We start from the raw sequence: 70,943 nt of genomic DNA on the forward strand, positions 1-70,943 counted from the left end.
AATTTTAGCATCTAGTTTTGCTATGTGATCATTTTGTTGTTTAATTAAAGCCATATGATCAAGAATAGCATCAATGTTAACATCTCTACATCTAGTACAAATGGAAACATGCTCAACACTAGATGTAGAGGGTTTGCATGAATTAAGTTCAACGATCTTAGCACGCAAGGTATCATTATTATTTCTAAGATCGGAAATTATAACATTGCAAACATCTAGTTCTTTAGCCTTAGCAATCAAATTTTCATTTTCTACTCTAAGGCTAGCAAGAGAAATGTTTAATTCTTCAATCCTAGCAAGCAAATCATCATTATTATCTCTAGGATTGGGAATAGAAACATTACAAACATGTGAATCAATCATCTCACGACAAGTGCTTAGCTCACTAGATAGTTTTTGACATTTTTCCACTTCTAGAGGATAAGCATTTTTAACCTTAACATGTTTTTTATTTTCCTTGATTAGGAAGTCCTCTTGGGAGTCCAAGAGATCATCCTTCTCATGGATGGCACTAATTAGTTCATTTAATTTTTCCTTTTGTTCCATGTTAAGGTTGGCAAAAAGGGTACGTAAATTATCTTCCTCATTACTATCATTATCCTCATCACTAGAGGTTTCATATTTAGTGGAGGATCTTGATTTTACCTTCTTTTTGCCGTCCTTTGCCATGAGGCATTTGTGGCCGACGTTGGGGAAGAGGAGTCCCTTGGTGATGGCGATGTTGGCGGCATCCTCGTCGTCAGAGGAGTCGCTTGAGCTTTCGTCGGAGTCCCACTCCCGACAAACATGGGCATCGCCGCCCTTCTTCTTGTAGTATCTCTTCTTCTCCTTTTTTCTCCCTTTCTTGTCGTCGCCCCTGTCACTATCACTTGATAAAGGACATTTAGCTATAAAGTGACCGGGCTTACCACACTTGTAGCAAACCTTCTTGGAGCGGGACTTGTAGTCTTTCCCCCTCCTTTGCTTGAGGATTTGGCGGAAACTCTTGATGACGAGCGCCATTTCCTCATTGTCGAGCTTGGAGGCGTGTATTGGTTGTCTACTTGGTGTAGACTCCTCCTTCTTTTCCTCCGTTGCCTTGAATGCGACGGGTTGAGCTTCGGATGTGGAGGGATCGTCGAGCTCGTTGATCTTCCTCGAGCCTTCGATCATGCACTCAAAACTTACAAAATTCCCGATAACTTCCTCGGGGGTCATTTTAGTATATCTAGGATTACCACGAATTAATTGAACTTGAGTGGGGTTAAGGAAAATAAGAGATCTTAGAATAACCTTAACCACCTCGTGGTCATCCCACTTTTTGCTCCCGAGGTTGCGCACTTGGTTCACCAAGGTCTTGAGCCGGTTGTACATGTGTTGTGGCTCTTCCCCTTTGCGAAGCCGGAACCGACCGAGCTCCCCCTCGATCGTTTCCCGCTTGGTGATCTTTGTGAGCTCATCTCCCTCGTGCGCGGTTTTGAGCACATCCCAAACCTCCTTGGCGCTTTTCAACCCTTGCACTTTGTTATACTCCTCTCTACTTAGAGAGGCGAGGAGTATTGTTGTTGCTTGAGAGTTGAAGTGCTCGATTTGGGCCACCTCATCCTCATCATAATCTTTATCCCCTACGGATGGTACCTGTGCACCAAACTCAACAACATCCCATATACTTTTGTGGAGTGAGGTTAGATGAAATCGCATTAAATCACTCCACCTAGCATAATCTTCACCATCAAAAGTTGGTGGTTTGCCTAATGGAACGGAAAGTAGAGGTGCATGTTTAGAAATGCGAGGATAGTGTAGGGGGATCTTACTAAACTTCTTACGCTCTTGGCATTTAGAAGTTACGGAGGGCGCTTCGGAGCCGGAGGTCGATGTTGATGAAGTGTCGGTCTCGTAGTAGACCACTTTCCTCATCCTCTTGTGCTTGTCCTCACTCCGATGCGGCTTGTGGGAAGAAGACTTTTCCTTCCTCTCTTTGTGGTGAGAAGAAGATTTCTTCTCCTTCCCTTTGTTGGAGGAGCTCTTCTTTTTCTCCCTCCTCTTGGTGCGGGACTCTTCCGATGAAGTGCTCCCGTGACTTGTAGTGGGCTTTTCGCCGGTCTCCATCTCCTTCTTGGCGTGATCTCCCGACATCACTTCGAGCGGTTAGGCTCTAATGAAGCACCGGGCTTTGATACCAATTGATAGTCGCCTAGAGGGGGGGGTGAATAGGGCGAAACTGAAATTTACAAATATAAACACAACTACAAGCCGAGTTAGCGTTAGAAATAAAGACGAGTCCGCGAGAGAGGGTGGAAAACAAATCGCAAGCAAATGAAGAGTGTGACACGTGGATTTGTTTTACCGAGGTTCGGTTTTCGCAAACCTACTCCCCGTTGAGGAGGCCACAAAGGCCGGGTCTCTTTCAACCCTTCCCTCTCTCAAACGGTCCCACGGACCGAGTGAGTTTCTCTTCTCAAATCAAAAACCGGGAACAAAACTTCCCCGCAAGGGCCACCGCACAATTGGTGCCTCTTGCCTTGATTACAATGGAGTTTTGATCACAAGAACAAGTGTGAAAGAAAAGAAGCAATCCAAGCGCAAGAGCTCAAAAGAACACGGCAAATCTCTCTCGCTAATCACTAAAGCCTTGTGTGGAATTGGAGAGGATTTGATCTCTTTGTATGTGTCTAGAATTGAATGCCTAGCTCTTGTAAGTGGTTGAGAAGTGGGAAAACTTGGATGCAATGAATGGTGGGGTGGTTGGGGTATTTATAGCCCCAACCACCAAACTTGACCGTTGGTGGAGCTGTCTGTTCGATGGCGCACCGGACAGTCCGGTGCACACCGGACAGTCCGGTGCACACCGGACATGTCCGGTGCCCCAGCCACGTCACCAGTTCCGTTGGATTCCGACCGTTGGAGCTTCTGACTTGTGGGCCTGCCTGGATGTCCGGTGCACACCGGACATGTACTGTTTACTGTCCGGTGTGCCAGTATGGGCACGCCTGACCTCTGTGCGCGTTGCACGCGCATTTAATGCGCCGCAGGTAGCCGTTGGCGCGGAGAAGCCGTTGCTCCGGAGTTGCACCAGACAGTCCGGTGCACACCGGACATGTCCGGTGAATTATAGCGCGAGTGCCTCTGGAAATTCCCGAAGGTGGCGAGTTCGAGTTAGAGTCCTCTGGTGCACCGGACAGTCCGGTGTGCCAGACCAGAGGTGCCTTCGGTTGGCCCTTTGCTCTTTTGTTGAACCCAACTCTTGGTCTTTTTATTGGCTAAGTGTGAACCTTTAGCACCTGTAAAACTTATACACTAGAACAAACTAGTTAGTCCAATTATTTGTGTTGGGCAATTCAACCACCAAAATTATTTAGGAACTAGGTGTAAGTCTAATTCCCTTTCAGCTCCTACACATGGACCTATTCGGCCCGATCGCTTACATAAGCATCGGCGGGAGTAAGTACTGTCTAGTTATTGTGGATGATTATTCTCGCTTCACTTGGGTGTTCTTTTTGCAGGAAAAATCTCATACCCAAGAGACCTTAAAGGGATTCTTGAGACGGGCTCAAAATGAGTTCGGCTTAAGGATCAAGAAAATTAGAAGCGACAACGGGACGGAGTTCAAGAACTCACAAATAGAAGGCTTCCTTGAGGAGGAGGGCATCAAGCATGAGTTCTCTTCTCCCTACACTCCACAACAAAATGGTGTAGTGGAAAGGAAGAATCGAACTCTATTGGACATGGCAAGAACCATGCTTGATGAGTACAAGACACCAGATCGGTTTTGGGCCGAGGCGGTCAACACCGCCTGCTACGCCATCAACCGGTTATATCTACACCGAATCCTCAAGAAGACATCCTATGAACTCCTAACCGGTAAAAAGCCCAATATTTCATATTTTAGAGTTTTTGGTAGCAAATGCTTTATTCTTGTTAAGAGAGGTAGAAAATCTAAATTTGCTCCTAAAACTGTAGAAGGCTTTTTACTAGGATATGACTCAAACACAAGGGCATATAGAGTCTTTAACAAGTCCTCAAGACTTGTTGAAGTTTCTTGTGACGTTGTGTTTGATGAGACTAACGGCTCTCAAGTAGAGCAAGTTGATCTTGATGAGATAGGTGAAGAACAGGCTCCATGCATAGCGTTAAGGAACATGTCCATTGGGGATGTGTGCCCTAAGGAATCCGAAGAGCCTCCACATGCACAAGATCAACCATCCTCCTCCACACAAGCATCTCCACCAACTCAAAATGAGGACGAAGCTCAAATTGATGAGGGACAAGATCAAAGTAATGAGCCACCTCAAGATGATGGCAATGATCAAGGGGGAGATGCAAATAATGAAGACAAGGAGGATGAACAACCAAGGCCGCCACACCCAAGAGTCCATCAAGCAATACAACGAGATCACCCTGTCGACACCATCCTCGGCGACATTCATAAGGGGGTAACCACTAGATCTCGTGTTGCACATTTTTGTGAACATTACTCGTTTGTTTCCTCTATTGAGCCACACAGGGTAGAAGAAGCACTACAAGATTCGGATTGGGTGGTGGCGATGCAAGAGGAGCTCAACAACTTCACTAGAAATAAGGTATGGCATTTAGTTCCACGTCCTAACCAAAATGTTGTAGGAACCAAATGGGTTTTCCGCAACAAGCAAGATGAGCATGGTGTGGTGACAAGGAACAAAGCCCGACTTGTGGCCAAGGGATACTCCCAAGTCGAAGGTTTGGATTTCGGTGAAACCTATGCACCCGTAGCTAGGCTTGAGTCAATTCGCATATTATTGGCCTATGCTACTTACCATGGCTTTAAGCTTTATCAAATGGACGTGAAAAGTGCCTTCCTCAATGGACCAATCAAGGAAGAGGTCTATGTTGAGCAACCTCCCGGCTTTGAAGGCAGTGAGTACCCTAACCATGTCTATAAGCTCTCTAAGGCACTTTATGGGCTCAAGCAAGCCCCAAGAGCATGGTATGAATGCCTTAGAGATTTCCTTATCGCTAATGGCTTCAAAGTCGGAAAAGCCGATCCTACTCTATTCACTAAAACTCTTGACAATGATTTGTTTGTATGCCAAATTTATGTTGATGATATCATATTTGGGTCTACTAACGAATCTACTTGTGAGGAATTTAGTAGGATCATGACACAGAAATTCGAGATGTCGATGATGGGGGAGTTGAAGTATTTTCTAGGATTCCAAGTCAAACAACTCCAAGAAGGCACCTTCATCAGCCAAACAAAGTACACTCAAGATATTCTAAGCAAGTTTGGAATGAAGGATGCCAAGCCCATCAAGACTCCCATGGGAACAAATGGTCATCTCGACCTCGACACGGGAGGTAAGTCCGTGGATCAAAAGGTATACCGGTCGATGATAGGTTCTTTACTCTATTTATGTGCATCTCGACCGGATATTATGCTTTCTGTATGCATGTGTGCAAGATTCCAAGCCGACCCTAAGGAAGCTCACCTTACGGTCGTGAAATGAATCTTGAGATATTTGGCTTATACTCCTAAGTTTGGGCTTTGGTACCCTCGGGGATCCACATTTGATTTGATTGGTTATTCGGATGCCGATTGGGCGGTGTGTAAGATTAATAGAAAGAGCACATCAGGGACTTGCCAGTTCTTGGGAAGATCCTTGGTGTCTTGGGCTTCAAAGAAGCAAAATTCGGTCGCTCTTTCAACCGCCGAAGCCGAGTACATTGTCGCGGGTCATTGTTGCGCGCAATTGCTTTGGATGAGGCAAACCCTGCGGGACTACGGTTACAAACTGACCAAAGTCCCTTTGCTATGTGATAATGAGAGTGCAATCAAAATGGCCGACAATCCCGTCGAGCATAGCCGCACTAAGCACATAGCTATTCGGTATCATTTTCTTAGGGATCACCAACAAAAGGGAGATATCGAGATTGCATACATTAATACTAAAGATCAATTAGCCGATATCTTTACCAAGCCTCTTGATGAACAAACTTTTACCAAACTTAGGCATGAGCTCAATATTCTTGATTCTAGAAATTTCTTTTGCTAACTTGCACACATAGCTCACGAATATACCTTTGATCATGTCTCTTTCATATGCTATGACTAATGTGTTTTCAAGTGTATTTCAAACCAAGTCATAAGGTATATTGAAAGGGAATTGGAGTCTTCGGCAAAGACAAAGGCTTCCACTCCACTCTCCTACTCATCCTTCGCCGTCACTCCGAGCATCTCTCCAACTTTGGTATAACCTTCACTCATTTATTTTATGACCAAAGGAGGAGAAAGTACTTCATAGGGCTCTAATGACTCCGTTTTTGGCGATTCATGCCAAAGGGGGAGAAAGTATTAGCCCAAAGCAAAAGGACCGCACCACCACCTAATTTTAAAATATGATTTTCAATTGTCAATTTGGTATCTTCTTGTATTCAAAAGAGGGCGAAAGTAGTATTTCAAAAATCAATATCTTAAAACCCTCTTGAACACTAAGAGGAGGATTTCATTTAGGGGGAGTTTTGTTTAGTCAAAGGAAAAGCATTTGAAATAGGGGGAGAAAATTTCAAAACTTGAAAATGCTTTGCAAACTCTTATTCATTTACCTTTGACTATTTCCAAAAGAACTTTGAAAAGATTTACAAAAGATTTTGCAAAAACAAAACATGTGGTGCAAGCGTGGTCCAAAATGTTAAAGATGAAGAAACAATCCATGCATATCTTGTAAGTATTTATAATGGCTCAATTCCAAGCAATCTTTGCACTTATTTTATGCAAACTAGTTAAATTATGCACTTCTATATTTGCTTTGGTTTGTGTTGGCATCAATCACCAAAAAGGGGGAGATTGAAAGGGAATTAGGCTTACACCTAGTTCCTATATAATTTTGGTGGTTGAATTGCCCAACACAAATCTTTGGACTAACTAGTTTGCTCTAGTATATAAGTTATACAGGTGTCAAAGGTTCACAACAAGCCAATTAAAAAGACCAAAGTTGGGTTCAAAATAAAGAGCTAAAGGCATCCAGGAAGCCTCCCTGGTCTGGCGCACCGGACAGTGTCCGGTGCACCAGGGGGACTCGCGCTGAACTCCTCAGCCTCGGGATTTTCCAGGAGCCGGCGCGCTATAATTCACCGGACTGTCCGGTGTACACCGGACAGTGTCCGGTGCTCCAACGAAGACGCCGCTCTGGAACTTGACAGCCTCGGGAATTTCCAACGGCTGCTCCGCTATAATTCACCGGACATGTCCGGTGTGCACCGGACTGTCCGGTGCATCCTCGGAGCAACGGCTACTTCGGCGCCAACGGCTACCTGCTGTGCATTTAATGCGCGCGCAGCGCGCGCAGAAGGCAGGCGCGCCCATACCGGCGCACCGGACAATGAACAGTTCATGTCCGGTGCGCCACCGAACATCCAGGCAGGCCCACAAGTCAGAAGCTCCAACGGTCGGAATCCAACGGAACTGGTGACGTGGCTGGTGCACCGGACATGTCCGGTGTGCACCGGACTGTCCGGTGTGCACCGGACTGTCCGGTGCGCCATCGAACAGACAGCTCCACCAACGGTCAAGTTTGGTGGTTGGGGCTATAAATACCCCAACCACCCCACCATTCATTGCATCCAAGTTTTCCCACTTCTCAACCACTTACAAGAGCTAGGCATTCAATTCTAGACACATACAAAGAGATCAAATCCTCTCCAATTCCACACAAGGCTTTAGTGATTAGCGAGAGAGATTTGCCGTGTTCTTTTGAGCTCTTGCGCTTGGATTGCTTCTTTTCTTTCACACTTGTTCTTGTGATCAAAACTCCATTGTAATCAAGGCAAGAGGCACCAATTGTGTGGTGGCCCTTGCAGGGAAGTTTTGTTCCCGACTTTGATTTGAGAAGAGAAGCTCACTCGGTCGGAAGGACCGTTTGAGAGAGGGAAGGGTTGAAAGAGACCCGGCCTTTGTGGCCTCCTCAACGGGGAGTAGGTTTGAGAGAACCGAACCTCGGTAAAACAAATCCGCGTGTCACACTCTTCATTTGCTTGCGATTTGTTTTCCACCCTCTCTCGCGGACTCGATTTTATTTCTAACGCTAACCCGGCTTGTAGTTGTGTTTATATTTGTAAATTTCAGTTTCGCCCTATTCACCCCCCCTATAGGCGACTTTCAAAAATGTTATGTCCGACGACTTAGTGTAAGCCGTCGGACATAAGGTGTATGTTATGTCTGACGGCTTAAAGCCGTCAGACATAAGATATAACTTATGGCCGACGGCTTTAAGCCGTCGGACATAACAGCAGTGGGCCCAGGCGGCGGGTAAAACAGTTACGACATCTTACCTCCGACGGTCCGGTGGGGCCGTCGGACATAGCTTATGTCCGACGGCGGCCGTCGGACATAATGCTATTTCCGACGCGTTATTTTCGACGGCTTAAAACCGTCGGAGATAGGTTAATGCCGTCGAACATAACCTATCTCCGACGGTCTGAATCTTATGTCCGACGGCTTAGCCGTCGGAAATTCCTTCGTTTACTGTAGTGAAGTCTATCTTAAATTTATGTAGTGTAGGATGAGAAATAATTTTCTGTATCAGTAGAATTTATTTCTACTCTACAATTTATATACAACTTATAGAATACTATTTAACTCACTCCTCTATAATAAAAATATAGCATATAAATATCTCCGACATCTTGTTAATAATAGTATACAAATACATTTTGTATATAACTAAAGTAACTTAATTGATATATGCCTAAATTACTATTATTAAAATGTAATTCAATTCAAACGATACGAGCGGGGCGTAATAGTAATTGCATGCAGTCCCCGGTACTTTCGCTGAAAAAGAGAGAGAGATGTCCGCCTTCGGTTCTCCCTCTCTCTCCATCAACGTACAGAAACGAACAAACCCAGAATAACCCAATAAAGCATGGCCATGGGCATGAGATGCAGGCTAACACACGTCACCTTTCGCATGGCCTGCGGCACTAGCCGGTCGTCCACTAAAAAGAGTCATGAGCGAGAGTGAGACAACAGGCAACACAAATCTTGCCTGCAGATAGAGACGAATCTATCGTCTATCTATAAAGCTCCGAGAGCGCGCGCGAGACTGAAATTATGAGAGTCAGGAAAGTAGCACCTCGTGAAAGATTCTCCAGTTATATTAAGTTCTGGACATTTTCTGTTTTTCATTCTCATGCAATGAGGTTTAATTGATGATCCCAGATGTATATAGCATAATAGTATCCAGATAAAAGCTTGTACATTTTTATTTGTATAATTGTGAAATAGTTCTCCAAAATTTTGTTTTAGCTGTAGCCTATTCTAACTTGTTTGGGACTAAAAGACTTTGTTGTTATATATTTCGCACGCTACTAAAAATGGTGCCAAAGATGATTTGATTGTAAGGAACCGTCGCAGCGCACGGGCACCTAACTAGTACTCCCTCCGTTTCTAAATACATGACGCCCAACAGTTCATCTTTGAACTAGGAAACGTCATGTATAAAAAAACAGAGGTAGTAACTTATATACAACTTATAGAATACTATTTAACTTACTACTCTATAATAAAAATATAGCATATAAATATCTCCGACATTTTGCTAATAATAGTATATAAATATATTTTGTATAAAATTGAATTAACTTAATTGATATATGCCTAAATTATTATTATTAGAATATAATTCAATTCAAAGGATACGAGCGGGGCGTAATAGTAATTGCATGCAGTCCCCGGTACTTTCGCACTTTCGCATAAAAAAGAGAGAGAGATGTCCGCCTCCGGTTCTCCCTCTCTCTCCATCAACGTACAGAAACGAACAAACCCAGAATAACCCAACAAAGCATGGCCATGGGCATGAGATGCAGGCTAACACACGTCACCCTTTCGCATGGCCTGCGGCACTAGCCGGTCGTCCACTAAAAAGAGTCATGAGCGAGAGTGAGACAACAGGCAACACAAATCTTGCCTGCAGATAGTAGAGACGAATCTATCGTCTATCTATAAAGCTCCGAGAGCGCGCGCGAGATATGAAACCGAGGCCCGTCGACTCGTCGAGTGTCCGGTGCACCAGCGTCAGCAACTGGTCGCAAGCTCCGACGTGCAGGACTGCCACAGCTGCTAGCACGACCACAGGTGGCTAGCTAAGCTAGCTAGATCTCCAGCCCAGCACAAAGCAGCCAGCAGCGAAGTCGGTCATGACAGCCGTGGCTCCGAACGCGGCGGTGCAGAGGTACCTGTGTTGGAATTAGCCCACTAGTTTGTGGGCCAATTCAATAATGAAGCCAAGGTGGTATGTAGATATGGCACGAGACATTAGTCTCATATCGCATATCTAGATAGAAGAGAACTATCTTATATGTGGAGTGTTCCATACTCTTCACATAAGACAAATAAAGGGCTATGTAGGCTACCGCGCGCGCTCGCTCGCGTTTCACGTCGTGGCGAGTTCTAAATGACAGTTTAATTTTTTCCTTTTGTTTATTTAGTTATCAAATATCACACCTATACTGCCACGTCAACCAGGAGTAATGGATACGCACGTTACGTGCGAGATCTCCGGGCGGTTACACGTAGAGATATTCCAGGGGCGGTTTCTGAATATAGCAGATCGAATCAAGCGGTTGCGGCGGCCGGTCTATAAAGGGCAGACGTCTTTCAGTCGGAGGATATAGGCGAATACCTTCGTCTATCGTGCAGCAGATCAAGAGAGAGCGGTGTCTCCGAACCACTGCCGGCGTTTTGACGACATGCACGGGTGCCGGCGAATCAGGTTTCTGGGAAGTGCTACGCGCACGTCCGCTCGGGTTCTTCTTGAACACTCGTGGAAATCAATGTGAGTAAATCTGTGGTTTCAGTTTATTGCGATAACGTTCTTATGGTTAGATCCGTTGTCGATTTTTATGTTATGTGTTAATCTTGTTGAGTTAGTTTAGATCTATTCTATTCCAATGTCGTTGATATTATCTGTTAGTATATTTGGATTTTTCATTTTGTGCCACATTATTAAATTAATTTTAGGTCCTGTTAATTTTTGAGCAACCTATTCCCAGGACCGGAGCACCGGACGGCGACGACGGTGGCGGAGTTCAAGCGCTGGGTGAAACAGTTCGACGCGCGGGTGGGTGGAGTGAAGATGGCGCGATCGCTGCGGCACCTACTGTACGTCTCTCGCTCTTCAGTTCAGAGCTCATATATACTCGAGGTTGAGGGGGTTGCTTTGCTTGCAAGTTTCCCCGCCAATTTACAGGCCGGACAGGACAGAGTACACGAGTCCTTCGCCTAGCTAGTCACTGCATGCGTTTGGGTGTGTGTGCTCCTTGTCAAGTTCCGAATCTATCTCGTGCCCTCTAGTTTCAGTTGCCCGAGACGACGACGACTGTGTGTCCAGGTGCATCCGCGGTACTGTTTCCCTTTTTTAATTCCATGCAGAAACATGACGACGACTTCGTATGCGTAAAATAAACGACCTTTAATTTGGCACTCTCCCTCTGGTCTGGTGTGTGTCCCGTACGTTGATCGATGAGCGTATACGTACACAGGTATTCCGTTACGTGAACGCGCACGGCACGGAAGCTGTGGATCGGATTATCCACCACCTGTTGCGAGGAAATGCACACACATAGTGCCCGCCGCCGTACGTAGACGTCGATTCGTAGCCGGAATGGTGGTTTCTAGTATACCAGGGCGGGCGACACGATTTTGTTTGGCTTGGCCCCGCTCGAGATCGTTACTTCTGGAAACAAACTCGTAACGGTGTGTTGTTTGTGCGTGAACCTGCAGCATCTTCGCAACACAAAAGACGAGTGGAATTAACCCCTGGGGGGTGTGTTAAGTGAATGGTCATTCGAAATAAGTTTTCACGGACGGTTTCTTAACACGATCGTGAGTTCTTCCTCCCAACAGGAACGGTAGCTCGCAACTAACTCGCATTGGAGGCGATTTTAGAGGTCAGATTTTATATTTCGCAGATTCGAGTGGTGGAAATTGAACTCTCTCTTCGATGAAAAACTTCTAAGTGATATATCTGATCCCGATATGGTGTCAAGTAACTTTTATAAACTGCATAACAAACATCCATCAGATAATATCTCACTATACACAAACAAATAAACTCAGAAAAACATTTACTATAACACAATAAAGACAATGTATGGAATGCCAATAATATATATATATATATATATATATATATATATATATATATAATGTGGATAATTCGCTTCTCCTATGCAATTCCTGAGTGACATTCGCACTATCTGTGGCAAGAGCTATAACCTATTTATATATATTGCGCTGAACTGTATAATCTCGATGCCATATGTCCCAACGTTAACCCTAGGATCCAAATGATGATCGTGAAATTTTAATAAAAAGCTAAAATATAAAACGGGCGGCAGGGCGCCAATCATTCAACGCATTCTAGAACGAAAGGCGTATTTTGAATTTTCTACACGACAGGGACATCCGCATCCGGCCGGCCTTCCGGCTTCCGCTGATCGCTGTCACGGTAAATCCACCCAGTCTCATCTCGTCAGTCGCTCGCCCAATGCCAATAAAAAAAAAACTCAGCCGGTTCCTCGTGGATCAATCGACCACGTGATTGTATATACTCAGTTGCTCTCGCCGTTGTATGTTTCGATCTCAGCTCGTCGCGTCGACGATGCAGTAGTACGTCTTCGTTGTTCAATCGTCGTCGTCTCTCAACGAAGCTAGCACGTACGACCTGATGTCTGAGGCGAGAGGAACAACGGTCGCCTCGTGTGTGTTTGGAACATTATGAGTTTTTTTCATCTACTTCCCGGCCGGTGAGAAGTAAATCAAATTATACCTTGCTAAATTAATGTGATGAAATTCTTAATCAAACTTTACATGTCCAGGCAGTTTTATGATTTTTCGCCATCCCATTGCTTGACGCGTAGCGCCAGAAATTCTCAGAGTTTCTATGCCCTTTTTTACACAACTCCTAAAACAACTTCAGAGCTGGTCGGGGGTGCGTTCATTTGTCAAAATAGTTAAAAAAATAAACGGGTTATTTTTAGTCTCTCTATTTTATTTTATTTTAGTCTCTATCTGTTATTATCTATCGTGACAGTAGGGCCCTTACACATCAGTTAACAACCAGCCACAAACCTTTGTATTAGTCGACTCGACACCAGGGTCTGGGCACCTAGGCAAAGGTGTTGCTTCCCCTTGGTCCACATAAAGATCAAGTGCCCTTTTGCAAGATGGTTCTTCACCACACCGCCACAATGAACTACTCACAATTATCTGCAAGCTTGAATGGATCACCAACAAACTCTCCGAATGATCACAACACTCAAAACTCTAGGTTTTGAGAGTCAAATCCTTCTTCTTGTTTGAAGAAGAGTCTCTTAAGCATACATCTCATAATTGTTGACCTTTTCCTCATGATTTGAGTTGGTTTAAAACAATGAGTCTCATACTGTGACATCGAACTTCGAACTTCGGATCCATTTTTAGATATAGTTTTGTGAAAAGTTTGTTTATAGAAAAGTTTCTAAAAAACAAAAATGTAAAAATTTCACTGCAGAGCATCTCACCGTGCGTGCCATCTGCCATACAAAACCTATCGTCTTGGCGTCCCCCACGGTTGCCAGTCGCAGTGCCTGTTTGGTTTGTGGCTAAATGTGCCACACTTTGCCTAAGATTATTTGTTCGAATTGAATAACTAACCTTAGACAGAAAAGTTAGGCAAAATGTGACAACTGAGGTAGTGAACCAAACATGCCTGCAGTCCTCCTCTAGCTAGTCTGCAAGCGCGGCCGCATGGATGAAACAAAGTTGACAAACTAATAATCTGCTCATATATAGTATCAAGTAGTGCTTTATATTATTAGTATTAAACTAAACCAAGTTGTGTATACGACCACATGCATGGTTGATGTCTTAATTGGAGACGGCTTTTAACGTCTCCATCTCTCTATCTCTCTCTCGAGCTTCCTTCTGCCTTCCTCGGTTGGAGTATGAGGAATACCTTTCTCTCTCTCTACCAGTATAGTACTCCCAGCCAAAAACTTGACTCTACAAAAACGAAATCCCAAGGCCTTTTAAAGGAGCAAGCAAGCAAGCAAAGACGACATAGGATAGGAGGTGGTAAAGAGAGAGAGAGAGCCAGAAGCGAACGAGGAGGATTCGAGATGGAGGTGGTGGTGCCTGTCATGGCGCCAAGTGCGCCGTGCAGCCCAAGAACCGCGGCCATCGCCGGCGACCACCTCCCGGCCTACTGCTACTTCTACTCCAGCGCGCCGACGAGCCCGTCCAGGGCGAGCTGCGCGGGGGGCGCCGCCACCGCCACGACCACGACGCCGGGCTCGGGCGACGAGGCCACGTTCGACTTCACGCTCGGCTTCAGCGGGCAGCTGCAGGAGGCCACGCCGACCCTCGCGGCCGCCGACGAGCTCTTCGAGGGCGGCAGGATCCGGCCGCTGAACACGCCGCACCCGAGCATCCCGCTGGCCGACGACGCCTCGAGCTCCTCCTATTCCGGTGGCCCTCGGTGGTCCCCGAGAAGAGCCGGCGGCGCGGATCGTCGGGCGGAGGCACCGTTGGAGAGAGGCAGGTCGGGCTACAGACCCGCCGCCTCGACGGCGGCGGCGGCGGCGGCGGCCTCGTCGAGGAGTAGGAGGGCCACGAGGTCTCTGTCCCCGTTCAGGGTCAGGGGCGGCGGCGGCGGAGGAGGAGGCGTGGACGACGACGAGGAGTCCCCTCCGTCTCCCCGAACCTCCATGATGCGGGGCTGCGGCAGCGGCAGCAAGAAGTGGCGGCTCAAGGACCTGTTCCTGTTCCGCAGCGCGTCGGAGGGCCGCGCCACCACCGGCGGCGGCAGCAAGGACCCGCTGTTCAAGTACACCATGCTGTCGTCGTCGTCCCAGCAGACGCTGCGGACCGGCGGCGACGGCAGCGCGTCCATGCGCAAGGGGAGAGGCTCCGCGGCGTCGGCCAGCGACATGCCGATGCCGTACGCCGTGCCCCGGGGGGCGGCGGCGGCCGAGGACGCGCGGCGCCGGACGACGGCCACCACGCCGCTGCCGTTCCACCGCAACAGCCTCTTCGGCTACCTGCGCTCCAACCCGGCGATCCACAGCATCAGCCGGAAGCTCGGGGGCGGCGGCGGCGGCAGCAGCAGCAGCCATCCCGTACCACCCGCCGCCTCCAACTCCAGTAGTCGTGGCAGGCCGACATGATCCGTCCGCATACCGCAAGCAGTCCCGAAACCTTGACGGCGATGCAGCTCGACGCAGAAGTGGCCGCCGGCGGCCGTTTTTATCTCCCCACCCCACTCCTTTTTGTTCCCTTGTAATTTAATTTGATGCGTATTCTTTCGTTTCATGTGAACCAACAAGGTACTAGTAGTTAGTGTAGATATGTACGTACGTACGTACACGGCGGTATGTATGTATCCCCAAGGATTTCTTTGAAGAAAGAAAAGATAATTAGCGTATTTTTCCCTCTCATCGATACGGTTATTAATTTTCCTCGCGCGTCGCGCGCGTCCCATGCCGGCCCGTGGATGAGAATGAGATAGACAGCTGGTATATGTTCCCAATCAGTAAGGGCGGTCCGATCCCGTCTTGGCGCCTCTGAGATCGCGACACGTGCACGGTATTGGCTAGACAAACCCTGTGCCGGATCGTGCTTTGATCTAAACCAACGTGGGATTACTGTGTGGAGATTCCTCCACCATACCATCGCCCATCGGGATGCCGCCTGCCTGCAATGAAAGCTTGGGTTTCGCGGCAAATTGGCCGTGTCCTGAGCTGTGCCTGCCGTACTATAATGTTTTTTTTCTAGCAATGCAAACTGTCACAACTGAACTGTTGCGTTTAGGCCACTGCAGGATGGATGGAATAATCTGCATTAGGATAAGCTGGGTGGCCTGACATTCCCGGGCTTAAAAAACTGCATGGGTGAGATGAGAGCGACTGCAGATGCCACCCATTTCGCCTATCCTTGGATGGATGGATCCCCATCTCCCGCGTGAAATTCAGCGGACGGACGTCCTCTCATCTTGATTCTCGACGTGCGTGACGTGACCGTGACGTTCCAAGAGGGGCGGTAGGGCTAGGGGCATGCAGCAGCAGGTTAGAATGAGAGGACGTCCCGCAGCAGTTCCAAGAGGGGCAGTAGGCCATGCAGCAGCAGCAGCTACAGTACTCCATCATATATAACGCAAGCAAATCGTTCCGGTACCGTTGTCCGTAGAGAAATAAAGTGTTACGTAGAGAGGTGAAAAAATACAACCCTCATGTTCGTTTTAGAATATTAATAAATCCATACAATATTTATTGTATGTGTATCATATGTGTCTAGATTTATCATTGTTATCTATTTGAATATAGACATAAAAATAAAAAGCTAAAACAAACAATATATTAAGACAGAGGGAGTAATTAGTTTAGAATGTATACAATATGCCGTAGTTAATAAAAAAGAATAGTCGAAGAGAGGTAGATGAGTGGAGAGGATTATAATATAGAGGTCTTTATTGTGTCCTTCCAGGATCATATAATCCAGTTTGTGAATTATATGAACTATCGTAATCTAAGTATTTAGATTATATAATACATTTAATAAATCTAGATTGTTTGTTTGTCTCTTAAATTATTTAATCTGGATTATATAATCTAGAGGCTAAACAAATAATGCCAGAGTAAAGAATTATAAATAGTGAGATTGAGTAAAGATACGAGTAACTTGCTCTACCAATAATCTCAGTTTGGTCTAGATTACCTAAACCCTAGGTAGGGCTGGCTGGGGGCGCGCGGAACTAGTCGGTTGGTAGAAATAGAGAGGACTGGCTCTGCCCCAACCCAACCAGCCCTCTCATCAAAGTCACGCAGGTGGCCACCTCTCCTTGGTTAATTAATTGCTAATTGTCATCCTGATTTCCTACGGAACCGTACGTACCATGGCACTGGTCGCCATGGACGATTATGTACCAAACCAAACCGGGATGCCCAATCCCAAACATATACTGTGCTCTGTTTGGTGGACGAAGCTAGCTACACATAATGCCCATATAGCCGGTTAATTAGATTTTGCGCAAGAGGATACCATGATAATAGAGTGTAACGCATGCAGCATGCGGTTTTTTTTTTGGTTCGCATCTACGACCGAGCCTGTGCTGGTGGGGGTGGCGTTGGTTGGTGGCCGTGTGAAAACCAGCCTCGCGATTCGTCAGAGCACTGAACGAACGGCGGCGGTCGACGGGAACATTGAGTCATTGACTCGGTTGAACAAGCCGACACGGGCAGACAGAGGCGTGCGCGGCCACGACGGTCAATCAGCACGTACACCACCTCACACCGACGACTCCTCTACTACCACACACACACTACGAGCAAGAGCAGCCTGACGACGGCCTGCGATGCGATGCGAGAGCTTCGTGCTTCACAAAAAAACCCGTGCTGGAATGACGGCTCCGATTTGACGTCGCTGTACCTCAACTACTGTGTGACGCCGAGTTCACCAGACCTGTGACTGGAATTTTTTGTCCCGGCAAACCAAACCAGCTGCCTCGGCCCACACACCGCCCGCTCGGTCTCCGACACGGGGGAAGAAGTGTCAAATATGGGACCGCCACATGCAGCGGCAAATGGGGGAACTGACAGGAAACCTGATTGCTGACGCCGTCCCCTGTTCCAGGCAGGGGACGTGTGTAAGGGCATGTACAGTAGATGTCTTAAGTTGTATCTTAGAGTGTGTCTATGGGGGTGAATGTAAAAAATCTCAAGACATGTATCTTGACGAAGACACAGTGTCTTAGCTCTATATTCTAGACAGGAGACTATCTGATTGGTCACTTTAATTTATTGAATGCTCTGATTGGTACAATGAATATGGTAAGACACATGTTTTAGACATGACCACTGTATTATGTTGTGTTTTAGTTGTGTCTTATACTTGGAGTACCGTGCAGCTGTATCTAGGTTGTACATGCCCTAACGCCGCCGACCATTTCTTTGTTGGCTTGTGCAGATGCACGCACGTGCCCATGTACCTTTTGGTGACATTCTGACATGGGTGTTTGGACGGTGATCTCCTCACAACCTTGCGGGGTTAGCGTTAGTTCCATCCAAATTTCCCTACATACTGGGAACGATGGATTTGCAGAGCTGTAAATAATTACTAGCTCAAATTCCAGAAACCATTGGTGTACATATATTGGAAGCCGATGTCTCGCGTCAATCTTGCAGCTAAGGACTCAGATCGACAAAAAAAAGCAGCATTCATGTTTGTATTAAACCCTTCCCCCGTCTGAAGCACGCAGAGCCCTGATTATGCGACTCGATGGTAACACTGTTTTTCCATCACATCCTGCCCCCCAAAAAAAGCAAAGAAAATCAAGTCCTTCAATTGAGGTGAGGATCTTCCTTTTTCTTATATACGAAGGAAGCTTTATCTCAAGATGAAACAAAGTTCTGGCCTCTCTGCACATTAGGTAAGACTCAAATACTCCTTGCTCATGAGTCATGGCAACGAAATGGCATCAATGAAAATAAGCCGAAGACCGCATGTCTTACCACCAATGCAGTTACCAAAATGCAGCAGGCGCCAACCAGACTGTCTTATCGGCGGAAACCAGCACTCCCTCTAGGATATCTGAAGTGTGGCGCAACAAATAATTCTTCTGGATGAGGATGGTACCCAGTTTGCGGCGTGCTGGCCGAAGGAAATGCTGCCCTCTGTTGACTGAGTGGAAGTCCCCTGAAATATGCCGGTGCGTGCACACCGGCCGTTGCTCCATTTTGATGTCGGAGGCCCATTGCAGCGCTGGACAGTACGTATGGATGGCCGCCGCCGGGGTGAGCCAGAGCAACTTCACGCGATTGAGTAGGCCGTTGAAGCCTCTCGACGCAAGGATGCTGTACAGAAACAAAATTTCCATGATTTGCCTCGACGTGAGAAGCTGGAGTTATGTGTCTTCCTTCGAATTGGCTGTGTCCGCCAGCAGTTCTGTTCCACCCAGAACCAGATGGACCGTTGTTGAGAGGTTCAGCGTGACACTTTTTCTGAAAGGTAGCATGACTGTGCTTCTCCCTATTGTCTTTGCATAGAGAGCTGTTCTGGCCAGTACAAATGCTCTTATCTTGGCAGGGACCATTTTTCTTTGCCATCCTACCACCAGTATCCTTTTTCCTAGAAGGAACTTGGGACCCTTCTTTCTTAGATCTTTTATTAGGCAGATCGGACTTGGAGGATTGTGCAGGTCGTTTTTTGCCTTTATCCAGTTCGGTGATATTAGATTGGCGGTGAGGTCTTTCAGATCGAGACTTGTGCTTTTCCTTGTGCAATTTTTTCTTGCCTTTAAGAGCTTTAGGAAAGACAGAAAAAACATTGAATGCAAATCGTTAGTCAGAACAAACACAGAACTGAAGAAAACGGGATTGAAGTAAAATGGTCATTAAGAATTGCAGCTTGACTCAATGGCTTAACAAAACAAAGGCAATAGATACCCGGAGCTCACATGTTCTGCTAACTACACCATAGGTCCACAAGAACAAAAGATGCTTCGCTGAGACAATACCATGCATGAATTGTTCCATGAACCTAGAAAGATGCAATGTTCCTTAAGAGGAAGTCTATGAATACATCATTTCTTCTTGAGAATTCAGGGAGCCTAGAAACTAAACATGTCATTCATTTTACTGTCCATGCTGTTCTCCGGCCCCCTGGTTCAGAATTTAAGTTGATTACATGTGAGATACAGCTGGCTCTGCAATTATGCATTGGACTTCTAAAGCTTCCCATGCTAATTAACACAGCAACACAAACATTAAATTTTACTGATTACTAAAAGTACTAAATACTCCTACAACTAAAAAATGTTTGCGTACAATTATCTAACTGTAGTTGTGTAAAATGCCAAAATTCATTACAAACTAGTATCAAGGTACTAACACCAAACAAGAAATATATAACCTGTCACATTTGATGAACATGATTAGATACGAACCTAAACATGCAACATCATCACACATAAATATCAGCAACAGCTGCATGAGATTTCAAGCAAGTACGGACAAGAAGACAAAGTTCAACATCAAATTAATGCAGAGACATGTGTGAAATTACTGTTTCCAGCAGAATTAGGTCTATTCAATGCACGAACACGCCTTGCATCATCCCCTCTGTTGTGCTTCTCTTCTAGAATCTTCAGCCTTTCTGCTTCATTTGCCCAAGGCTAGATATAAGACAAAGAAATGATGTGAAGTCCAAAATCACACAAAGCCATCCCATGGACAATGCTGGTATAAAACCATTATTTGAGAAATGTGTAGACACCCTCCAAGATAAAAAAAAACTCGGACCTGAGGAGTGCTATTCAGACCATCTAACCAACTCAGCCCATTTCTATTGATATACAACCAGGGGAATATAATATTGACTAAAAACACAGTTTAAGAAATGTGGAGATAAACATCTTGAATATATGATAGGTTGAATTCATATTCAAGAAAAATGCTTCTTTTATTTTAGAAACATAGGGTTTCCTGCAGTTCCATTACTTACACAGAGCACACATGCTGGTAAAAAAAGAATTGTAATATGCACATCAAATATATGGCCAGTTCTGATGCCAGACAGTTCCATTATCCTATTACACCTGACAATTGTATCATCACATGGCTTGAACTCCTGAAGACTAATATGAGTATTTCTTATGATATACTCCATCCATTCCAAATTGTAAGGCGTTCTGGCTTTTGTAGATAGACAGCTCTTCTTATGCACCTAGATATAGGTCATGTCTAGATACATAGTAAAAACTTGTTATGCACCTAGATATAGGTCATGTTTAGATTCAAAATTGTAAGTCGTTACATTAGGAGTGTTTCTTATGCATCTAGAAAAGGCAGAACGACTTACAACTTAAAATGGAGGGAGTAAAAGACGAGCAGAAAGAACATAAAGCAACAGATAGAAAACAGGGTGACAATTCAAGTGCAGAGCTCTTGTTACCTGACGAAAAGTCATCATTCTGTATAGGTTGCGCCCTTTGACAAGCAACAGATGCAAAGGTGGTAATTTCCCAGGTCCTTTGCTCCAAAACACTTGAATCTATTGAAACAAGTAATGTAGTCTGTGAATGATCACAAGACTCACATGGCAGCATGACACAGTAATACATAACTGCTGAATCAAACCTTACCGTGAAAGTGTGTTGCTGTTTTTGTTTACCATAACTTTCCTTGATGACTTTGCCGGCTACTATACGATTACCTATACATTTTGCATGCCTTTTTCCACTGTAAAGTTATCCAAATGGAAGCTTAGGTTACCATTTCAAAGAGGCTATTAGACTAGACTACACAAATGCCTACCTCTTCTCGTACACCTTCTGTTTGAATAGAACGGCATCGCCCCTACAAACATCACCTGCACTGAGTATGATTATTGCCATGCATAATTTTCTATGCAGTTAAATGAAAGTTTATTTCCAAGTAAGACCACACCTTTACAGTTGATACAAAAGGATGACCGAGGATAAATTCTCCTTGGATCCGCATCTTTGAACCTATAAAGAAAGGGTTAATAAACATTACATGTGTCGATGTGTGTCAAGTTCTGAAAACTGTCACAGTGCTACATCTAGGCACATCAAACGAAGCGAGATTAAGATCACTTAGGTGAACCCTGTGCATAATAATGCTAGGCAAATATAAAAAGAAGATATTGAGAACCAACAAACGACACAGCAACTAGTGTTCTCTTCAATTGAATTCTGACTAAAGAAGCATCAAATGGCTGAACATACTCAGAAGTGAGAAAGAACTATCATATCTAACCTCCAATGGAGTACTATTCTGTCTACACAAGTGTCCATGCCCCCAGTTTGGCTAAGACCATTCTTCTTTAAATACACCTTGTACTCCGCCAACTTTAAACCCTCCAGACTCCTCCCACCTACAGGAAATTCCTGCATTTCAGTTCATGTAGGAAAAGAACAGCATAAAACAAATGATCCAATTCTGCTCACCCCTGAAACCCACTGAAGTAAATCAAAATTAGCAATATTGTTACAAGACATGCTCAACTTAGTCTCAAAATGAAAAGGATTGCATTTAGCCATTTAGCTCCGTTTGAAAACAAAATTACATTGGATGTATTTTGAGTTGTCAATAAGAAACAAATTGTGGTTCAATGTAACAGCTGTAGGAGCTGAAGCAGAAATAAAAAGGGGCTGACATGATCTTAAAGTAGTAGCAACAATCTATGACCTACCAAGCAGATAGAGCTAAACACATGCTCCTCTAAACCAAGCAATCAATTAGCGTTTTTCCTTCTAATTTCTCTTGCACACGGTGGGCAATTCTGGGGTCATACTTCCTTAAGGTGTCTATAAACAATTTCTGCAGCACATCACTATAATGAAAAACATAAATAAGCTTCAAAAACTAGTCAGATGAAGTATCTGCAAATTTATCCTGTCATCAGACGATTAGTTTGGCACGCTGCAGCTGCATTAAATCTTAGGTCATTCCCAGTGAAAGTTTCATCATAGTTTCATTCTTATTAAATGAGATGACACATCACCATACTTAATGACATGGCACGATATTTATGATGAGAGAGATGGAGAGAGTTTCATAGGAGGAGAGAGACTTTCATCAAGATGAAATTCAGGATAAGGTTTCATAGACAAAAGCTAATGTGTCGCTTTTGGAAACCGTGCAATGAAACTTCCACTGGGAATGGCCTTAGAACAACACAAGAGATGCTAAACTTTTAATTCCACCGAAACAGCTCTGCTTAGCTCCCTACGTGCACCATAATCCCGTTTCAACTTCCACGCCTCCACCATTCGATATTGACACCTAAATGTCTACATGTTGTAACTTACTCAAAACTAGGCATTTAGGTGACAATATTCAGAAGTTGGAACATGTAGGCGTTTAGGTACTTCAGCATATTTGATGAACAATCTTAACAACAACCCAGTAAAACGAGATAGAGGGGATAGGAAGTTTCAAGCCGAGGCACCCGAAGATGTCCTCTCAGTTTGTTCAGTTAGGTGTGGAGGTGCTTTGTTGTTGTCTTTTTAGAGTTCTTTTAGCTTTTCTGTAGTCTTTGTTGAGTTCATTTAGCTTTGTTGGCTATGAACGCTGAAAGGTTTCAGATGGTATGCCATCTGCAGTGCTGTAAACGTTAATACCTTATTTTGGCTATGTTTAAAAGACTGGGGATCGGTCCTAAAATTACAGGGGGAGAGGTAGAGGGGTTCCAGGATATTACTGCTTAGAAGACCAGCAATTTTGTTGCAGGCAACCTCGCTCCGATCCGCGCCCAATTGCTCAGCCTCAGCCTCAGCCTCCGACTCCGAATCCTCCTCGCCTTCCTCGTCGCTGCTTTCCCCATCATCGGCCTCGCTGTCGCTGACGTCGATGAAGTCCTCATCGCTAGTATCCTCCTCTTCCTCGGATTCTGAATCCTCCGGGTCTGACCCCGCATCGGAATCAGAGGATATGTAGATCGCCGCATCGCGCCCCTCCTCCTGCGCCACCGCCGCCACGGCGGCGCGCCTACGCGTTACCGGCATCCCGCCGCTCAACTGGAGAAGCCTTTTGACTCCTCCTCGGCCCTCGCCCTCCGATTGCCTCCCGCCCCCACCTTCCCCTCTATTCGCTTTGGAATGGGATGGGACAGAAGACAGATAGCCGTGTTGGTGAAAACGTTTCGCGTTTTTGCCTCCCTGTCGCGAGCAGAGCAGGTTTCCATAGGTCCAAGTCCAAGCGTTCACCCTGCCCTTCGAATTTGAAACATCTGAATCGGTGTGTTCTAGTCGTTCTACCATAAATGACGGCTCAGATTAGAGGAATATGATACTCGTATCATTAATGCTTTCAAAAGAAAACAAAATCAACAAGAGGTGTCCCCTCTTTTTTTCCTTGGGGGATATAAGAAATCTCTTTAATAACTACTCTATTGCAAATAAAATCCACTCAGGACTTATCATTTATAAGTCAAACTTTATAATTTCTTTAGAAAAAAAACTCGGTCTAGGTAAAAATAGCCTCGAACATTATATTAAGAAGAAAGTATTCTCACAGGGCGAAAAAATTCTCGAACCACTATACCATCCATAACTCAGGGTCTACCTATAAGTAGCAGTTTACACATCATATCTCTTATATCGTTTCCTATTTTAAATTTCACTCTGCAAACAGTGCAAATTAGTATTTTAGAAAATATGAATAACATGTTGGACACGTAAGGAATGCTACTCGTACCATCTCAGCGGCAGGCCTCGGAGTAGGGCAGAAGGACGGCCGCCCCCGAGCCCCAGATCCATAGGGCCCTAATCCTAGATATAAATTAAGTAGTTAAACTATCAGTGTATGACATAATAGTTTAGCCATGAAGTACTAAAGAGTTTATGGCTACAACGTGTTCACAATCAATCTTATCTAAATATGTTAGAAGAAATTTTAAGGTAATATTGTAATAAGTGTCTTTTTATTTACTTATTAATTGATATAAATATTTTTAGATGTATCTTAAGTGTTTATATTAGTAATATTTATATAAAAAAACTAGAAGAGCCACTATTTCAGATCTTGTCATGGACCCCAAAATCTTATGACCGCCACTGTGCCATCTAACCAGTTAGAGCATACCATCTAACCAGTTAGAGATTGAGGCCATTTCGCAATTTTTACAGAAAAAAATATCAACACATATGAATAAATAAATGCACTTTCAAGATATGTACGAGCACTGATTTTTATACAATAAACTCTGGAATCCTCACAAAACAAGAAAGAAAATCATTTCCTGTGTCTTCTCAAAATTAATACAGTTTTATTGTCATAGCCCAGATCATTCTAAATATCTTCACATATCCAGTAAAGATTAAAATAATTTTATTGCACGCATTTCAGTTTATTATAAGATGTACAATTAGAGTCTTTTGGAGTACATGCCTTCGAAAATGAACTGATTCCTGTAAAAAATTTATATGATTTTTTCTAAAATCCTGCTTTCCAAAAGAGCCTTAGAGAGTGCAAGTTGACATACTAATATTCCGATATTTAAAAATGGCACAATTCCATCTCATCAATCAATATATACACGGAGAGAACCTGACATACCACATCAAGCACTTTCATCTGTCGGTACAATGATACAGTAACAATGTCACAATGACAGTGATATGTCCATGCTCCAGTCGCCAACCTGGTGACTGCAGCTAACTTGCTCCAGTTCGAGAAAAGAAGCATTACAAAATTTCTAGAATCATAACAGAAGATGACGCCTAATCTAAGGTTGTTAGAAACATCACATGTTGCAGACATGGGTGAGATTTTCTTTCATTTCCCTATCGGCTAAATGATCAGTAGGCAGGCAACAATAAACATAACTCTATAGTTAAATTAGTGTCGGATCAGGTGCTGTTAGAGCTCAGACGCCCTTGATATGCAAGCTCCAATCGTACGATTCTTTAGCCCTGTTAATTTGCCTGTGAACCAAGTCAACAGGACGGTGTAAACACGCGCTGTCGTTAGAGATTATCGACAGCTATCTCATCTTTGACAGGGACCTGCTGGACATGCCATGCAACAACTTGACAAATCCAAGAAAACTTAATTTCCCATCCGTATGCCTGATCCAATCTTGCAGAACGACATGCAGTGGCACTGAAGGACTGAGGCCCAATTCCTGAGATAACAAGTAAAGTTTATTGATAATGAAATACTCCATAGCATGTAATAAATAATATGTCAGGAAATACCGGAAGGTCCACCAAACTGATATGATAAAAAGAGAACAGGGAGGAAGGTCACGTACAGAAGCTAATTCATCTATTACAATAGCTCGGTTGCCTTCCTTCTCAAAATATTCATAAGCAGATCGCGCATGTTGCTCCCATCTATCCAATGCTTCAAGCTGATGCACACTAACTGCTGCTGCACAGAACTCTTGGAAGTCCATTCTTCTGTACTGAAGGGCGCTCAACTGAAAAGAATACCCAGATATACAGTCAGACAGTGGTACAGTTTTTGTATGAACAGGATGGCGTCATAAGATCAAAAACAAATGTACCGAAACAAGAATGTCTTGAACTCGGGATTCCTTCATTGCATCAGTAGCTTCTCTCGTTAAGGCCTAAACAGTGTGAAGCAACAGGAGTCATTAGGTTTACACACACAAAAAAGGACAGAGTTAACCTGCCTGAAAACAGGTGTAGCTATGAGCTAACCATTCTGATATTGTCAAGAGTGATGCATCCATTTCTGTCTGGTTCCAATAAAGAAAACTGTGCTTTCAGATAGAAAAGCTCGTCAACTGTTAAGGTCTTTGATAGAGCCTGTAGAAGTTCAATAATACATCAAGCAATGCAGATTGCTGGCACTAAAGGAAGAACAGTATCCCAAAAAAGAATGTCACACTAGCTTTGTTCTAAGTCAAACTTTTTCAAGTTTTCACCCGGTTTATAGAGAAGACTATGAACACTTATGATACCAAAAAGGTATACTATGAAAATATATTTCATGATGAATATAATGGTGCTTATATGGTAATATAAATATCAATTAATTGGTATTTTTCTTGTATAAACTTGGCCAAAATTAAGGTAGCTTGACTTAGGACAAAAATAGAATGATCATTCATTTGGGATGGAGGAAGTAACAAAGTAAAGCTTGTTAGCACAACATTAAATTTTAAACGAAAGTATTGGCACCAGATTCATCCAGGCACCTTTTTTCTTTTCTTGGAACTAATAAATCAAGGACAATTTACCCTAAAATGTTGCCCCAGCCTAGCTAAACCACAAGTGTGCAATAAAAAATTCCTGGCAAAGATTACCATAAGGAAACTATACTAGCATGCATTACTCAACAACATTTAACAAGAAATTCATCAATTACTTCAAAGCAAAAAAAACAGTATAAAGCACAACCTTTAAAAGCCTTTCAGTACAACAAACTTGAGGTTAGATAAGGTAAGTGACAATTCCCAAACTGAAGAGCCATTTATAACCATGAAGAGAAGGATAAAAGATCAGAACAAAAAATTGAAGTACTCACCCTCAAAGCGGCTTTCCGTAAAGATGAGGAACGAATATAAGCTTTGATAAGTCGGAATATAAGAATGTCCAACGGCAGCCTAATGGCATTATAATTTCTGATCCACGGATGACCTAGAAAAAAACATGAATACACACAACAATGCAATATTCAATAGAAGCCACCAGAATAAAATGAATGGCAACATACTTAAAGCCTGAGCTGCAGTCATCCTTCTACGTGGATCCTTGCACAGCAATCGCTTAACAAAATCCATTGCTTCTGGAGTCAGCGAAGGCCATGGTGCCTCATTGTAGCTGGGGTCAGCTTTGAGAACCGAACGGAATATGCCAGATTCAGTGCGTGCCCAAAATGGACGGCTGCCGCAAAGAAGGATATATGCAATTACACCTATACTCCAGACATCAGCTTCTGTGCTATAGCATCTATGCAGAACTTCTGGAGCAACATAATAAGCACTTCCAACAATGTCATTCAGCCTCTCATCTGCATAAAATATTAGAACCACATACTCAAGATCATTTTGCCTGTGAATACTACAATCCTTTTCGGTCCTGACAATTAGGGAGCAATAACTTTATATAAAAATTACAGATCGACCAGTAAGAAGTATACCTGGTTTTACAAAGTCTGATAAGCCAAAGTCAATGGCCTTAAGATGGGAATTCTCATCTTTTGATGTGAAAAGAAAATTCTGAAAAAATAGGTATTGTAATTTTTAGGAGTCATGGTAAAGTAAAGAATGGAAAGATTAATATTAGAATATGAAGACATGCTTAGTTTGATATGGAAATTGTGAACTACGTGAAGTTCTAGACTACAGAAAGTAGAAAGATAGCATTTTCTAAACCTCCTTAAATCATGAAATTTGGACTGGTTGTACAGATGCAGAAAAACACATCACCTCTGGTTTGAGATCTCGATGAACCACTCCTTGAATGTGGCAAAAAGCGACGACATTTAATATTTGCACCAGGACAGCTTTTGCATCATCCTCAGAGTACTTCCCACCTCTTAAGTCCAATGCAAAACATCAGTTCTACTGAAGCACATATTTTGATGTGCTATTTCAAAATTTTATGTTCACTTTATCTTACCTGGAAAGTATTCTGTCAAGTAGCTCTCCACCTTCACACAACCTACACAATAGAATTTTAATTAAATTAATAAACATGAATCTTTAAAGAACAAAGCACGGATTGCATGCTACATACAGAAGAGGAACTATCTGAGGACCATAAGCAGCAGGGTATAAAAGGTAAATATAAATGAGAAGAAAATAGTTATCGGAGGAATCTATCTTTCAAGCCCCAGTAGACCATGGTAATAAACTTTAGCAGCACGTAAACAACATGGAAGCTTTCACCCTTTCTAGAATATTACAACTAACTAAGGTTTGGCGGGAAAAGCGAAGCGTATCTTGACTTCCACCCACAAAGAACATTTTTACAAGTTCATTTTCACCATGGAAGTAACAAGTGCAATTGGTACCACGATTATATAGAGTTGTTACTTGTTACATATTATAAATGCTAATCTTGATCCCATTGTGAGTGATACTTAGAAAAAGAAGGGATGCTAGAAAGGGAAAGGCAATCAATTATTTCAACAAGTTGATAGAAAATCATTTTTTAACATCTAAGGTATGGTATTTCGCACGCTTCTAAAAGGTTGCTCTTGCCACATCAACAATAGATAAACAAAAAATAATTAAAAATGAATTCAATTATCAAATATGAAGTTGTGGCCTTTCATGATTTTAGATTTTATGTTCATGTTAATAGTTGTGGGTCCAATATGAGATATAATAACACATTACATATGCTATGGAGGACAGCCTTATAAAATATGGGATATCAAGTAAAAAGAAACATTACATATTCTATGGAGAACAGCCTCATCATAACCGATTGTGGACAGCTGATCGACTAGCCAAGAGGAATCTACCCCATCCGGAGGCTTTCCCTTTTTGTGACCAGGAGGATGAAACAATACATTATCTATTGATAGGGTGTGTTTTTGCCTGTGAAGTCTGGACCATAATTTTGCAACTTTTAGGAGTGATGCAGTTAGCACCACAACCTACGGCTGTCTGTTTTTCAGAATGGTGGAGAAACACGATTGCAACATCACCAAAAGAAGCTCACAAGGGCCTTAATTCCTTAATAATCCTGCTGGCTTGGGAGTTATGGAAACACCGAAATGTTTGTGTTTTTTAGAAGAAAAGGTCAAGTATCCAAGACGTCATTAGGCCTGTTAGTATAGAAGGGGGCTTTTGGTGTTTGGCAGGAGCTTCTAAACTCCGGGAATTGGTGTCCAGGTTACTGGTTTCAGTGGTCTAAAGTATGGGTCGTTTTGGTCGTTTCTATATTTTAGTGGCGTGTATGTAATTGCGTTTGAGGGGTGCCTTGTATGGTTTTTCTAAGACCTTTGTACTCTTTTCTAGCTTAATGAAATGATGTGCAGGCTGCACAGTTCGAGAGAAAAAAAGTAAAAAGAAACCTATAATTTCTCAGGTCATAAGAGCTTACTCCATTACTATATATACATTGTCGTTGTCCTCGTAGGCATCATAAAATTGCACCAAGTTTTTGTTTCCTGACAAAGCCTTCAAGATTTTAACCTCCCTTCGGACATCCTCTATAGCAATGGATGTAGTCATCTGAGAAAACAAAACAGCAAGCAGTGGGTGTTGTTAAAAAGATGATCATGTAAGAAGCCAAGTTCAGACCACGACTAACTGGGAGCATTTTCCGGTACTAGGATGGAGCTTAAATCAGTTTGCACAAAAAGATATGACAGAACAATGATGCCAAGTGACTGGTCTTCTGGATCGGTAGTTGCTAAGCATCAGATGTAATTTTTGCCAAGTAACACACAATGCCTGATCTATTTGTATATTATCTTTAGAGACTTAGAGTAGGCACATTTGCAGCAGAAAATCTTATATGCTAATATACTACCCAGTTCCCAAAAAGGCAGATTGCACAGAAGAAGAAAAAACAAACCGTCCTCATGGACATGCAAATCGACAACATCTCAGAATTTTCAGATGGTCAGTTTTTCCTAGAAAGACAGCATGTGTATGCGGTTGTCTTGGAATTCAGCATGCTACACATCAAAACAAGGTGCCAGGGTCGGGCATTGCGAGAGCTGCACATCACCTTTGCTTTGGGGATGACTTTGACGGCGACGGACTCCCCCTTGCGTGCGCCCTTCTTAACCGTGGCGGCGCAGGTGTAGCCAAAGTGGCCCCGTCCGACCTCATCCCCCAAGTCATACTTGGCCGCGAACCCCTTGTTGAACCCAAACCCCTTGTCGAGGCCCCTGGCACCGCCGCCGCCCTCCCCTTCGCCGCCGCCCTCCTCGGGGATGGACGGCCGCGGCGGGCCGTGCCGCCTCGCGAGAGCCGCCCGGATGTGCTTGGCGGGCGACGGCGGCGGGAAGGGCAGCCTCAGGATCCGCCTGGCCGGGGTGGTGGGCGCCGAGCCCGGGGGGGCGGGGGACTTGCGCGGCGACGCCGCGGAGCCGCCGAAGAGGTGGTGCGCGGGGCTCGGGCTCGGCGTGGAGAACGCGAAGAACGGGGACACCGCCCAGTGCTTCTTCCCGGGGCCGGGGGTAGCGTTGCCCGGGGGCGGGGTCGCCGGCGCCGCGTGCGGCGGCGAGCCGTCCGCGTCCTGCGTGAGCGGCTTCGCGTGGCACCCTCCCATGTCGCGCGCCGGCCTTCGCTCGCGTGGGGTAGCGCGCTGCGTCTGGGATCTGGGAGGCGTTCCGACGGGAGCTAGCAGGAGGCCATGCCGGAAAGGGGGAGCTAGGAAGAGGGAGGGAGAGAGAGAGAGAGCTCTGGGGTCGAGGGAGCGGCGAGTGGCGACTGCGGGGAGTGAAGCGAATTGAAACGGGGAAGGTGGTCGGAGAGGAGTAAAGGCAGCACGGTGCCGACGCGGCCTGCGAGTGAGTGTGAGAGCTAGTGGAGCTGCCTGCCCTGGTGGTGGTGGGCCTTTTCTCTTCTTTTTTTTCCTTTTTGTTTTTTTCTTTGGCTTTGATGCTTCTAATTAGTAGCGGCAGTGCTACTTTTTTTCATGTTTGCTTAGTGTTGATGATAGTGATTAGCTTTTCTCGTCAAAACGATCATGATCAAGTTGTGGGTTGGTGGAGCCCGAGCATTTCCATCCATTTAGGCCATGTTTGTTTTGTCCAAAATTTATAGAGATTGAGAGGAGATATGATTGATTTGGTGATAATAAGATCACAGGAGGATTGGAAGGGATTGAGGGAGAAATGAACTAATTTTCTCTTCAATCCCTTTAATCCTCCGTGATCACTGGTCTATATGGGTTAGGTATAAAATTCACCGTAATCCATTCCAATAACTCTCAATCTATATGGGTTAGGTATAAAACGAAATAGGATTCAGGGTGTGTTAGTTTTTGTTCGGATTAGACAAATTAGTGAACTATTCTAACCTGGAACCATTCTAGTCACTCCTGAGCAACCGAACGAAAAAAAAGAACTTTGATTCATCCAAGACCTATAGTTTTGGAGTTTTGTTTGTTCTACATTTGGGGGTGGGGGTGGGGGTGGGGGGGTGGGGATGTGCTCGGATTGCTGTTTGTGACCCCTTCCTCCAGCGGGTTGTGAGGAGTTCTGATTAGCCCTTTGTCATTGCTGTTGGTCCATTTAGCCTTTTTGTTGGACGTGGGCATGTGATTATTGGAAAAGTAGAAACGTATGCATATGCATGTGATCCTGTTCTTTTATAGAAGGGGACAAAGGTGGGAGCGAGGCAGATGCTAATTGGTTTCTCAAGAATTCCGTGTTGAGTGGCAATAACATATAGAACACGGAGCCCTAAAGCTATGAACTGTATGACCATGTGCGCTTTACGCTGGATCAGGGATGGCGGTAGATGTGTACGGACGGAGCTCGAGCCTCTGTCAAGCTCACGGAGCTCCACGACATATTCCATTAAAATTTTGTGTACATAAAACAATCGTAGAAAGAGCTTCTATACTTAGCGGTTTAGTTTAGTCGCTGCTAAAAAAATTCTGACTCCGTCCCTGTGCTTGTGCTGGATTATTTCCGTCGAGAACCCACGAGAAAACAAATTGCAGGGCGGCGAGACGCATCATAATATAATACGATACAAATTTAATTCTATAGTGTGCATTTTGCCTGGAGCAAAAGGAATGTGTGAGCTGAAGTGTATGTGTATGGAGACATTTTCAATCTTTGTGTCAGGAGACAGGTATTGGTATTTTTCTTTTTTTCTCTCTCTTTCATATGATCATCCAATCCAACATCCATGTGCTGAAGTCACTATTCGCAGCGGTATGGACGTTGCTGTTCCTGTATTATTTATTGTACGCCGGTATGTGCCCCCTGTCCTGCTGCGCCGTCAAGCCAGGAGGAGGGGGATGCGTCTTTGTTTTTGTTTTTGTTTTTCTTTCTGAAAAGCAGATCAAAACAATCTGAATTGCGAATGGAAATCGTGCTGAGGTCCGGGTCCATACGCATCGGTACAGGTTTGGGATATTCGTACGTGCTCGGTATCTCGAACAGAATGGTGAAAATTCGATCATGCACCAGGGTAGAGAGAGACAGACCGAAAGCGACGTGATCGTTCGCGTCTACCGGCGTTCCGTTGCTTGCTATAGCTGCCTTCTCCGACTCCGATTCTCTTTATCTGACGAGAGACTGAATGAGTTAACGTACGTACAGGTCGGTTAGGCTAAAATGGCTAATGGTGGGTGCTAGTACGCCATACTAGCAGTAATAAGTAGGAATGTAATCGAATCGGATACGGACAGATATTACTTGTTCTATATCTGGTTTTATATATTTTTCTTCGGATTTAGATTAGATATAGATATTATCAAGTTGTGTCGTATAAGATTTAAATTGATTTCGACATGTTAGATATTCAAATTTAAGAATACGGATACGAATAAAGATCGAATATGGATTACTCGGACTCAAGATACGGATGCTCTCTTGCACAGATCGAATTCGTAATATCCATATCATTTACAACAACCTAGTAACCAGCATCTCGTAAAAGGAAGCTACGGGTGCAGCAATTGTGAGCATCAGACAGTATTCAAAACAGCACGAACGGGAAGGAACGTGAGCAAGCACAAACCAAGGGCCAGCAGGACGTCAACCACGTCGAACCCAAGATTAGAAGCAAGAACGACCGTGGGTAGAAAAGATAAAAAGGCGTCTGCAGCAGGGCCGGCAAAGGATCTAGCGCTGGCATGCAGTCTGGATGAGGAGTGAAGACAAAGCAAGCTAGCAGGCATGGGCTCTGCTCATCACGTCCGTGCTGTGCGGCGCAGGCAGCCAGGCAGGGCAGCGCAGTTCGCTCGTTCCGTGCTTCAGCGTCCGTCAACGGAAGTGTCAGATTCTTGAAGCACTTGTGCCTCCAAAGACGCGGACCCGCAGAGCTGGGCGCGGGCTCGGCGAAGGCACGGCAGCGCCATCTGCGCGGGGCCCAGGCGCCCCCGGACCGATGCGTCGGTGAAGGACAGCCGACAGCGTGCGGTCCGGTCAAACGGCAGCGCCCGCGGAGGAATGTTTACTCGCAAGCTTCCTGTTTCAACTAGAGGACGACTGTGAAACAGGTCGTTTTTCGATGGATGGATTTTTGTTTATGAGATGGGACTCTGGTTCGGGAGGACCGGAGGAGAAGATAGAACACGTACTGTGCTCTGTACTACCTACGTAGTAGCAGCATACAGTGAAGCAGAGAGAGGCCAGAGGAGGAGGAGTACTGGTGGCGGACCACGATCTACAGAAGCTGCTAGTAGAAGCTAGCAGTGCATTGCAGCTCTCACAGGATGGGGTCATGGCGGCGGAAGCAAGACAGCAGCCAGCAGCTGTCACTTTATGGTGGCTTTCATTGCAGCTGCATCGGTTGCCTCCCGAGGCCATGCAGGCCCCAGCGGCATTAACGCGAGCCGCTGGATCGTCGCTGCCGCGGCAGTTCATCAGAGCTGCCCCGGCTCCAACTGCTCGTGCGTCCAGAGTCCAGACTGAAGAAAGCTGCAGGCATAAGGGATGTATAGTGGATACACTAAAACGGTTCTTCAATCACAATAGATAGTTTTTAATGTCTTATCTATGAAACCGTGTGTTCTGAATCTCTCCTCCCATGAAACTCTCTCTCCTATCATAAATATCATTGTCATGTCATCAAATATGGTTGCGCGCGAGCAGTTAGACTTGGACAATTGGGCGTGCGGGGTCCGGGGTGGACGACGCGTGGGCGAGAGAGCAACACGGAAATCACATCGCAGGTTTTGCCAATCCTCCATGCGCCGGGTACGTTCCGTGATCCGTAGTAGCGGTGTCCTGCGCAGTAGAGATGGAACCGGTAAACAGTGCGGTTGCTTTAATGGATCTATGACTTATGAGATGATGAACGATTACTACACATAGAGGAGTGAACCTACGAAACATGTCCGTGGAAGAGAAAGCGTACAAGACAAGGGGCGGCCACATGCATACATGAGCATCACAACGCGCTGCCGCCTCCTCGCTTGCCTTTGGCTCGTGTTGGGGGCCTGCTTCGTCACCGAAGATCCCGTAAGAAAAAACACCTTCGGAAGATCAACACAGAAGCAAAGCCGAAGCTATCATCCGAGAAGTTTCGGCATAGTGACACGCCTTGAGACGAAGGGTGAACCGACTTAAAGATGAAAAGACCGATTGTCCCATGATAATCTGTGTCATGATTGTAATCATTTGTAAAGGACATAAATGTAAATCCACACAGGCTGCGTCCTGTGCCTATAAATAGATGAACAGTACCCTCGTATTGTTCACGCGAACTTGTATTCACTCGCACATCACACTTGGATTTTTACCTTCTGTCAAGCCGAATGTACAAATGTAATTCAATATTGTTTATATTCATTCATGATTAGAGAACAGTAAATTTATATTATAACATCATTCTATTATTCATGTTGTTCTTCATATCTCGGATGCTTCGTCTTTTATCTAAGTATGCTATGACCATGAAGATATGTCCTTCATTACCTTCGTCCGAAGATCGTTATATCCCCAGGGAAATAATGTTTCGAAGGACGAAGTGTATTAACCTTTAACCCATTTTTTGTGTTGCCTTGTTTTTAATTCATAGCAATTGAGAACAAGTCCGCAACAGCTCGCAAATCCCTCGTACATACTCAGGTTTTAGTATTTTTAGCGATTTCTAGAAAACTTATAAAATTATCGACTATGAGAATTCCAGAAAACATTGTTGCATTCCATGTCAGTAATAAGTTTGCGTGTGACCTAGAAATTTGTATCCAATTTAATATATCGGATCAATATCTTCACTTTCCTTCATCAAAAGGTCGCACCGTATATCCAAAATACAGACAAAAGGCATAGCTACAATTTTACTGTTGTCGTTTTTTTTTTTGTATTTGAGGCTATTAGATTATAAAATCCTCTATGTAAGTTCAGCCATAAAAGGTGAGATCGCCGTAGGAGAATTTTATGATAGTATTTTTATTGTATCTTGTTTTTATGCCAGCAATTTTGATAAGTGCTCTGTACATTTTATTGAGTGGTGTTATATGTTACTAACTTGTGTGCCACATAAATTAGTTATCTTTATGTGTTTTCCAAACTCCATATATTTAGAACAGTACAGGGAAAAGATCCTTGCAATATTGGTGGCACGCTCTCACAAGTATCACGAAGCAACCATTGGTTGCACCCGCTCACTATTTTGCATTAGCAAGTACACTTGGTAAGAGTTAGGTTAGAGATGTGAGAGTGTATTTTCGCTGGCCCTTATAATAGTTGTTCAGGATTTATTTTGATTTCTAACAATATCAAATCATTAGTTTCGTTTTAAGAGTGAATTGCAGGACATCATTGATTGCCCAAACGGATGAATGAAGTAATTGTGAAGATATAAACTATAGGGACTATAGTACCATCATCCTCTATCGCTACAACAACGTTGCTATGGCCTCTTCCTGAACATAATGAAGAATTTGCACAATGTGTGCTCAATTCTCAAATAGAGAAAACGGAGCAAAACTAGTTCAATACCTTGTTCTTGACATACTTTATTACGAAGATGCGATGTTATCGTGTCATCGTTGAAAGCGAGAGTGGCAATGACATTATAAGCTTAGAGTTGGTCGATAAGCTTGGCTTGACTACAAGACTACATCCACATCCATACTACATCCAATAATATAAAGATAACTAAAATTACATGTACTTAATTTTGCCTTAGTTCTTATAAGGATAGTGTCAATTTTGATATGGTACCTTTACAAGCATTTAGTTTATTATTAGTAAATAATGGATATCTCAAAATAATATCATGTAAAATGTAGTTGCTAATAAATACTCATTCAAATATAATGGCAGTTGAATTAATCTTTTATCTATGACTGCCGCTCAAATTTTAAACAAAGATCTTTTAAGGACAAAAGAAGAAATAATGAGCTTTTTAGAAAAAAAATAATATATTTTTTCAAATGATATAACACCTTCATCTTAAATTTGAAAGTTTACAAATAAATCATGTTGCTTTGCCTATAGTTGGAACTAATATATTGGAACATGTACACAATAAAAAGGACAACATGATAGAAAAATAACAAGTAATAATTTCAGACAAGAACTCTCTTTGTGTTGGTTTTGTCCACTAATGATGTTATATTAGAACATTCTTTTGGTTTTCCTTTGTCGCGTGATGGTTGTCCTACCAATCTATGTAATAAATAAGAATTGTGTGTAGTAATCCCATTATACTTATGCCACAACTAGTGAATGATGATTTTTTAAACCAAGCGCTTGTGCTAAAAATAGACAGCTGCTTCTAATTGCAACTGAAAAGATGGGTTATAATTGTTAGCGTGTTTAAATACTCTAGATTATATTGAGTTCGATACCTTGTGTGCCCTAAGTAGTTTGAAAGAATTTTTTGTGTTGATTCACTATGTTTAACTAAGCAAACTTACAACATTATTGGAAAAATATAATTGTAACAGAGACTATATTATAGATCCAATTTACATTTTTTCAAATATGAATTCAATTTTTATTGAGAAACAATATGATCAACTAAAGGTATGCAATTGTAATAGTCATGTCATGTCACATGAAGGCCTCCAAGTTTTATTTTGAAGAAACACATTAAATTTCAAGAAGGGATCACTATTGGTTACTACCTACAACATGTCCTCCAACTAAATTTAAACCGGGGATGATTTGTTGTCAAGAAGGGGAGAATTAAGAGGGCATGACACCTATAGATACACCTAGGGATGGACATTCGGGTTATCCAAAAATTCAGTTTTGAAAACTGCTACCCAGAGTGTACCCAAAATAAGCGGGTACCTGAAAAATTTTGGTTGGTAATTCGAGTTCGGGTAATCCCAATTTACCCGATTAGAGTTCATCCAGTGCAATATATTGGTAGGCTCAACACAATATGAGGGTATAGTAAATAATTAAGTTACAACATCAATAGGCCATCCTAATTGCACAAATATATCACCTTCACAATTCACACATTACAAATTAAATTCATAGTGCTAGCATTGCCACATCACATGGTACTTGGATAATAAAGAGAACTAGCCGTCCATCGCAATGAAAATAGAAATGATTGAACTAAAACTAGAACAGATAGAACCATGCAAACATAATACATTATATACAACAACTTAGGGCATTAAAGAGTTCACATAAAATCATCATACCACAAGAGTATATATTATACATCACAGATAACATAAAATTTCGGGTAAATTGGGTACCAGGGCATGCTACCCGATTAACCCAATATGATTTCGGATTTTTTGACATAGAATCTGAAGTATTGTTTAGGTAATTTGGGTTCGAGTAGATCAGGTGCAGGTTTGGGTAATAGGTTTCAGTTTTTCCCCACCCCTAGATACACTCATAAAAGTAAAAGACATGGTGAACTTGTTCTTATGTTTCCACACCAATATAAGTAAGAATTTGTTGCTACCTAATAATATTGCTTTCATTGTTTTATGAAACAGTGATGTCGATGTAAAATTAGGAAATATTATTTCTATGGCCTTAGCAAGAGAAGTGATACAGATACAACATGCACAAGATCGATCTTGTTGTGCAAGCTCATTAAAGTTCAACATTCAATTTGTTGATAACCCAATAGTACTTTGTTGGGAAGGTCTTAACGTTTCCATATGGAGTGCAATTGGGGTCAATAAGCACTTGTTGAAAATTTTATTTGACAAGATTTGAAATAGATATAGTTCTATTTTAATTTCACATCGTCAAGGCCTTCAAATTGTCATGACAAATTGTTGCTTTTTCTATCGGATGTTGAGACATCGTTTTGGGCTTGTCATACAAGCTTGCGACTTTGACTCAAGTTGGAGCATGGCTCAAAGATATGGACAACATCTTAAAGACATTTAATGATGTCCTCCACCTTTGGAGGTTAGTAGGGGCATCCAAACCAAGTTGTAGAGTCAATAGAAGTTTGAGTCCTTCCTGGAATCCAAGATCAGCCTATAGTAAAACAGTTGTCTTGAACTCATATGAACTTTATTTTCGATGATCCACCTACGAATGAACATATAATTTCATAATCTAACAGATGGCTTTTGTTTGACATCAAAATTCCATCGAATTCAACAAGAACCATCAAAACAAGTCAGCATCTAGAATTTATCAAGGTGTTGTGTCACTATCTTTTGGTTCGCTAAGTCGTGTAACATGTAGGCCCATTAGGCCGGCTCCAACGGGCCACCCTCCTACTCCCGCTGTCGGCTCGAGGGGGTACATCAATTCCCCCTCGTGCTCCAACAGCTCACCCTGGTGGCCACCCTATTCTAGGGGACAGGAGCTCCCCCTTACATATGGGAGCTCTAATCCCCCTTTATCACCAATTCATATTTTAGCTGCAAAATCATTCTAAGTAAATTTTTAACTTCAAAATCAATCATTTTTAAGTTTAATTAACTAAAAAATAATATATATTACAATACTACAAATATTGTATATTTTTAAAACTCTAAAAACTGACGTATAAAAGTTAAATAGTGCAGTTAAAGTGTAAAGTGAAGTTGAATAGAGGGAATGGTTACAGAGGAGGTAAAATAGGGAGAGGAATGAAAGATGGGAGGTAGTAAGAACATGAATAGAAAGTACGAACATGGGGAGATAAAAGAAGGGAATGGTTGGAATCAGCCTTAGGTTGTCTTCAACGGTTCCCTCTATACTACACACCTGAATCTCACTTTTTCACCATCCTCCATCCCCCTAAAGCCTAGCTCCTGCAACGATTTCCTCTAAATTCAACACAATACACCATATTTCTAACATATTTAAATTTTTTTCACATATGTATTTGTCATATTCTAAAATGGTACGTACAAATCAATAATGTGCTTAATTCATAGTTTAGAGTGTAAACAATGTGTAGGAAGGAAGAGAGAGAACATCACGATGTAGGGAGTCAGATGACATGTCTATAAATGTAGGGTCTTCTTTAGGAGTAACCACTACCACTTTAGGATACTCCTAAAGCTTTAGACTCTCTCCAGCAACGAACTGTAAAACAACCTGTACTCTAAATTTAGAGGATATTGTGCTCCTTTATCCACCCAACAAGGAACCCTAAAAGACACTCTAAAATTTAGAGTCTCTGCTTCAGCCGCTATATGTAGAGAAACACTGTTCGTCCTCTATCCCGCAATCAAAGCGCTACAACCTGACACTTGTGTACGTGACGACCACTGTTGATTGGCTTACCCATGTTGCATGCATGCATATTGTGTTAAAAAATGGTGTCTGATGCTGGATTGTTGCATAATGCAGTTGCGAATAGCTTAGTCAAACTATTTTAATTTTGGTAGAGACTAACGGTTTTTTGTTTGCGTATACAAGAAGGAAAATATATAATACAAATTTGTGATACATTGTTTTGCTATATATGAATGATGAGTAATTTCTCCATAAAATGAAAATATATTGTAATAAGTATTTCAATTTTGTGATGTACAAAAAATATTCTTTTTATAAAAGCGATAGGTAAAACAATATAAATAATGAAATCTGGTAGCATTGTAGATATAGAGGACCAAATTTAGGGGACGTTGCTGGAGACTGATAAGATATAGAGGACGGAATCTTTTAGAGTGTGCTGTAAAGGACAGAGAATATTCTTTTAGAGGATGGAATTTAGGGGATGTTGCTGGAGACAGCCTTAGGAGGTCTTTTAGGGTGAATCGTTGAGGCGGGGCAACAAGAGGCATGAAAATAGAGTTCTTAGACATCCCTTAGAATATACTCACTCTGTTCTTAAATATATGACACCACTAACCTTTTTTAAAAAAAATTAACCACTCGTCTTATTCAAAATATTTATTCAAAAATGTAAAAATTCAGGTCATGCTCAAACAATCTTAAATAATAAAATAAATCATAACAAAATAAATTATCATGATTTTTTAAATCAGACGAGTGATCAAAGTTTTTTTAAAAGTTAATGATGTCATATATCTAAGAACATATCTAAGAACAGATGTAGTATAACTAATAGGAGTCCTCCACATTAGAGTTATTTTTTGTTTGTTTTAGACCAATCTATTATTGAGTGGTCGTCGTCATTGGTTGCGATCTCCAACTTTGAATGCTTAATCATTCATCTACAATTATCAGTTTAGTTGACATGAACTTTATCTTATTTTTGCTCGTGTTCTTCAATTTATAGTATGAATTGGCTTTTTTAGTCAAATTGATGTGTTGCTCTCCATCAAATCGACAATTATCTTAAATTTGATGGAAGACGAGGAACCACGTGTTCATCACATCTACTCCCACGGCATGACGAGTTCATCACTGTGCCATATCTAAAACATGCACCAATTACGGGTTTTATGTTTGAGGCTTTGAGACATATCTGTAGGATCTAGGACACCGGCTAGAGGGAGGGGTGAATAGACGGTTTTGACTAAAATCAACAATACTAAATAAATTTAATCAATACAACAAGAGGAATAAATTATCTAGTGTCAATAAGTAAACAATGTATGAAAAACAATTACGGAGATTGAATACTTGAAGAACAATAGCAAATCACTAATCAATTGCAAAGCAATAAGTAATGCTAGAAGGAATAGACACCGAAATTTATCCCGTGGTATCGGTGATTTGCCGATCACCCCTAATCCACGTTGAGGTGGACTTCAAGCTCTCACTTGCTCCTCTATCAAGACACGACTTGATCTTTGAGCCAAGTGGACAAGAAATCACTCAATACATCGATTCCACTAATGTCACCTTTGCCGCTCCGGCGAGGTAGGCGAGAACCCCTCACAATCCACACCGCGGCTTCTCCACAATCTTCTTGGAGAGCTCGACGGAGACAATCACCCGAGCCGTCTAGGAGGCGGCAACCTCCAAGAGTAACAAGCCAACGACGCTTGCTCGGTGTACCACCTAGTGCCTCAAGAATCACCAAATGATGCAAATGCACTAGGAACCCTCAATCTCTCACTAGAATGCAATCTCAAGCAAAGAGTGTGAGAGAGTGAGTTGGAGGATCACAAATGAGCTCAATGTGTGCAAGGAATGGCCAAGAGAGGTCTCTCACACGAGCTACCCTTCTATTTATAGCCCCCATCTAAAACCAACCGTTATGTGCAAAAGGGGGCAATTCTGCGCACACGCGGACCGTCCGCGCCCTAGGGCCGGACAGTCCGCCGTACACCATAACGGCTATAATGACCGTTGAAACATGTCAGAACTGACTCAAAAGGTGGGTCCGGACAGTCCGCCTTTCAAGGCCGGACCGTCCGTGACCTGGCAGAATGAAACACCCGAGTCTCGGATCAAAACAAGTTAACACACGCGGACCGTCCGGCTATAAATCCCGGACCGTCCGCGACCTGAGACAGTACTGTCCGGACTGGTCCCCCGGACCGTCCGTAGTACAAATGTATAAAAACACACAGTCCCTGTCCAAAACCGAGTTAGACACATGCGGACCGTCCGCCCCTCACAGGCGGACCGTCCGCTTATAATTTAGGGACTGACCCGAAGCCACCTTCCTCTGGTCAGGACTGCGGACGGTCCGGCCCTAAGGCCCGGACGGTCCGCAGTGCAATAGAACACAGTGTCAACACAAATGGTCAGACTTCGGACCCTCTGGAGGATCGCGGACGGTCCGCCCCCAAGGACCGGACAGTCCTCGCGACCAAGACTTTGCAATTTTCAAACATGCTTTTGAATGAACTTTTAACTCACGAAATGTGAAGCGTTGTTAGTCCTCATGCAAATGCAACTACTTGATGCTCTATGAGGCACTAAGTTTTACACAGATCTGAGTCATTGACCCCTCTTAATAGAACGGCTATCTAGCCTACTAATCCGGTCAGGTATCTTCTCTAAACTCCTCAAGACCGGCAAAAGTAAAACCTATATTATACCTTTTCTTTCATCTGATCCACAACCAATGCGTATGACTCTTCAACATTTCCTGTTCTATGTGGTCCAACTCTGCATTCTTATTTCTCCAAGAATCGTTAGTCCACAAGTAGTTGTCATTAATTACCAAAACATTACCAAAGGGGCCTAGATGATTCACAATCTCCCCCTTTTTGGTAATTGATGACAACACCACATAGTATATTAAAGAGAAGTTTAGTTTCTCCAAATCTCTCTCTCATACCTAAGGTATAAGATAGATCTTGGAGATGAGTTTCATAGGACTTATCTTGATTTGAAGTTCTGTCCGAGAGGTAGATAAATCCCAATAAAAACTCAGTATGCAAGAAAGGCTCCCCCTAAGTGTGTGCAGGATTATTTGAAGTTGAAGATATAACACACATAATATATTGGAGCTTGATGGAGACTTTCCTACAATCATGGTTATCGAAGCATACAAGAGATGATCCGTAGAGTGAGCGCAGCAATTATAATCACATCTCGATTAACCACACACAGAGTAATTTGAACTAAAACATAGTTCACCCCATAGAATATTACAGATAATGGTCCACAGACATACGACATAGAGTTAATAGATCAAACCAAGTTCCAAATGCATAAGACATAAACTAATGCAAGCGGCATGAAAAGGTAAAATGCATATGCATGGTCTTAATGTCCACATAGAAACACCAACTCCCCCTGAAGGAGACGCCAAACAACTTCTCATCACTTCTCTCCCCCTTTGGCATCAATTGCCACAAAGGAGAGGCCTCACTGATCACTCGGCGGAGGATGCATGTTGTAGTAATGAGTGCTGAAGGTGTCAAACAGGGAGGAGAACTGGCCAAAATCCTGCTGGAGCTGCTGCTGCCTCTGACTTATATCATGCATGTTGTCATTGGTAGAAAGATTGTCAAACTGACTGGAGAGAGCACCCATGTTATCTTGAAAACTCTGTTGCATATTATTCAGCCTGGACATGATGGGATCAGTGACATTAGTGTGAATTTGATCACGAAACTCAGAAAATTCAGAGTTGAGTGCATCCCAGTTACTGTCAAAGCGAGACTGCATGTCATCGAGGCGGTGATCCACATGTGACATCAGGCCATCAAAGCGAGTATCAATATGAGTCTCCAGCCCTTGCTGCATATTGTGAAAATAAGGATCAAAGTATCCTGGAGCAGGCTCCCAATAGTGCTGAGGCTGAGGAGGAGGTGGAGGAGGAGGCATCTGCTGTCCCTCAACATTAGGAGCTGCTCCACCCTCATAGCCAGGGTCTTCCTCATCATCTGGGAAGGGAGTGAGTGGCCTGGTGAGAAACCCTATCTCATTCTTAAAAGGCCTGAATGGAGTGTGAACAATCTCGCATGGGCCCTCAAATCTTGTCTTGGATTTGATGAGAGCCATAATGTATGGAGCATATGCCAAGTTTTGATTCTTGTCCATTTTTAAATCATTAAGCTGCCTCATCATGAAAAGAACAATGTTCATGACTTCACCATTCATGATGTGCTGGATTATGTTCCAGAACTTATCTCGAATTTTACTCTTATCACCACTCTTGGGAAGAATGGTGACCCTGGCAATCTTGTTGATGACAGCAGGATGATGTCTGAGTTCTGCTGTCTCTCCAAACCTCCTGGGTATACCGAGCCTGGCTGGCTCATAAAACTGTGAAAGGGAATTAGGCTTACACCTAGTTCCTAAATAATTTTGGTGGTTGAATTGCCCAACACAAATATTGGACTGACTAGTTTGCTCTAGTGTATAAGATGTACAGGTGCAAAAGGTTCACATCTAGCCAATAAAAAGATCAAGTATTGGATTCAATAAAGGAGCAAAGGGGCAACCGAGGGCACCCCTGGTCTGGCGCACCGGACTGTCCGGTGTGCCACCGGATAGTGAACAGTACCTGTCCGGTGCACCAGGGAACTCAGACTCAAACTCTTCACCCTCGGGATTTCTCGGAAGGCGGCGCGCTATAATTCACCGGACTGTCCGGTGTGCACCGGACATGTCCGGTGCTCCAAGGAAGCTCGGCCTCCTGAACTCGCCAGCCTCAGGTTCGCGCGGCAGCCGCTCCGCTATAATTCACCGGACTGTCCGGTGTGCACCGGACTGTCCGGTGTGCCAGCGGAGCAACAGCTCCCTGCGGCGCCAACGGCTCCCTGCGCTGCATTTAATGCGCGCGCAGCGCGCGCAGAAGTCAGAATCGCCCATACCGGTGCACCGGACATCAAACAGTGCATGTCCGGTGTGCACCGGACACCCAGGCGGGCCCACAAGTCAGAAACTCCAACGGCTAGAATCCAACGGCAGTGATGACGTGGCAGGGGCACCGGACTGTCCGGTGTGCACCGGACTGTCCGGTGCGCCATCGAGCAGACGCCTCCAGCCAACGGTCACTTTTGGTGGTTGGGGCTATAAATACCCCAACCACCCCACATTCATAGCCATCCAAGTTTTCCCACTTCTTAACCACTTACAAGAGCTAGGCATTCAATTCTAGACACATACAAAGAGATCAAATCCTCTCCAATTCCACTCAAGCCTTTAGGGACTAGCGAGAGAGATTTGCCGTGTTCTTTTGAGCTCTTGCGCTTGGATCGCATTCTTTCTTTCTCTTTTGCTCTTGTGATCAACACTCAATTGTAACCGAGGCAAGAGGCACCGATTGTGTGGTGGCCCTTGCGGGGAAGTTTTGTTCCCGGTTGATTGAGAAGAAGGAAAGCTCACTCGGTCCGAGGGACCGTTTGAGAGAGGGAAGGGTTGAAAGAGACCCGGCCTTTGTGGCCTCCTCAACGGGGAGTAGGTTTGCAAGAACCGAACCTCGGTAAAACAAATCCACGTGTCACTCTCCTTATTTGCTTGCAATTTGTTTTGCGCCCTCTCTTGCGGACTCATTTATTATTACTAACGCTAACCCCGGCTTGTAGTTGTGATTATTTTTGTAAATTTCAGTTTCGCCCTATTCACCCCCCCCCCCCCTCTAGGCGACTATCAATTGGTATCAGAGCCCGGTGCTTCATTAGAGCCTAACCGCTCGAAGTGATGTCGGGAGATCACGCCAAGAAGGAGATGGAGACCGGCGAAAAGCCCACTACAAGCTACGGGAGCACTTCATCGGAAGAGTCCCGCACCAAAAGGAGGGAGAAGAAGAAGAGCTCCTCCAACAAAGGGAAGGAGAAGAAATCTTCCTCTCACCACAAAGAGAAGAAGGAAAAATCTTCTTCCCACAAGCCGCATCGGAAAGGCGACAAGCACAAGAGGATGAGGAAGGTGGTCTACTACGAGACCGACACTTCATCAACATCGACCTCCGACTCCGATGCGCCCTCCGTCACTTCTAAGCGCCAAGAGCGCAAGAAGTATAGTAAGATCCCCCTACGCTACCCTCGCATTCCAAAACATACACCTTTACTTTCCGTCCCATTAGGCAAACCACCAACTTTTAATGGTGAAGATTATGCTATGTGGAGTAATTTGATGCGATTTCATCTAACCTCTCTCCACAAAAGAATATGGGATGTTGTTGAGTATGGTGTACAGGTACCATCAATAGGGGATGAGGACTATGACACGGACGAAGTGGCCCAAATCGAGCACTTCAACTCCCAAGCCGCAACTATCCTCCTTGCCTCCCTAAGCAAGGAGGAATACAACAAAGTACAAGGATTGAAGAACGCCAAGGAGATTTGGGACCTACTCAAGACGGCGCACGAGGGTGATGAACTCACCAAGATCACCAAGCGGGAAACGATCGAGGGGGAGCTCGGTCGCTTCCGTCTTCGCCAAGGGGAGGAGCCACAAGACATGTACAACCGGCTCAAGACCTTGGTGAACCAAGTGCGCAACCTCGGGAGCACAAAATGGGATGACCACGAAGTGGTTAAGGTTATTCTAAGAGCTCTTATTTTCCTTAACCCCACTCAAGTACAATTAATTCGTGGGAATCCTAGATATCCACTAATGACCCCCGAGGAAGTTATCGGGAATTTTGTGAGTTTTGAATGCATGATTAAGGGCTCCAAGAAGATCAACGAGCTTGACGAGCCTTCCACCTCCGAGGCGCAACCGGTGGCCTTCAAGGCAACGGAGGAGAAGAAGGAGGAGTCTACAAGTAGACAACCAATTGACGCCTCCAAGCTCGACAACGAGGAGATGGCCCTAATCATCAAAAGCTTTCGGCAAATTCTCAAGCAACGGAAGGGGAAGGACTACAAACCCCGTTCCAAGAAGGTTTGCTACAAGTGTGGTAAGCCCGGTCACTTCATTGCAAAATGTCCTATGTCTAGTGACAGTGACAGGGGCGACGACAAGAAGGGAAGAAGAAAGGAGAAGAAGAAATACTACAAGAAGAAGGGCGGCGATGCCCATGTTTGTCGGGAGTGGGACTCCGACGAAAGCTCAAGCGACTCCTCCGACGACGAGGACGCCGCCAACATCGCCGTCACCAAGGGCCTTCTCTTCCCCAACGTCGGCCACAAGTGTCTCATGGCCAAGGACGGCAAAAAGAAGGTAAAATCAAGGTCCTCCACTAAATATGAAACATCTAGTGATGAGGATGATGATAAAAATGAGGAGGATAACTTGCGCATTCTTTTTGCTAACCTTAACATGGAACAAAAGGAAAAATTAAATGAACTAATTAGTGCCATCCATGAAAAGGATGATCTCTTGGACTCCCAAGAGGACTTCCTAATCAAGGAGAATAAGAAACATGTTAAGGTTAAAAATGCTTACGCTCTACAAGTTGAAAAATGTGAAAAACTGTCTAGTGAGCTAAGCACTTGCCGTGAGATGATTGACAACCTTAGAAATGAAAATGCTACTTTAAATGCTAAGGTTGATTCACATGTTTGTAATGTTTCAATTACCAATCTTAGAGATGATAACGTTGACTTGCTTGCTAAGATTGATGAATTGAATGCATCTCTTGCTAGCCTTAGATTAGAGAATGAAAATTTAATTGCTAAGGCTAAAGATTTTAATGTTTGCAATGCTACTATTTCCGACCTTAGAACTAAGAATGAAATGTTGCATGCTAAGGTTGTAGAACTTAAATCTTGCAAACCCTCTACATCTAATGTTGAGCATGTTTCTATTTGCACTAGATGTAGAGATATTAATGTTGATGCTATCCATGATCACCTAGCCTTAATTAAAAAACAAAATGATCATATAGCTAAACTAGATGCTAAAATTGCCGAGCACAACTTAGAAAATGAGAAATTTAAATTTGCTCGTAGCATGCTTTATAATGGGAGACGCCCTGGCATCAAGGATGGCATTGGCTTCCAAAGGGGAGACAATGTCAAACTTAATGCCCCTCCTAAGAACTTGTCTAACTTTGTTAAGGGCAAAGCACCCATGCCTCAGGATAACGAGGGTTACATTTTATACCCTGCAGGCTATCCTGAGAGCAAAATTAGGAAGATTCATTCTAGGAAGTCTCACTCTGGCCCTAACCATGCTTTCATGTATAAGGGTGAGACATCTAGTTCTAGGCAACCAACCCGTGCCAAGTTGCCTAAGAAGAAAATTCCTAATGCATCAAATGATCATGCCAGTTCATTTAAAACTTTTGATGCATCTTATGTGCTTACTAGCAAATCCGGCAAAGTAGTTGCCAAATTTGTTGGGGGCAAACACAAGGGCTCCAAGACTTGTGTTTGGGTACCCAAAGTTCTTGTATCTAATGCCAAAGGACCCAAAACAGTTTGGGTACCTAAAGTCAAGAACTAAATTTGTTTTGTAGGTTTATGCATCCGGGGGCTCAAGTTGGATACTCGACAGCGGGTGCACAAACCACATGACCGGGGAGAAAAGGATGTTCTCCTCATATGAGAAAAACAAAGACCCCCAACGAGCTATCACATTTGGGGATGGAAATCAAGGGTTGGTCAAAGGTTTGGGTAAAATTGCTATTTCACCTGACCATTCCATTTCCAATGTTTTTCTTGTTGATTCATTAGATTACAACTTGCTTTCTGTTTCCCAATTATGTCAAATGGGCTACAACTGTCTTTTTACTGATATAGGTGTCACTGTCTTTAGAAGAAGTGATGATTCAATAGCATTTAAGGGTGTGTTAGAGGGTCAGCTATACTTAGTAGATTTTGATAGAGCTGAGCTCGACACATGTTTAATTGCTAAGACTAACATGGGTTGGCTCTGGCACCGCCGACTAGCCCATGTTGGGATGAAGAATCTTCATAAGCTTCTAAAGGGAGAGCACATTTTAGGACTAACCAATGTTCATTTTGAGAAAGACAGGATTTGTAGCGCATGCCAAGCAGGGAAGCAAGTTGGCACTCATCATCCACACAAGAACATAATGACGACTGACAGGCCACTGGAGCTCCTACACATGGATCTATTCGGCCCGATCGCTTACATAAGCATCGGCGGGAGTAAGTACTGCCTAGTTATTGTGGATGATTATTCTCGCTTCACTTGGGTATTCTTTTTACAGGAAAAATCTCAAACCCAAGAGACTTTAAAAGGATTCTTGAGACGGGCTCAAAATGAGTTCGGCTTAAGGATCAAGAAAATAAGAAGCGACAATGGGACGGAGTTCAAGAACTCTCAAATTGAAAGCTTCCTTGAGGAGGAGGGCATCAAGCATGAGTTCTCTTCTCCCTACACGCCACAACAAAATGGTGTAGTGGAGAGGAAGAATCGAACTCTATTGGACATGGCAAGAACCATGCTTGATGAGTACAAGACACCGGACCGGTTTTGGGCCGAAGCGGTCAACACCGCCTGCTACGCCATCAACCGGTTATATCTTCACCGAATCCTCAAGAAGACATCATATGAACTCCTAACCGGTAAAAAGCCCAATATTTCATATTTTAGAGTTTTTGGTAGCAAATGCTTCATTCTTATTAAAAGAGGTAGAAAATCAAAATTTGCTCCTAAAACTGTAGAAGGCTTTTTACTTGGTTATGACTCAAACACAAGGGCATATAGGGTCTTTAACAAGTCCACTGGACTAGTTGAAGTCTCTTGTGACGTTGTGTTTGATGAAACTAACGGCTCTCAAGTAGAGCAAGTTGATCTTGATGAGATAGGTGAAGAACAGGCTCCATGCATCGCGCTAAGGAACATGTCCATCGGGGATGTGTGTCCTAAGGAATCCAAAGAGCCTCCAAGTACACAAGATCAATCATCCTCCTCCATGCAAGCATCTCCACCAACTCAAAATGAGGATGAGGCTCAACATGATGAAGAGCAAAATCAAGAAGACGAGCCCCCTCAAGATGATAGCAATGATCAAGGGGGAGATACAAATGATCAAGAAAAGGAGGATGAGGAAGAACCAAAACCGCCACACCCAAGAGTCCACCAAGCAATCCAACGAGATCACCCCGTCGACACCATCCTCGGCGACATTCATAAGGGGGTAACTACTCGATCTCGGGTTGCTCATTTTTGTGAACATTACTCTTTTGTTTCCTCTATTGAGCCACACAGGGTAGAGGAAGCTCTCCAAGATTCGGACTGGGTGGTGGCGATGCAAGAGGAGCTCAACAATTTCACGAGGAATGAGGTCTGGCATTTAGTTCCACGTCCTAACCAAAATGTTGTAGGAACCAAATGGGTCTTCCGCAACAAGCAAGATGAACATGGTGTGGTGACAAGGAACAAAGCTCGACTCGTAGCCAAAGGGTATTCACAAGTCGAAGGTTTGGATTTCGGTGAAACCTATGCACCCGTAGCTAGGCTTGAGTCAATTCGCATATTATTGGCCTATGCTACTTACCATGGCTTTAAGCTCTATCAAATGGACGTGAAAAGTGCCTTCCTCAATGGACCGATCAAGGAAGAGGTCTATGTTGAGCAACCTCCCGGCTTTGAAGACAGTGAGTACCCTAACCATGTCTATAGGCTCTCTAAGGCGCTTTATGGGCTCAAGCAAGCCCCAAGAGCATGGTATGAATGCCTAAGAGATTTCCTTATTGCTAATGGCTTCAAAGTTGGCAAGGCCGATCCTACACTCTTTACTAAAACTCTTGAAAATGACTTGTTTGTATGCCAAATTTATGTTGATGATATTATATTTGGGTCTACTAACGAGTCTACATGTGAAGAGTTTAGTAGGATCATGACACAGAAATTCGAGATGTCGATGATGGGGGAGTTGAAGTATTTTCTAGGATTCCAAGTCAAGCAACTCCAAGAGGGCACCTTCATTAGCCAAACGAAGTACACTCAAGACATTCTCGCTAAGTTTGGGATGAAGGATGCCAAACCCATCAAGACACCCATGGGAACTAATGGGCATCTCGACCTCGACACGGGAGGTAAGTCCGTGGATCAAAAGGTATACCGGTCGATGATTGGTTCATTGCTTTATTTATGTGCATCTCGACCGGACATTATGCTTTCCGTTTGCATGTGTGCAAGATTCCAATCCGACCCTAAGGAATCACACCTTACGGCCGTAAAACGAATCTTGAGATATTTGGCTTATACACCTAAGTTTGGGCTTTGGTACCCTAGGGGATCCACATTTGATTTAATTGGTTATTCGGATGCCGATTGGGCGGGGTGCAAAATCAATAGGAAGAGCACATCGGGGACTTGCCAGTTCTTGGGAAGATCCTTGGTGTCTTGGGCTTCAAAGAAGCAAAATTCGGTCGCTCTTTCCACCGCCGAAGCCGAGTACATTGCCGCAGGGCATTGTTGCGCGCAATTGCTTTGGATGAGGCAAACCCTGCGGGACTACGGTTACAAATTAACCAAAGTCCCTTTGCTATGTGATAATGAGAGTGCAATCAAAATGGCCGACAATCCCGTCGAGCATAGCCGCACTAAGCACATAGCCATTCGGTATCATTTTCTTAGGGATCACCAACAAAAGGGGGATATCGAGATTTCTTACATTAATACTAAAGATCAATTAGCCGATATCTTTACCAAGCCACTTGATGAACAATCTTTTACCAGACTTAGGCATGAGCTCAATATTCTTGATTCTAGAAATTTCTTTTGTTAAGCTTGCACACATAGCTCTTTTGAATACCTTTGATCATATCTCTTTTATATGCTATGACTAATGTGTTTTCAAGTTTATTTCAAACCAAGTCATAGGTATATTGAAAGGGAATTGGAGTCTTCGGCGAAGACAAAGGCTTCCACTCCGTAACTCATACTTCGCCACCACTCCGAGCAACTCTCTCTTCTTCAGGGGAGAAATGAGCATCAAGGAAAAGGACTTCATCCTTGGGGGAGAGAGTAAAAGCTCAAACGCAAAAGGACTTCGTCTTTGGTATAATCTTAACTCACTTATTTATGACCAAAGGGGAAGATTGCACACCGAGGGCTCTAATGATTCCGTTTTTGGCGATTCATGCCAAAAAGGGGGAGAAATGAGCCCAAAGCAAAGGACCGCACCACCACCACCAAATTCAAAAACTTAGTGCTTTCCAAAAGTCTTTATCATTTGGTATTCTATTGTGTTCAAAAGGGGGAGAAAGTAGTATTTCAAAAATGGTATATCAAAACCCTCTTGAACACTAAGAGGTGGATCTCTTTTAGGGGGAGTTTTGTTTAGTCAAAGGAAAAGCATTTGAAACAGGGGGAGGAAATTTCAAATCTTGAAAATGCTTTTGCAAACTCTTATTTATTTACCTTTGACTATTTGCAAAAGATCTATGAAAAGGATTTACAAAAGGTTTTGCAAAAACAAAACAAGTGGTGCAAACGTGGTCCAAAATGTTATATAAGAAAGAAACATTCCTTGCATATCTTGTAAGTAGTTATATTGGCTCAATTCCAAGTAACCTTTTCACTTACATTATGCAAACTAGTTCAATTATGCACTTCTACATTTGCTTTGGTTTGTGTTGGCATCAATCACCAAAAAGGGGGAGATTGAAAGGGAATTAGGCTTACACCTAGTTCCTAAATAATTTTGGTGGTTGAATTGCCCAACACAAATATTGGACTGACTAGTTTGCTCTAGTGTATAAGATGTACAGGTGCAAAAGGTTCACATCTAGCCAATAAAAAGATCAAGTATTGGATTCAATAAAGGAGCAAAGGGGCAACCGAGGGCACCCCTGGTCTGGCGCACCGGACTGTCCGGTGTGCCACCGGACAGTGAACAGTACCTGTCCGGTGCACCAGGGAACTCAGACTCAAACTCTTCACCCTCGGGATTTCTCGGAAGGCGGCGCGCTATAATTCACCGGACTGTCCGGTGTGCACCGGACATGTCCGGTGCTCCAAGGAAGCTCGGCCTCCTGAACTCGCCAGCCTCAGGTTCGCGCGGCAGCCGCTCCGCTATAATTCACCGGACTGTCCGGTGTGCACCGGACTGTCCGGTGTGCCAGCGGAGCAACGGCTCCCTGCGGCGCCAACGGCTCCCTGCGCTGCATTTAATGCGCGCGCAGCGCGCGCAGAAGTCAGAATCGCCCATACCGGTGCACCGGACATCAAACAGTGCATGTCCGGTGTGCACCGGACACCCAGGCGGGCCCACAAGTCAGAAACTCCAACGGCTAGAATCCAACGGCAGTGATGACGTGGCAGGGGCACCGGACTGTCCGGTGTGCACCGGACTGTCCGGTGCGCCATCGAGCAGACGCCTCCAGCCAACGGTCACTTTTGGTGGTTGGGGCTATAAATACCCCAACCACCCCACATTCATAGCCATCCAAGTTTTCCCACTTCTTAACCACTTACAAGAGCTAGGCATTCAATTCTAGACACATACAAAGAGATCAAATCCTCTCCAATTCCACTCAAGCCTTTAGGGACTAGCGAGAGAGATTTGTCGTGTTCTTTTGAGCTCTTGCGCTTGGATCGCATTCTTTCTTTCTCTTTTGCTCTTGTGATCAACACTCAATTGTAACCGAGGCAAGAGGCACCGATTGTGTGGTGGCCCTTGCGGGGAAGTTTTGTTCCCGGTTGATTGAGAAGAAGGAAAGCTCACTCGGTCCGAGGGACCGTTTGAGAGAGGGAAGGGTTGAAAGAGACCCGGCCTTTGTGGCCTCCTCAACGGGGAGTAGGTTTGCAAGAACCGAACCTCGGTAAAACAAATCCACGTGTCACTCTCCTTATTTGCTTGCAATTTGTTTTGCGCCCTCTCTTGCGGACTCATTTATTATTACTAACGCTAACCCCGGCTTGTAGTTGTGATTATTTTTGTAAATTTCAGTTTCGCCCTATTCACCCCCCCCCTCTAGGCGACTATCAAACTGCACAAAATCCTCAAAATTATCTTCAGTATAAAGATCCAGCCCAGCAGAAATGGTGCCATAGTCCAGACTGTTGGCAGCGGCAAAGTCAGCAAAAGAAGCAGAATAGCGCTTGAAGCCAGTCATCCAGGTGATAGATTCTTCTGCAATGTCAATCTCCGAGGTAGCCAGAAATTGCTTAACTGCCATTTCATTGAAATCGGTGCGTTGCCCCATAAACTGATATAGTCCATATGTTTCAAATTTGGGGATGAGACCCTCCATGACTGATTGACTGAGCAAGAAGGACCAATCAATCACCTGATGCTTATGAAAATTGGTATCCACCAGGGTGCCCCAAAAGACATCAAACTGCAGCTGAGTGTGGAAAAACTGGATATTTGTATCAGATGGCAGAGCATACTGGTTCACAGTCCGTCTAGAGCAGTACTCAGCCATAGAAAATCTCCGCTTTGGATAAGTCCATCCTTGGATATCAATGGGATAATCGGGATGAACATGAGGAAAATCTTCAGCATCCATGGATTCAGTGCCCCCAGCTGAGGATTGGGCCTCGGAATCAGTGGTTGGTGTATAGTCATCATCATTGCCACGAGGGCGCTTGGATTTAAAGCGACCTGCAAGTTTCTTGCGGAGACCACCAAAACCACTGCAACAATGTGACAGACATCCATAGATAAATAATTGATACCAATCACCACTTATAAAAAGGAATGGAATGGTAATGCACTGCCAGGGTCCGGACGGTCCGCGCCAGGGGGCCGGACTGTCCGCGCCAGAGGCCCGGACGGTCCGCGTCCACCAGGCGGACGGTCCGCGACCGACCAGGGGTGACTCCAAGAACCCTAGCCGCCACAAATGTTAAATTTGATGATTGTGCAGAAAATACCCAGCCAAACAAGTTCAAAATTGTGCATAGCATTGATATTGAGGAGAACTATCAATCCCACCAATCAGATTTTGAAACCCACTGCTCAATTTCAGATCAGAGAGGAAACCCAAATAATCTCAAAGTTGATGAAATTTGATGAAATCCACAAGATTTGAAGATACCGTGATGAAGACATGTTGATGGAATGTTGCTACAAGCTGTCGGACTGTCCGCACGCAACTTCACTTCACCGTCCGCGCACACGCGACACAAGAGAATATTGGGCGAGTGGAGAGCAGGTGAAAGAGCGTATGAGCACAAGTGTTAAATCCGCGGCCACTGCCCGATTTAAGTCCCCTGTCGCGGACGGTCCGCGCTAGGGCGGCGGACGGTCCGCGCCCTGATGATTTCAGACTGTCCGCGAGGCTGATCGGACTGTCCAGTTCCTGATGCTGCGGACGGTCCGCGGTCCATGGGCGGACGGTCCGCGGCCTGATACTCATTTTTCCAATTGCTGTCCACTTGCTGATTTTGAATTTCGAATCCGAATTGGTGCTCATATATGGACATTTTGACCAATCCAAGAGTTAGTATGCATGCATATACATATGATGTAATTGAGTAATGCAAAATTTTGAATGAAACTATCTAGAGCAATTCGGAATGAAAAATGTACCAAAAATACCAAATAAATAGCATAAAGAGCATATTGAGACCCGAGTTGCAATACGACACATGTGTGATCAACTTCAAGCCACATTTGAGATATCGATCACATTCATTTCACTTCTTAGAGAACAAAATCTTGTTTCATCCAAAGGTTTTGTAAAAATGTCTGCTAATTGATCATCCGTGCCAATGGAATAAATAGAGATATCTCCCTTGCCAACATGATCCCTTAAGAAGTGATGCCGTATATCAATATGCTTGGTTCTTGAGTGTTGGACCGGATTGGTAGACAATTTTACCGCACTCTCATTATCACACATGAGAGGCACATTCTTGAAAATAATTCCATAGTCCAATAAGGTTTGTTTCATCCATAATAGTTGAGCACAACAATTTCCGGCCGATATATATTCCGCCTCGGCGGTAGATAGAGCAACCGAATTTTGTTTCTTAGAAGACCATGAAACAAGAGATCTACCAAGAAATTGACAACAACCGGAGGTGCTTTTTCTATCAACTTTGCACCCCGCATAGTCCGAATCCGAATATCCAATTAATTCAAATTGAGCACCTTTGGGATACCATAAACCAATAGTGGGAGTATACTTCAAATATCTTAGAATTCTTTTAGCGGCTTTCAAGTGAATCTCTCTAGGTGAAGCTTGAAATCGAGCACACATGCATACACTAAACATAACATCGGGCCTAGATGCGGTAATATAAAGCAAACTACCAATTATTGAACGATAAAGTTTTTGATCAACCATAATACCTCCTTCATCTAAGTCTAGATGATCATTTGTTGCCATTGGAGTCTTGATAGGCTTAGCATTTTCTAAACCAAACTTCTTGAGCATGTCCTTCAAATATTTTGATTGACTTATAAAAATTCCATCTTTCAATTGTTTGATTTGAAGGCCAAGGAAGAAGCTCAATTATCCTATCATAGACATTTCAAATTCTTTTGACATCATTTTTCCGAACTCCTCACAAAATAATTCATTAGTAGATCAAAAAATAATATCATCAACGTAGATTTGACAAACAAATAAGTCTTTGCCAATTATTTTAGTGAATAGAGTAGTGTCAACCTTCCCAATTTTGAAGTCTTTGGAAAGCAAGAAATCCCTAAGCCTTTCATACCAAGCGCGTGGAGCTTGCTTAAGCCCATAGAGAGCTTTAGAAAGCTTGAACACATGGTTAGGTCTTTTGGGGTCCTCAAAACCGGGAGGTTGTTCAACATACACTAGTTCACTAATCTTACCATTTAGGAAGGCACTCTTTACATCCATTTGGTAGAGCTTGATATTATGTGCACAAGCATAAGCAAGTAGAATCCGGATTGCTTCTAATCTTGCTACGGGAGCGAATGTCTCCCCAAAATCCAATCCTTCAATTTGAGTATATCCTTGTGCAACTAATCTTGCCTTGTTTCTTACTACCACACCATCTTCATTGTGCTTGTTGCGAAACACCCATTTTGTACCAATAACATTGTGGTTCTTTGGTCTCTCAACAAGCTCCCAAACTTCATTTCGAGCGAAGTTATTTAATTCTTCATGCATTGCATTCACCCAATCAACATCAAGTAGAGCTTCATCTACACGGTTAGGTTCCATACAAGATACAAAAGAGAAATATTCACAAAACGAAGCTATGCGAGAGCGAGTTTGAACACCCTTACTAATATCACCCACAATTTGATCAACCGGGTGATCCTTCACAATGGAATGATGAATTCTTGATACCGTTTGATAATTGCTTGTTGAAGCATTAGGAGGAACCGAAGGTCTTGAAGTACCTTGATCATGAGTATCCATGGTTTCATTGAGTTGTTGGCTTTGGTGATTTTCCTCATTTATAGTTGAGGATGAAGGAATGACAACCACACTATCTTCATCATCATCTTCCTTTGGTTTTATTTCACCAATGGCCATTGTTTTCATTGCATTTATCAATTGAGTTCCCCCAACATCATCGAGATTATCACTCTCATCTTGAGACCCATTTGTTTCATCGAATTCAACATCATATGCTTCCTCAATAATACCATGAGTTTTGTTGAAGACTCTATAAGCCTTACTATTTGATGAATATCCAAGAAGAAAACCCTCATCACATTTCTTCTCAAATTTAGAAAGCCGGCTCCCCTTTCTCAAAATATAACATTTGCAACCGAATACCCTAAAATATGAGATATTTGGCTTTCTACCAATGAGCAATTCATATGGAGTTTTCTTCAAGAGCTTGTGACAATATAGTCTATTTGATGAATGACAAGCGGTATTTATTGCCTCGGCCCAATAAGAATCCGATATACTATATTCCGCTAACATAGACCTAGCCATGTCAATAAGAGTTCTATTCTTTCTTTCAACAATACCGTTTTGTTCCGGGGTATATTTGGAAGAAAATTCATGTTTGATACCCTTGTCATCACAATATTGATCAATTCTTGCATTTTTGAATTCCGACCCATTATCACTTCTAACCTTTTTGATGTCGAAATCAAATTGATTTTGAGCCAATATAGCAAATGACTTGAATGTTTCAAACACATTGGATTTGTCTCGTAGAAAATAAACCCAAGTAAATCTTGAATAGTCATCCACAATCACAAGACAATAAGAATTACCACCAATACTTACAAAAGATGTGGGCCCAAATAAATCCATGTGAAGTAATTCCAAAGGTCGATGAGTGGACATTTGACTTTTATTTGGATGAGTGTTTGCCACTTGCTTACCGGCTTGACAAGAGCTACACAATTTGTTCTTTTCAAACTTCACATCTTTTAAGCCTCGAACTAAGTCATGTTTGGTTAACCGATTGAGTTGCTTCATCCCAACATGACCAAGTCTTCTATGCCATAACCAACCTAGTGAAGCTTTTGAAAATAGGCAAGTTGTGAGCTTTGCCTCATTAGATGAGAAATCAACAAGATAAAGATTTTCATGTCTAAAACCTTTAAACTTAAGATTGCTACCATCAACACTAGAGATAATAACATCTTCAACCGTGAAATTGCAACAAAATCCTAAATCACATAATTGAGCTACGGAAAGTAAATTAAAATTCAAAGACTCAACCAATAGCACATTTGATATAGAATGATCATTTGAGATAGCAATTTTACCCAAACCTTTAACCTTTCCTTTACGATTATCTCCAAATGTGATACTATCATAATTTGAGCAATCTTCCTCACTCATTTGGGTAAACATCTTCATATCCCCGGTCATGTGTTGAGTACATCCACTATCCAACACCCAATGATTCCCTCCCGCCTTGTAGTTTACCTACAGAAGGAAATCAATCTCTTTTAGGTACCCAAACTTGCTTGGGTCCTTGGAAGTTAGTGACCAAGGTCTTTGGTACCCAAATAGCTTTCTTTTTATTTTCAACAATTGAAGTACCAACAAATTTAGCATGAACACCTTTTGCATTATGAGAAAGAACATAACAATGCTCAAAACAAGTGGAGGATACATTTTTGAACTTGGGACAATTTTTCTTAACATGTCCCTTTTTGTGACACTTGTGACACACTTTGTCACATTCTTTCACAAACAATGTCTTTTGCTTTACAAAAGCATTCTTTCCTTTCTTAGGAACATATCCAAGACCTTCACGGTTAAGAGAGCATCGTTGACTTCCCAATATGAAATCCAATTTGGTCTTACCACCATATGCCTTTTCTAGGTCATGAGTTAGAATATTTATTCTATCTACTAACACTTCATTCTCAACAATAATTTTTGATTCATCAAGAGCAATGTTATCATTGAGAGAAATTTTGCATTTATCACAAATAGAGTTAGTAGGTAGTGGTTCACTTTTAAGACTATCAAGTAAGTCACAAGTGACTCCAACATCCTTAGTGACCACTTCAACTTCATGCACAATAGATGATTTTTGAGCATCCGCAAGCTTCTCACAATTTTCTTTGAGGTCATTGTGAGAGGTCTTGAGCTCCTCAAAAGACACTTGGAGGTTTTTATACAATTCCTTCAAGGTCTTAAATTTTTCTTTTTCTTTGTGCATGTAGTCATCGGCCTCACCTAACATTCTAACAAGATCATCATATGAATAGCCATCATCATCAACATCATCGATATCATCATCATCATTTATATCATTTAAATCGGTGATGATTTTTACCTTAGCATCTCCCTTTGCCATGAGGCAATGGGGGGATGAGAAGAGTGAGGGAGCTTCCTTGATGGCAATTCCGGCATTAAGCTTGGATGAAGTGTCATCATCATCATCATCCGAGCTATCATCCGAGTCCCATTCAACTAAGTAGGCTTTGCCATCTTTCTTCTTGTTATAGTATTTCTTTTTCTTCTTTTCACTTTCATCTTTGCCCTTCTTCTTCTTGCTTGGACAATTCATGGCAATGTGACCGGGTTCCCCACACTCAAAACATTTTCTATCATTGAAAGCATTTCTTCTAGATGTTTGACCTCTTCTAGGTTGACCTCTTTTCATCTTCATGAATTTATTGAATTTCCTTACAAATAAAGCCATGTCACCATCACTCTCACTTTCATTTTCTTCATCATTGCTATCTTCTTTTTCAATTGCCTTTGAGGCCTTGGCTTTGAGAGCAATAGATTCATTTTTCACCTTCTTTGCCAAACTTAAAGCATCGGCTTGTGACTTCTTAAATATATCTTGAGTGAGAATTTCTCCCAATACTTCGGTTGGAGAGGTTGTAGATAGATCACTCCTTACTAGCATTGTCACAATAGTCTCATATTTCTCCGGAAGTGATCTAAGGAACTTGTGTGTGAAATCCACATCCGGTACATTAAAACCAAGTCCTTTGAGTTCATTTACTATCTCATTCAACCGATTGAACATATCGGATACACTCTCATCTTCTTTCATAATAAATTGCTCAAACTTCCCTTTGCACACATATAGTTTGGCACTCTTCACAATTGTAGTTCCTTCATGAATTTCCATTAGTTTTACCCAAATCTCATGAGCGGTTGTGAGATTCTTGATACGATTGAACTCATTTATATCAAGAGCATCATAAAAGACATTCATGGCTTGATCATTTGTGAGGATATTCTCATTATCACTAACGGATGGTTCATCTTCCTTCAATACAACAAATCCATCTCTAACAATTGGCCAAATTTTTCCACCCATTGCTCTAAGATGCATTGACATTCTTATTTTCCAATAATCATAATTGTTTCCATCAAAGTGCGGTGGCTTCCCAATGTGCACATTGTTGTTACTAGCCATTTTGTCCCACTCCGGGATGATTAGATCCACAAACAATGGAGTCCTCGGCTCTGATACCACTTGTAGGATCTAGGACACCGGCTAGAGGGGGGGTGAATAGACGGTTTTGACTAAAATCAACAATACTAAATAAATTTAATCAATACAACAAGAGGAATAAATTATCTAGTGTCAATAAGTAAACAATGTATGAAAAACAATTACGGAGATTGAATACTTGAAGAACAATAGCAAATCACTAATCAATTGCAAAGCAATAAGTAATGCTAGAAGGAATAGACACCGAAATTTATCCCGTGGTATCGGTGATTTGCCGATCACCCCTAATCCACGTTGAGGTGGACTTCAAGCTCTCACTTGCTCCTCTATCAAGACACGACTTGATCTTTGAGCCAAGTGGACAAGAAATCACTCAATACCTCGATTCCACTAATGTCACCTTTGCCGCTCCGGCGAGGTAGGCGCGAACCCCTCACAATCCACACCGCGGCTTCTCCACAATCTTCTTGGAGAGCTCGACGGAGACAATCACCCGAGCCGTCTAGGAGGCGGCAACCTCCAAGAGTAACAAGCCAACGACGCTTGCTCGGTGTACCACCTAGTGCCTCAAGAATCACCAAATGATGCAAATGCACTAGGAACCCTCAATCTCTCACTAGGATGCAATCTCAAGCAAAGAGTGTGAGAGAGTGAGTTGGAGGATCACAAATGAGCTCAATGTGTGCAAGGAATGGCCAAGAGAGGTCTCTCACACGAGCTACCCTTCTATTTATAGCCCCCCATCTAAAACCAACCGTTATGTGCAAAAGGGGGCAATTCTGCGCACACGCGGACCGTCCGCGCCCTAGGGCCGGACAGTCCGCAGTACACCATAACGGCTATAATGACCGTTGAAACATGTCAGAACTGACTCAAAAGGTGGGTCCGGACAGTCCGCCCTTCAAGGCCGGACCGTCCGTGACCTGGCAGAATGAAACACCCGAGTCTCGGATCAAAACAAGTTAACACACGCGGACCGTCCGGCTATAAATCCCGGACCGTCCGCGACCTGAGACAGTACTGTCCGGACTGGTCCCCCGGACCGTCCGTAGTACAAATGTATAAAAACACACAGTCCCTGTCCAAAACCGAGTTAGACACATGCGGACCGTCCGCCCCTCACAGGCGGACCGTCCGCCTATAATTCAGGGACTGACCCGAAGCCACCTTCCTCTGGTCAGGACTGCGGACGGTCCGGCCCTAAGGCCCGGACGGTCCGCAGTGCAATAGAACACAGTGTCAACACAAATGGTCAGACTTCAGACCCTCTGGAGGATCGCGGACGGTCCGCCCCCAAGGACCGGACAGTCCGCGCGACCAAGACTTCGCAATTTTCAAACATGCTTTTGAATGAACTTTTAACTCACGAAATGTGAAGCGCTGTTAGTCCTCATGCAAATGCAACTACTTGATGCTCTATGAGGCACTAAGTTTTACACAGATCTGAGTCATTGACCCCTCTTAATAGAACAGCTATCTAGCCTACTAATCCGGTCAGGTATCTTCTCTAAACTCCTCAAGACCGGCAAAAGTAAAACCTATATTATACCTTTTCTTTCATCTGATCCACAACCAATGCGTATGACTCTTCAACATTTTCTGTTCTATGTGGTCCAACCCTGCATTCTTATTTCTCCAAGAATCGTTAGTCCACAAGTAGTTGTCATTAATTACCAAAACATTACCAAAGGGGCCTAGATGATTCACAATATCGAGGTAATTGAGGCTCTGTTTGGTACGACCTGACTCCTCTAAAAATGACTCTGGTTCTGCCTTTTTTTTATAAACGGTTCCTCTATAAGAGGCAGTGTTTTTTTAACAAATCGTTCGGCAAAACGGCTCCTCTTGGCGCGAGAGGAGGGGAGTGAAAGGAGAAGCCGTGAGGAGTCAATTTTTTTTGGCTCCGTCTAATCTCTATAAAAATGACTCCAACTTTTCGATGCTCCTTATTGGGAGCTATTTCTTAGACCGTTTGGAAGGACTCCTACAAAAGCCGGAGCCAAAGTCAGTTTAGAAGCCCTGCCAAATAGACCCTAAATCGTAGGGAATGAGGCTTTCTGTCAAATAGACATATATCACTCTCTTCTCTCTTAAGGGAAAAGAATCGATCTTCCAAGTTCTAGATAAAATCTCTCTCCTTTTTTTATCAGAAAAAACATACCCGTAATTTATAAAACCAACATTAAATAGAGATGAGTTATAAACTGTTTAGTCTATAACTCTCAGCGGAATTAGAAAACAAAGTAATCTAGATGGTTATAAAGCTTAGTTGATAAGTATTTAACTATCTAAGCTTGTATTTTTTTTCACCTTTGCATTCGTAATCCACTATAAATAAAGTTTTTTTATATTCATAAATCCACCGTATGTAGCATAGACAATACATGTATGAATCTATTATAAAGCCGATGGCTAACCAGTAACTAAAATTAACGTGCCTGTGCACTCCTCCCGCTATCTTTACTTATCAATCGTCTTGATTACATATAGCTTATTCGCCTGATCGAACTGCCTGACGTGGTCCTCCTATGCGTCAGTAACTAGGATTAGGTTGGGCTCGAGAGAAGGAACGGGAAGAACGAGGCCGACGAGAACTGGGAAGGCATGGCGATGGGGTTAGAGGACGGCGAGTACGGTGCCTTCATGGAGAAATTCAAGATGCTGCCTTCGCAATCTCAGCATCAGCAGCAGCTCCCGCTTCACGGCCTCACCTTCGCTATCAAAGACATGTGAGCAAGAATCCCCTTATCCTCGTCGTGCAGCCCCTGGATTTAATAATCAAGCGTTTCTCTAAAATTTTATCCACAAGGCTGAAGCCATGTGTATTTATTCTCTTTTCCTCCAGCTTCGACATCGGCGGCCGTGTCACTGGGTTCGGCAACCCGGACTGGGCGAGGACGCATGCCCCCGCCGGCGCCACCTCCCCCGTCGTCCTGGCGGCGCTGGCCGCCGGCGCCATCAGCATCGGCAAGACCGTCATGGATGAGATGGCCTACAGGTGACGACATGCACATGCCTCTACCCTCCACCTCATACTCGACTTCGTTTCTAGCACCATCTTGACTGAATGACTGCAATTGCATCAAAGCTGACGAGGCCACTGAGATCCAGTTCAACTTTCACAGCATAAATGGGGAGAACGCGCACTATGGCACGCCGACTAATCCGTGCGCTCCTGATAGAGTCCCTGGAGGATCCTCCAGTGGATCAGCTGTTGCAGTTGCTGCAAAACTCGTCGACTTCGCTCTGGGTCAGCAGTCCCTGCACCGGCTCTTCTCCTGGTTCCTCAATATTCCTGAACATTCTCAATTAATCACTGGCTAGCAGCAAATTGATTTGCTTACCATTTCATTCCCCCTTGTCTAATGTAGGCACTGACACTGGAGGTAGTGTGAGGGTACCTGCTGCCTATTGTGGCATATTTGGACTCAGGCCTTCCCATGGATTGGTTTCGACAGAAAATGTCATTCCAATGTCACAGATGTTTGACACTGTTGGTGGGTAAATATTTCTCTCCTTTGTTTTCCTTGTAGCTTCATCGACTTAAACTTTGATTCCCTATTGCTGGCTGCTCCTGTATGGATTATGAAATTGAGTCACACCTATTGTTCTACTTTTTACTTACTTGCAAAATAAGAACTTTGTATCTGTTAAGACTGATACTGGTATTTACATTACATTGTACAGGATGGTTTGCTAGAGATTTATCTATGTTATCTTGTGTAAGCAACGTGTTGTTGCCACTAGCTGCTGACAACACTATCAAGCAACCAACTCATGTTACAATTCCTAAAGACTGTTTTGAAATCTTAGGCTCTCTGAGTGACCAAACATATCAGATTCTCAATGCTTCGGTAGCTAAGAGATTTGGTAGTAAGTAATACTATTAACTCATATAGCTTAACCTTTATATTATGCTGCTTTCCCTAAAATATAAATCTTATCTGCTGTGGACGGCTTTGTTGTCACAGACGATGCAGTAGACAATAGGAACCTTGGTGAGTTCGTCTCCGCCAATGTTCCAACTGTTGGGAAATTCATTAGCGACTTCTCCAGAAGCGAAGCACCATCTGTACCTGCTCTATCTGTTATTTCATATGTCATGCGATGCCTCCAAAGGTTTCACTTACAACTTATTCAAACTATGTAGTAGCAATAATACTAAATACTATGCAATATTGACTACATAATTTATTATTCCCACAATATTAAAATAAAAGGTCGTAAAGATATGCTTTGCTGTTGCCCACATTATTGTTCATAAAACACACTCCCTCTAATATCAGAATACGATATCAAAATCTACATTTTGGAAGCATTCTTCTATTACTAGAGGGAGTAACCAATATAAATGGACCTGAAGTGGTATAGTTTGGCCTTGGCCAACAGTTTATAGAATATAGGTTGTTAATCAGTAATCACCATGAAGTTCTGCACTGCACTCACCTCCTCGAGTTACCTATCCATCTTGGATGAGGAAATTTAAACATGAACATCCTTTTCAGGTCTGAATTCAAAGCTAACCATGGAGAGTGGGTCAAAACTGTAAAACCTAACCTAGGCCCTGGCATCCGAGAGCGGGTGCATGAAGCCATTGCATCAGAAGATGGACCCATGGAGGATTTTCATGTTCTGAAGACTGAATTCAAGTCGGCGCTTTCTGCTCTTATCAAGGTAACACATGGAATTCCTCTGCACCAACTGCATTTGTAAATCAAGCAGAAGCGCATAATGTTTTATTGGTCTGTTCCTCATGTGCAGGATGATGGGATCCTTGCGATACCGACAGTTCCTGGTTCTCCGCCAAAGCTGCGCATGGAGGCTGTTGCATTAGAAAACTTCCGCGCAAGAGCATTTTCATTGCTGTCCATCGCCGGACTATCTGGGTTTTGCCAGGTATAAAGCTGCTGAACCCCGAATGGGATCCAGATACACTGATTAATGTTGCTGATTGATTGGTACTTATGCCGGGCATGGGCTGCAGCTGAGCATTCCACTTGGAGTGCGCCATGGTGTTCCAGTGTCAGTCTCCCTAGTGGCATGCCATGGTGCGGACCGTTTCCTCCTGAGTGTGGCTCAGGAGCTGTATGGGACGCTCAAACAGGAGACCAAGAAAGCCTGGAGCTGGAGTTCATCAGACTCCTCTCTCTGAGCCATCAATCATGATTCATATGCAAAGTTCAGGTTCCACCGGCTCTCGCTCGCTCCGTGTCCTGCACGACTGCTTGTTGATCTACTCTAGTAGATGTCGATGTGGCACAGGCGCACTCGATCCATGTGTACCGAGGAGACAATATGTTTTGCCACGTAGGCACATACTACAATTTGCTGTTTCTGTATGCATATGGTGATAGAGAGTGCCTACTACAAATTCAGGCATGTTGGAAATTGGATCTCTGGATTTCAATATGACAGCAGCAAGTCCAAAAATCGTGGAATAGGAATTTGTGTGTGAATAATTTGTGCATAAAAGGGCACAGAAAACTGTTGATATCAGTATATGTGTGAGAAATGGTGGAACTCAAAAGAAAATTTGTTCAGATACTCGAGTTTAACATTTGGTACATGTAAAATAGTACATCACGGTGGACTGCTATCTAGTGTACCAGCGCCGCTTCGTGGGGCGGGAATGAGACACTAGACCTGTTTAGTTTACTACCTAATTTACCATATTTTGTCTATTTTTTCTGCTTAAATTTAGTTTTTCAATTTAGACGACTAACCTTAGACAAAATGTGCACAGTTAGTCGCGAGCCAAACAAGCCCATGGTTCGTTTGGTAACTGTGGTACGCCGTACGCGGATGACCATCGAAGGAAGAGATGACTTAATTTCAACGTGTTTGGTCTAAGGAATGGTGTGGTCCATTACCTTGTTACTGGTCGTTTTTTTTTGTTTGGTTTGTGAAATGAAATGAATTGATCCATCATCATTTCATTCCTTATAGTCTAATAATTAGTAATAATATGAGAATTAAGTTTATTCTATTAATCTATGGAAAAGACCCATAATGAAATAATACACCATCTCATCTAGAATTAATTGATTCCTCAAACCAAACACTTCTTTTGGTTTTACTTTAATTCATCTCAATCCCAGTTCACCCAGTGGATTCTTCCCCGTTTCAGCCTTGTTCATTTTGTCCAACTCCCTTGCTTTGGAAATAAAATGAATAAGACCTCACCCTATGGACTTAGAGTACATTTGGTAGATACCTAGATTTTTACAGAGACGTTTTTAGATCCGGATTCTCTTAGGGCTCGTTTGGGATAAAGAGTAATGAAGTGGATTGAGGGGGCTAGAATCCTCCACTACTTAATTTTGAATAGTGAGGGATTCTAGCCCCCTCAATCCCCTCCATTACTCTTTATCCCAAACGAGCCCTTAATGAACGTTTCCCTAAATTCTGGCTCATAAGAAGAAACCCTTTTCATAAAAAACAAATGAATAAAAATGTACTTTGATTTTTTAAGAACTTTACAGGTGAAGAATAACTTAAGTAAATACATTTTTACTTGTTATACCTGAGCAAGATAATTAAAGAAATGATAATCGCTAGTGTGTGCGAAGGATCAGAAACCAAAACGCTCGAATCCAGCTTGAAGCCGTTTACTACCACAAACTTTCAAGCCAGAAACGTTTCGTGGCTATAGCGTTTCTTCAGTTTATTTTGAGAAACGGAACCGCTCGCCACGCCAGTCCAAATGCAGATTTAGACATGTTTAGTTTGAGGGACTAAGAATTAGTCTCTCCATTTAAGTTATATTAGTTAGTTACCCGTGCGTTGCAACGGGACATAGATTATCATTTAATAAAATGTTAGTGCATAATATATCTAGAGCATACAAGAGATATAGAAACACGAAGGAAAAAGACATGGAATAGTAGTAAGAGAAGTAACAATGCCAAACCCTAAACCTTTTATCATTGATTTAGTCAAATCCGCATGCAAACTGTCCATGACTTGAGTGACAAGTAGTACGATCAGTTGAAATCTAAAATGAATAAAAAAACCTCGAGTGGTTCATCTATTAAGCTCTTGGAAGTTTGGCATAAGATGTATACAATTTATCTCTCAGAAAGAAAGAAAACAAAAGAGATCAGTTCTCTCATCTATTATGTTCTCTCATCTATTATGTATTGTATCATAGTGATGTGAAATGAAATCTTTTCAAATACAACTTGTTTATTACAGTTGATATAAGCATAGGGAATGGAGACGACAAAACATGTACACCTTTATCATATTGTCACAACAAACATGTATTGGTGTGTATCCATATATGAACCATGAAATCAAAACTATGAACTGAACAAGCTGAGAATTTCAACAAATGAAAGAATTGTTGTCATTCATCAAGTAGAGTTGACAGACCAACTAACCATATCCTTTCTCACCGTGTGCATTGCAAATGCCACATCGTCACGTATCTTGTACCATAGAGAGAGAAATTTGCATGAAATCGTGTTTTTATATATAGAAAAATGAAATTTTAATTCCTACAAACTACAATAGAACTCTTTACTGCAAAAAGTTGTGCATACACGATCTATTTCCCTACCATTAAGGGCACACAATAAATTAAATGTGGTTTTCAATAACCCAACGAGAAATGCACATCAATGTTAATCAATCTAATACTAAACATCAAGCAAAAAGTGATGTTTAGCCATTTTTAGGCGCAAGCAAATAAAAAGTACCTGAAGGAATATATCTAGTATGAAATTGACCCTAAGATGTGCAAGTATAAGGAAATGGCTACTACTTTTAGCTTTATCCAATAGACTATCTTTGAAGGAGTGAAATACGCAAACAGTAAGAATTTATCTAGTGGAGGTGCACATAGTTGATCACCATTTTAGTGAATCTAACAAAACATTCAATTACCAAAAAAAGAGTAAGAATTGACTTGACAAAAACATGCCAATTCACTTTTTCACCCATAATTCTCCTTTGCCAAAAGCAGCGCTTGTGCACCATTGGACGATTGAGTGGCCAACAAACATTTAAGTATAAAAGAGTTCTATTTCAATAACCAAGTCAGTTTGTTGCTTTTGCAAATCTATTTCCACGACAAGCCAAATGTTAATATGAAGAAAAAAAATGGGATGTTCAACACTCCAACTTAGGCATTTGGATATGGAGTGCATGGTGGCCAGAACATTTGAGCAAATTTTTTACATAGTGGACATTTTTACCACTATCTTGTCAGAGTATTGTCAAAAAACAACACTAAGTTGCAGATTAATTTCTATAGCAGTCATCAGGTTATTTGATTTGAAATGCACCATAGAGGATGGAAGGATCAAGGAAAGGCTATCTGATTTTTATGGCTTGAATGTTTCATCTTATAACCATTTATTGAGACTGTCTACAACCGTTCACCCTAATTTTGGCCCCAAATATCCCACTATCTCGCCACGTCAAAGTCAGTGTATGAAGAAAGAGTATATCGCTGCGACTGTTTAGAGCCTAAATGGCCTTTCTCGACACCATTGCTTAATTTTAATGAAACTTATCTCACGTTGATGGAATATGAAGGGCATAATGGTGGAAAATGCACCATCAGTAACAACTGTCCTAATGAAAGTAAAGAAATTGACGAGTCGAAACTGAAAGATTGAAGTATTAAAAAATTGTTAGGTATAAATATATGTATCATGTGTAATGTAGTTCTTTTTTTAAAATGGCAATAGCTTCGAATTTATTTTCATGTCTGGTTCACACACACACAAAGACATCAACCCTGCCACCATAATTTTTACTATTTAATGTAAAAAGAAATGAAAGAGCATATGCATCTCAAATTTATATTGAACAGATGCAGAAATAAATCAAAAACATAAGATGATGAGAAAGCAAAGTAGCAAATGTCTAGTCTATATAATATGCTTAAATAATATAACAAGTAAAAGTTACCAGCAATAGCCTTTGTTTGTGCAGCAACAACGACCACTGTTGTTCCTACCTCTCTCTGAAAACAATCTCACAGAGAATGAAAACATCACGTCTGCTAGTGCAATTGCTGTTTGCAAGCACCACAAACTAAAGTGCTTGAGATTCAGGAAAAAATAAGAGAGGCACACCTTAAGATTTGTGCAGTTGTTTGGAACTGCATAGAGGGATTCATCTGTGATGAATGTTCCACCAATGTTACCATATATCAGAAAATCCATCAACTCTATAAACCAAATACTCACCAGTACTAAATCTGTAGCACACGAAATTTCTTATGGTTGCAGAGGGGGATTGCAAGGCCGCTGACTCCCTAAAAGATCTGCACACCGATTTTCAGGCAGTCAGTAGGCATCTCTTAACTGAAGGTCAATGTTCTGAAGTTCATTTGATTCACCATCATATAGCTCACCACCCCAATCTAATGACGTCCATGCCTGTATTGCTCCTAAACCAAGCATAGAATGGAAACCTTTAACCAAGTAGGACATATGACAGACCTATTAACAGGGTATTGGAGAAAAATATTATTGGAGTTGACATCAGACTAACTTACCAAGCAAGAAACTACCTTATCAAACTATGAGATCTGAATTTTAAATAACTGAATCAACATTCATTGTGCCAATACAACGTGTGTTGCCCATTGCAGGCCTCTCTGCTCCAGCCATATCCACCCTTCATGCAGACACAGAATCGTCCCACTACAAGCGAAGCACGAGCGGAACCACCTGAATCAGACACCTTCAGAAGGCAGCCTTCAGTGCAATCAACAGTTGAGACGCGACAGATCGAGACGAAAAAATGTGGACCTCTATATGAGGTTGGGGATTGAGTCGGCGAGGTGCTCGTAGTCGGTGATGACCTACCACAGCGTGTCAACATCGGCGGCCACTGACACGTACGCGAGCACCCACCACGACCACGTCGCACTGACGCCGCACGCCAAGACAGTGGGTCCGGCCTCCGGCACGCCCGCGCGCCCTCTGTGGTAGTGCTGGTGGTCAGCGCCTCAGTGGTCCCCTGTGGCGGACGCAGCCGCGGCGGCGACGGAGCGCCCGACAGGGGCCGTGAGAGCACGACCACAGCGGAGCGGGGAGACACGACAACACGAGGGCAGATACCCGAGAGGAAGGAGCAATGTGGCGGCCACAGCCGCAACTGCGACAAAGCACCCAGAAGGGGGGCGCGAGAGCGCAATCGCCACAGAGCGGGGAGGCATGACCGCGTGAGGGCTAGGGCTCAGGCTCGGGATACCGGATTGTGCGGCGGCGAGTGCGGATCGAGGGGGATGCGCGGATGGCGGGGTTTGGCGGCGGTTCCAGGGACGGCGCGCGCGGGTTCGGCGGTGGTTTCTGGGAACGACGTGCACGACAGATTATGCCGCGCCCAATGCTGGCTTGTGCAGCAGCGGGTGGCCGGGCTCTGGGACGGGGCGTCGGCGCTCGGGACGGGGATGGGGA

General features: G+C 43.2%; 4 protein-coding genes and 2 long non-coding RNA genes across 22 annotated transcripts in view; 2 read left to right on the forward strand and 4 right to left on the reverse strand.

Annotated features, from left to right (window-relative positions):
• Window positions 1-13,911: 13,911 nt before the first annotated feature.
• LOC100285572 (calmodulin binding protein) lies at window positions 13,912-15,416 on the forward strand. Its single transcript, NM_001158463.2, has one exon. The coding sequence runs from the start codon at window positions 14,113-14,115 to the stop codon at window positions 15,157-15,159; it is 1,047 nt and encodes a 348-aa protein (NP_001151935.2). The 5' UTR covers window positions 13,912-14,112; the 3' UTR covers window positions 15,160-15,416.
• Window positions 15,417-18,113: 2,697 nt separating this feature from the next.
• Window positions 18,114-23,895, reverse strand: LOC100274978 (uncharacterized). 2 transcript variants are annotated; one of them, XM_035964668.1, is made up of 8 exons: window positions 23,213-23,895; window positions 21,766-21,883; window positions 21,433-21,494; window positions 21,301-21,355; window positions 21,129-21,225; window positions 20,939-21,037; window positions 20,037-20,159; window positions 18,114-19,289 (listed from the first exon to the last, which is right to left on the reverse strand). In XM_035964668.1, the coding sequence occupies exons 1-8, from the start codon at window positions 23,769-23,771 to the stop codon at window positions 18,891-18,893; spliced, it is 1,512 nt and encodes a 503-aa protein (XP_035820561.1). In that variant the 5' UTR covers window positions 23,772-23,895; the 3' UTR covers window positions 18,114-18,890. The 2 variants fall into 2 exon arrangements, with proteins under 2 accessions (XP_035820561.1, NP_001339554.1); NM_001352625.1 differs by having other exon boundaries at window positions 18,133-19,289; window positions 20,051-20,159; window positions 23,213-23,603.
• A 1,171-nt stretch (window positions 23,896-25,066) lies between these two features.
• Window positions 25,067-30,858, reverse strand: LOC100383682 (uncharacterized). Its single transcript, NM_001362102.1, has 11 exons — window positions 30,171-30,858; window positions 29,538-29,668; window positions 28,104-28,145; window positions 27,911-28,019; window positions 27,622-27,700; window positions 27,196-27,492; window positions 27,007-27,119; window positions 26,178-26,285; window positions 26,021-26,083; window positions 25,766-25,933; window positions 25,067-25,636 (listed from the first exon to the last, which is right to left on the reverse strand). The coding sequence occupies exons 1-11, from the start codon at window positions 30,714-30,716 to the stop codon at window positions 25,496-25,498; spliced, it is 1,797 nt and encodes a 598-aa protein (NP_001349031.1). The 5' UTR covers window positions 30,717-30,858; the 3' UTR covers window positions 25,067-25,495.
• A 32,177-nt stretch (window positions 30,859-63,035) lies between these two features.
• LOC100384731 (Amidase 1) lies at window positions 63,036-66,129 on the forward strand. Of its 3 annotated transcripts, none has more exons than XM_023301554.2 (9): window positions 63,040-63,254; window positions 63,371-63,523; window positions 63,614-63,775; window positions 63,897-64,022; window positions 64,213-64,398; window positions 64,497-64,644; window positions 65,031-65,199; window positions 65,287-65,421; window positions 65,510-66,108. In XM_023301554.2, exons 2-9 carry the CDS (start codon window positions 63,427-63,429, stop codon window positions 65,675-65,677), a joined length of 1,191 nt encoding a protein of 396 aa, XP_023157322.1. In that variant the 5' UTR covers window positions 63,040-63,254; window positions 63,371-63,426; the 3' UTR covers window positions 65,678-66,108. The 3 variants fall into 3 exon arrangements, with proteins under 3 accessions (XP_020403531.1, XP_023157322.1, NP_001170670.1); NM_001177199.1 differs by having other exon boundaries at window positions 63,066-63,254; window positions 63,651-63,775; window positions 65,510-66,129; XM_020547942.3 differs by lacking the exon at window positions 64,213-64,398 and having other exon boundaries at window positions 63,036-63,254; window positions 63,651-63,775; window positions 65,510-66,082.
• Window positions 63,585-64,219, reverse strand: LOC118476426 (uncharacterized). Its single transcript, XR_004856475.1, has 2 exons — window positions 63,927-64,219; window positions 63,585-63,820 (listed from the first exon to the last, which is right to left on the reverse strand). It is a non-coding gene; the product is annotated as an uncharacterized lncRNA (long non-coding RNA).
• Window positions 66,130-67,421: 1,292 nt separating the features above from the next.
• The window catches only part of LOC103647861 (uncharacterized), a 3,754-nt gene continuing 232 nt past the window's right edge, over window positions 67,422-70,943 (reverse strand). The window contains exons 1-6 of one of the 14 annotated variants that reach the window (XR_002749976.1): window positions 70,293-70,943; window positions 70,052-70,211; window positions 69,878-69,928; window positions 69,726-69,802; window positions 69,612-69,655; window positions 67,422-69,499 (exon numbers count right to left, since the gene is read on the reverse strand). The exon at window positions 70,293-70,943 is cut by the window's right edge and continues 232 nt beyond it. This is a non-coding gene — a long non-coding RNA (uncharacterized lncRNA). Of the gene's footprint in view, window positions 69,656-69,725; window positions 70,225-70,292 lie in introns of all 14 variants that reach the window. The other 13 variants (XR_004856474.1, XR_563099.3, XR_563102.3 and 10 more) reach the window with 13 other exon arrangements.

Source organism: Zea mays, chromosome 2, assembly GCF_902167145.1.
Source record: "Zea mays cultivar B73 chromosome 2, Zm-B73-REFERENCE-NAM-5.0, whole genome shotgun sequence".
Taxonomy (NCBI): domain Eukaryota; kingdom Viridiplantae; phylum Streptophyta; class Magnoliopsida; order Poales; family Poaceae; genus Zea; species Zea mays.

Excerpts from the sequence above, each read along its gene's own strand:
- LOC100285572 (NM_001158463.2), top strand. The coding sequence starts at position 14,113 with ATGGAGGTGGTGGTGCCTGTCATGGCGCCAAGTGCGCCGTGCAGCCCA.
- LOC100274978 (NM_001352625.1), bottom strand. The coding sequence starts at position 23,516 with ATGCCGGTAACGCGTAGGCGCGCCGCCGTGGCGGCGGTGGCGCAGGAG. Across the intron at positions 21,226-21,300 it reads CAGAAGGTGTACGAGAAGAG|TGGAAAAAGGCATGCAAAAT; the intron begins GTAGGCATTTGT and ends ATAACTTTACAG. Across the intron at positions 19,290-20,050 it reads ACCTAATTCTGCTGGAAACA|CTCTTAAAGGCAAGAAAAAA; the intron begins GTAATTTCACAC and ends TCTTTCCTAAAG.
- LOC100383682 (NM_001362102.1), bottom strand. The coding sequence starts at position 30,716 with ATGGGAGGGTGCCACGCGAAGCCGCTCACGCAGGACGCGGACGGCTCG. Across the intron at positions 28,146-29,537 it reads AATGTATATATAGTAATGGA|GTTGTGTGAAGGTGGAGAGC; the intron begins GTAAGCTCTTAT and ends TCTATTGTGTAG. Across the intron at positions 27,493-27,621 it reads ATCAGACTTTGTAAAACCAG|ATGAGAGGCTGAATGACATT; the intron begins GTATACTTCTTA and ends TATTTTATGCAG.
- LOC100384731 (NM_001177199.1), top strand. The coding sequence starts at position 63,130 with ATGGCGATGGGGTTAGAGGACGGCGAGTACGGTGCCTTCATGGAGAAA. Across the intron at positions 64,023-64,212 it reads ACAGATGTTTGACACTGTTG|GATGGTTTGCTAGAGATTTA; the intron begins GTGGGTAAATAT and ends TACATTGTACAG. Across the intron at positions 65,200-65,286 it reads CGCTTTCTGCTCTTATCAAG|GATGATGGGATCCTTGCGAT; the intron begins GTAACACATGGA and ends CCTCATGTGCAG.